This window comes from Carlito syrichta, unplaced genomic scaffold (assembly GCF_000164805.1).
Source record: "Carlito syrichta isolate Samal-C Ts95f unplaced genomic scaffold, Tarsius_syrichta-2.0.1 Scaffold301693, whole genome shotgun sequence".
NCBI lineage: Eukaryota > Metazoa > Chordata > Mammalia > Primates > Tarsiidae > Carlito > Carlito syrichta.
The window spans coordinates 364636-436724 of record NW_007245789.1 but is presented as its reverse complement, the minus strand read 5'-3'; positions in this window follow the sequence as shown (position 1 = coordinate 436724).

The following is a 72089-nucleotide window of genomic DNA, read 5'->3' as shown; positions in this document are numbered from 1 at the left end:
GGGGAGAAATTTATTAGAGGGAAAAATGGTCTTGGGGATTTCTGAATATGTGAAATCAGAAGCTACCCAGAGGTAATGTAGGAGGGCCAAGGTGAGTGGACTCGGGTGCACGGTCTGCACAGTGATGGCAGAGAGGAGGAAAAGAATGATCTCTAACCAATATTTTGACAAAAAATTAAACCAGGAGTTTGACCATAATCCATTTATTAATTTGTAGAAAATACAGGGAGAGAGGAGCATGCCATTAGCACCACAGGGATGTGATTTACAGAATCTAGAATGGTGTGGGAGTATCTACAGGCTTTTCTCCATTGAGGCCATCCTGTCTTGAGATCTTCCCACATCGTGAAGCCCAGAAAAATTCTTAAAAGGAATTTATTTTCTGATTCAAAGGTGAGTCTATGCAAATTATTCCCATGATCAGCTCTTGCTTTGAGCTCCTGAAGACACAGCTACATTTTCACAGAAGCACTTACTGAACTGTATAATTGTGTTTCTTTAGGACATGAAAGTACCAAATTCCACCTTTCCTTGCACCCAATTTTCAGTCCTGACACTGGATTCTCAAAAAGATTCATTACTTTTTTTACTCATTGGACAAAGAGAAAACATGCTTGCTGTTTTTGTTGTTCAAGCAGTAGAATTTTATATCCATTAATGAAAGGAAAAACATGGCAAAATGTGTTTTAAATAACTCTATTTGTGATCTAGAGAGGCTTCATTTGAATTTTGTTTTCTTTGAATACTTATGAGACTTTTTTAAAGACAACGTTTGTGGAGCACCTACCAGGATCTGGGTACTGTGGAGACAATCGATTTTTAGACATTTAGACATTTTAGACATTTTAGGCATTTAGACATTTTAGACATTTAGAAAAACAAAGCAAATAAGCAAGATCCCAACGCCTGCCTGCAACTCACCGCCCAGTTGGGAAGACAATCTCTATCAGTCTTTTTCTCTCTCCTCTCCTCTCCTCCCCTCTCCTCTTCCTCCTCCTCCTCCTCCTCCTCCTACTGCTCCTCCTCCTCTTCCTCCTCTTCTTCTCCTTCCCACACCCCACACACACTAATGAAATGGCAGATCTAGGCAATTTTCTTCTATGGATGCTAAAATGACCCAGTGAGAGGCTGAAGACAACTTTGCAGAGTACATAAAGCCAACAACTGGTTAATCTTTGATGCACTTTCTGATGGATGGGATACAGTCCAAGGGGCACAAAAGGTTCTTTGGCAAGAAGAACCTAACCTTTGAAGTCTTTTTGCCAAAAAAAAAAAAAAAAAAAATTAAACCAGGAGTTTGACCATGATCCAATTATTAATTTATAGAAAATACAGGGATAGAGGAGCATGCCATCAACACAACAGGGATGTGATTTGGTAGAATCTAGAATGGTTTGGGAATATCTACATGATAAATGAGCTTTCTTCAACATAAACTGAAAAACAAACAGAAAGAGGAAGATGTTCTCTGTCTCCGCAGATCAAAAGAACTTTAAAGACAAAGCAACCAAATGTGTGAATTTCATTCGAGTCTGATGAACAAACTCCTTGTAAATAACGTGTGAAAGAATGAAAGACAATTGGACATTGAGAAAATTTTAGATAATATTCAGCAATGGACAAATTTTTAGGAACAAGTAGTGTTGTTAGATAAAATGTGAGTATTTCTCTTTTAGAGTTACATACTAAAGTATTTCTAGGTAAAATTACCTTATGTCTAGTATTTATTTTTAAATAATTCATTTTGGAATATTAGTGAGTAGGCATATAGCTGAAACAATATTGGTCATTTGTTTAAAATTGTCAAATATGGGTAATGGATAATGAGGATTCATTTTACCATTTTCTCTTTTTGTATACACTTGGATATTTTCAAGAAGTTAGGTTCATGAACACATCAATGAAATGGGAATGTATCTCTGAGGATAAAATAAGGCAGGTGTAATTTGCAGCACTGTGTCTGGTACATTAGCAAATGAGAGCTGCCTTGTCTGAAAGCTTCTCTTTGTTTTACAAAAGAGGAGATGAGGCCTTAGCTCAGCATGTGGATGACCTGAGGTGTTAAACCCATGGATAAGGAGTGAATCAGAGATTCAGAAGTGGACAGGCTATGGTCCAGGGCAGCAGGCACACTGCCTGATGCAGTGAGGGCACAGTAGAGAGGTGTGAACAAGAGCTGATCATGTTCTGTTTCTCAACTTTCTCCAGTGGTCTTGTTGGCTCAGATATGATGACAGGAAAACTCCTGGAGGAAAGTCTTTTTCTAGAAGGGGACAACAAAAAGGCAGAGGAGCAAGGGAGTTGAGGGTTTCCTCAAGAATTGAACTAACATTCTGAGCATGAATCTAAGCTAAGAAGGTGATGAGAGAAAAGGTAAGAGGCTAATGAGCCGGGAGAAACTGCAGGGGTTTTCTTGTTAGCTATCTTTCCCAAGGGTCCATCAAATCAAAGGAGATGTTGACTGGAAACTGATCAACAAGGACATTAGAAATGTGACTCACTTTTCATAGGGGAGATAGCCGGGGTGGAGCTAAGGGGATAAATGACAAAGTCTAAGCTGTGACCTTGAGCATGGGGATCAAAGGTAGAGCAGAGGAGGTCACTGCAGATGAAAAAGGCAAGGGACTGTGTAGTCATGCTTCTGTGATGAAATTTCCCATAAGTGTCCAAGACCCATCATTGATGCTGGGTTTGGGGTGGAGAGAGAGAGACTGCGTTGGAGCCAAGACCTCCATGTGTGCAAGAAGTGGTGGGTATGGTAGAAGTCAGTCCAAGGAGGAAGTGAACTGGTGGAGTGGAAAGGCCCCTTAGGGACAGAATTTTAGGAGCCTGTGTGTGCATGTGAGAGTATATATTTGTGCACATATGTGTATGTGTGAGTGTGCTTGTGTGTGCATGCATGTGGGCATGTGCTTTCAGCTAGTGAATGGGGAAGAAGTTGTACAGCTGTTAGGGTGGTGGCAGACTTAAGAGAAGGAGAGTCAGCTGGATCAGGGGATACTGCTGTGAATGGCACCACACAATCTTGGGGATGTATTTTGATGCATGTGTCCAAGGTCTCATGCTTTTTCCCAAAGACTTTCATCCCAACAGGGATGTGCTGTGAGGAGTACAGATAAAAATCCTGGAAATGACTGGTGGGGCTCTCACCCTAGCGCTGCATGGTCTCAGTGTGGCTGCCAGAGTCCCAAGGAGGGCAACGTCTTCTCCAGAATTCTGGGGGCTGTAAGGGGTTTTCTCGTTCTAATTGAAGCCTCCCATGAGTCCTCAGTCTGTCTCCTGTCCTTCAAGATGGGATTCACCATTTATCTTGTGTTCACACCAGCTCTACTCACACATATGGATCATACTACATCCTTCCAGGGAAACTCAAGATGCAAATGCCCAAAGGTTTGTGAGCTTCCCTGTGTTTTCCTAGTTGTTAGGCTGGAATTTATCACCCCTTGCCCCAACAACCCAGAGACTGCAGAGAAAGATGTCTCACAGTAACCAAGCCAACCCCAGTTGCTGATGTTTGGTATGTGCTGATTCTATTTCAGGCATTGTGATTCCCCTGGTCTGGCATAGTGCTGGCCATGAAGGAATATTGTAAAGGTGGAGTTGGAGGAATTTCTCTCTCATTTTGCTCCGTGTTGACTCTGTGACAGACCCATGCTAGGCCTTGGAGAGGCCCAATGAGTCTCCTGACCCCCAATCCCATGATTCCCTTGTGGTCTAGGAGGAGAAATCATCTTCAAAGGGAAAAGCATGCTCCCAGTCCCAGCCCTACTGGGTCAGGAGTCCTCACAACACCGACTCACAGAGGCCAGGGCAGTCTGTAGCTCCTTTACCCCCAATGGCTGAGGTTGGCTGCACTGCAGAGGCTCCTTACCCTGGTTCTGCCTTGACCCAGAACAGAGGCAGAGAGAATGTTCTTAGGGGAGATCAGTATGTGCCCCTGGAGTCTGGAGACCTGGAGATGGGCACCAAACTGCTACCTGAAGTCTGTAGTTGAGGTGTTGAATTATGAAGGGGTTAGCAGAGGACACACCAGGACAAGGAGACAGACCTGGAGTGGGAGAGAAGGCCAGTCTAACAGAAAAGAGTAATGGGAAAAAAATTAAACAAAATCTTCTCCTCTGTTTATCTCTTCATTCTATCCATTCTACACAAGAAGAATTCAGATGTATTATAATAAGTATGCAAACTATGCCTAGACAGACTGTAGGAACCACCAAAGAGCAACACTGAGGCCTTAGAATAGTCTCTACCCAGGCATGTCTTCTGACTTTGACTTTAAAGAGTATTGAAGAATGCACGGGAGCTTACCAGGAGACAGGAGCTGAAATATACTACCCAATTTCTTTTTAGGGTCAATTACAGATGCTTCCGTCTTATACAGAGGAGGTTTTGTGAAATCTGAAGTTTATTTCAATTGGTGGCCTCCTTTAAGAAAAAGAACTGGCAGTACACAGAGGCTCAAGCCTGCAATCCCAGCACTTTGGGAGCTCAAGGCAGATGGATTGCTTGAGTCCAGGAGTTCAAGACCAGCCTAGGCAACATAGCAAAACCTCGCATTTATAAAAAAAGAAACTTAAATTAGCCAAGTGAGATGGTATGCGCCTGTAGTCCCAGCTACTCGGGATCCTGAGGTGGAAAAGGAAGGATTACCCGAGTCCAGGAGGGCGAGGCTGCTATGAGCTGTGATCATTGTGATCACGTCACTGCCCTTTAGTCTGGGCGATAGAGTGAGACCCCAACTTAAAAAAAGAGAAGTAAACATTATAAATTCAAGTTAGGCACAAAGTAAATCTTTCTTTGTACTGCAGAGGAAAATATCATGTTACTGGAGTCATCTGAAATCTCCATAGATGATTTCCCAGAAATGCCTGCAGAAAAACATGATCTGACTGCCTGCGACCTGGCTGCCCATTACCCCAGAAGGTCTATATCTCTCAGAGGCTCCAGTGTGGCAGGGGTCTGGCAGAGAGGTGCCTCTTGCTTCCTTTCTGTTACTCATAATGGGTCCAACTTGGCTCATGTGTCCCCCCTTGACATTTCCTGCCGCCAGGGCATCCACAGACATTTATGTCTCTGCTCTTGTTTCCCAAACTCTAAGAAAGGTGGCTTTCTTAATAATATAAATGATTAATAATAGAATTAATAACAGAGTTATTAATAATAGAATTATTTCTCAATAATGTTGAAAGCATTATTTTTATCCAGTAAGTCAGGCTTTCCAGAGCTTTATCCTCTCAGGGTTACTCCTGTGATACCCTGGGTGCTCCTGAATGTTGGGGCTCAGCAGAGACAGTCCTGGCTGAGATGTGGGTGCTCACAGGAATGCCTGCATGGGATATCTGTAACTGCCAGGGCAACCTTCATGAGCAAAGCATCTCTTATTGGTTGCCGACTGCCTGGGACACCGCGCTGTGCTCCACCTCACAGGTGAAGAGCTGATCAAGGCATTGGTAATAAAAGATGAATCTGAGTAACCTGCCTTGCTGCATCTGCATGTACCATAATGACGGGATACTCCCTTCACAGCTTGTAGGTAATTCAGGTGGCCCTGGGTACACTCCTCTGTGGGGTGTCCACACTGAGACCAACAACGTGTTGCTAACTCCCAGGACACACTGGGCCAGGTAGGTAGGAGGGCAGGTCAAGGAGGGTGACAGCTGGTCTCTGGACATATCACTCCCAGGTGGTGCTAGGACTTTTCAGGGTCTCACCCCTCTCTCTGAGAAAATAACTGAGTGTTCTGTGACATGCTTTGGGTACTCTGCACTTTCTCCCTTCTCTGAGACCCTAGACTCCATGGCAAGGCTGATCCATGAGCACAACTCCCAAAGCAGGGCCCAGCCCAGACCTGACCCAAAGACTACACTAAGCACAGAGTAACTGAAGATGCATTTCCTAGGCTGCAGCAAGAGTCAGCCCCAGAAGCAGTGTGATCTCTGGAACAGAAACCTGATTTGGGGCTGGCATGCCCTTTCTTGCTGTGTGACTTCAGGCCAGTTATTCCGGCTCTCTGAGCCACACCCTACCCCTGGAGATGGGTGTCTTATTGGTTATTCTGCAGGTTTGCTGAAAGGGGAGAAGGAAATTTGAACATGGTTTATGTCTACGTCAGTGTTTGAGGGTCTTATTGTTACTTGCTACCTGGAAATAGGAGGACTTCAGAAACAATGTAGCCTCTGCCTCGAATCCCAGCTAAGAATGAATTTGCACTGGAAAGGATGTGATGTTCTTGTACCTTTTCCACCAGAGCCCATCATTCTACCGTACAATCTTCTAAATGATGGCATTGGTGATGGTGCTACCCCCTCTCTGCAGGCTCTGCCCCTGAGCTGGGAGTCAGTAGCAATGGTTTTGTAGAACTTACTTCTCTCCCTGTGTGTATATTATTCCAACTTCTGAATATAATTATTGGTTTTATTAGCTGTGGTAGTCAGCATTTTCTTTGAGAAGTGGGAAGAGAAAACACACTTATGAAGTATTGGGTGTCTTGAAAACCTAGACGTTTGTTTTATTGGGTTGCTTTTACAAAGAGCTCTTGTTGGTTGCTGCCTTCCAGAAGAGTGAAAATGACCCCTACATGCAGCAAACCGAAGGTCAGGGGTCTGATTGTGGAAGGCTACTGGGCCTGGATCCCAGGGGCAGAATCAAGGGGCTGCAGCTTCAGGGGGCTCTGCATGTCCATTGACCTGAGTGGGGACTGTGGTGAGGAGGAGGCCTCTGCACACCTGGATGGTGGTAATGGTGCTACCCACTCTCTGCAGGCTCTGCCCCCTGAGCTGCCCCCTGAGCTGGATGCCACACTGTCAGTCACGCTCTGCTGAGCCTTGTGGATCTTTCTGGAATGTGTCCTGAATTATGTTTCTCTCCATCCTCCTAGGTGTGTAGAAACAGAATTGCATCCCAAAGAATTCAGCTAGTGGGAACTGGGGCAGCCTTGACTTCTGGGCTATGGATGAACTTAGATCCCCAGATGTTTACCTAGCCCTTCTTTCCCCAAATATCCCGTCAGTACAGGTGCAACTGAACATAGGCATCAGTCACAGGGGTGGGACAGGTTTAGATGACATCACCTTATAGTCACTCTGAGTCAGAGGTTACGAACTGTTTTAAATCCCCAAGTCTTTGGAAGGCAGGACAATGTGGGGTTGAGAGAGAGGACATGTATTTTGGGATCAGACTTGCTTGCAGGGCTTATCGATCATGTGATATCAAACGAGCCTTGAGGCCTTTCTGAGTCTGAATACTCAGCTGGTAATGGCAGGCTGTTGTTCACTACTTTATTCATTCACAAACATTTTCCATGCCTTCTATGAGCCATTGTGCTCTGGGGATTGGGGATACAGCAGTGAACCAAACAGCAACCCCTGCCCTCAAGAGCTGACATTCTAGAACCGATGCCCGGGAAGTCCCTGGAACTCAGTGGCTATTAGATTTAATGCTTATGAGCATCAAAGGGCATAAACACTGCTCTACCATCTGCCAAGTAATCCCAGCCTGCGGAATTGGCCCCAAGGAGCTCATCCGTGAAGGACAAGGCTGCAGGTAGAAAGCAGTATTTTCAACACACGGTTCTTTATGACCGTGAAAAACCGGACAAAATACCCACCTGTAGAGAGCTGATTTAGTAAATTATGCTCCATCATTTGAGGGAATATTATGTAGGCATTCAAAATTATCATTATGAAGTAAAGTAGATAGCCACATAAATGTTTATGGTGTAAAATTGCATGCATGTGGTGATTGCAAGTGGGGAAAACTTTGTGTGTGGCGGGGGGGATAAGGATCGTGTGTGTGTGCGCGTGTGTGTGCATGTGTGTGTGTGTACATCCGTGCCTGTGTGTGCACAAGGGCTAGATAAGGCAAGCAAATAATGAAGAGGAGCCAATGTATTCTGAGGAGTTAGGAGTCCCACAGTGGGACTGCAGGGCGTGTCTAGGCTCTGTCTTGACAACTGCGGGTTTATGGCCCCCTGCAGCGTTTAATCCCTCTTCTTTCATAACATCAGGATGTAAATTTTAAGGGTTCCTGCCTCCCTCCTGGGCGCAGTCTTCTTTGGGCTGTAATAATGTGCCTCGCCCCCTTCTAATACAGACACATTCCCAGGAGTTTGAGTCTTTGGCACAGTGGTGTGGAGATGTCAACTGACGACCGTCACTTACTACTCCTTCCACAAGAGACTGCTGACACTCTTTGTCAAGTGCTTTCTGCTCCCTGGATTCCCAGAGGTACCTGGCTCCTGCCTTTCCCCAAGCCTGGCTTTCTGGACTTTGCATCTTTTCTGAGCAGCCCAGGAAGCTTTCAACATAAGTGTCCTCTGCTTACTTTACAGAGTTAGATTTTGTTGCCTGTAATCAAGGAACCCCAGAGATACGGAGATCAGCACCAGGGGTCAAATGCTGGGAATGGACTTCATCAGGACTCTCTGGAAGGTGTTAAGAATGCCTTCCCAGGACTGGGTGACTGGAAATCCTTGCTATTCAATGGTATTCTGGGAAGCGGAGTGTGTGTTTTCTGATGCCATGGCGTGTATGAAAGCTTTGAATGTTACAGCACACAGCTCTGTAGGATACAGAGACAGAAGCAGGCTTCAGCTGAAACTGGCCTCTGTGGAAGCAGAGAAGTGAGAAAATACCAAATCGCCAAGCGAAAGCTTTTTTGCCTGAAGCCTAAAAATAAAAATACTCTGTGTATGGAAAATAGGTTCTTTATTGAGTTAGAAGGCCAAGTTTTTACCCCAAGCTAAAATTGTTTGAGCTAAGCAGGGAGGTAGATTGCGTAGAAGGAAATCGCCTCAGCTCCCTGCCAGCACCTTCTCTGTGTTCCTCTAGTGAATTATCTGATAAGGGACATTCGCTTTTTAGTGGGGGAGGGAAGCAACACAAAGTTAGGATGCTATTGGAGCACAAGACACAGTAATGAGATTTTCCAAATGTTCCATGATGGAACCCCGACGGAGACCCTTAATCTGAGAGCTAGACAATGGGCCAACCATTGACTCTGATTTTATATTCCAGCCATGCTTCGATTTTCTATTACAAAACTATGACTCAAAAACATCTCTGGCTTTGGACACTTGGCCATGAAATTGATCACAGTAAAATAGATCATAAACCAAGGGAAGGAGTATTCCCCATGCCAGAGGCAGCTCACTGCTGGGATTCTTGGCAAAAAAGGGGCCCAATCTCCACATCAAGCCTCGACCTCCTTCCACATCAGGAGGACATGTGTGCCCAGAGAGGAGCCGATGGAGGATGACAGTCCCAGAAAAGAGAACCCAAATTGGCTGGCTGATCTTTAAAACATATAAATATACTTACATTCACAGTTTTTAAGAGCTTCTTCTTTGGTATTGTTTAGATCTGGGTTAGAATCTCAGCTTCACTGTTTGCTTACCTTTTTGGAACTTGAGTAAATTGTACAATCTCTTTGACTTCTGTTTTCTCATCCTCCACAAGAGGGTTGAAGGGTAAATGAGCTAGTGATGTAAATTGCTTTTTCTGGAACCTAGTAGACCTTCCATAAATATCTTGTTTATTCCTAATTGGTAGGAGAGAGGTAGTGGATCTCTCCCAATTATAGACTTGCTATCTTGGCCCCAAATATCCTCTCTCTCTTGCTTCCTCCTCCACTGTAGACCAGGCACAGGGAGATCCTCCTCAATATTATAGCCTATCTTTCCAGGCTCCAGTGTCTGGCATAGCTTTCCACACACCTTCCTTCATGGTCCCTTGATCCTGCTCCTGAATATTATGGCTATCACTATCAGGCTCTGCCTAGATCCCGTCCCACACCTTTCTCTTCCAACGTGGGTGCTCTTTCTTCTCCTGGCTGTGTTGGCACCTGCAGCCCTTCTTTGGGGGACAGTCCCTGGCCACTGGTACTACAAACCTGCACATGCAAAGTGCCAGAGACCTCTGAGAGTTGGCATCCTGCCCCTCCCTCTGAGTGCCCTCATCCAAGGACAGCTGGGGTGGGGGCAGGAACTCCCAGCTTCATTATCTTGGGTCAAGACATCCTTGAGGTGTATTACAGTCTAGAAATTCCTTGAAGATTCAGGCTGAAGCTGCTGGCCACTGAATTTCCCCTGAAATCTCACCCTGGCTCGACTTTTTCCTCTTCCTCTTCTCCATCCTCTGAACCCTTAGTGCATCTTGGGAACATGTCCTTGACGCATCACTTGCACAAGAGCCCTGGATGTTGAGCCTGCTTCTGGGCTGAGATGAGTAGCTGTAGGGTCTTGTCTTCTGTAGTCTCACAGTGCCTGTTATAAGTTGACACTCCACACTCCTGGGACACACCAACAGCTTCCAGAGGGGTCTCCCTGTGCCTGGTCCACACTTCCCATACCCCTACGTGCACCTACTCTTCCAACCACAGCTCCAATAATCCACTTTATTAAATTTCTTAAGTCTTTATCAAATCCTTACTAATTGCTAGTACACGATGTGCTAGCACACTGTAATAGACAAAGCTGACAAGATCCAATTGCTTGGATTTTGCATTCTAGGTTATTTATTTTGCTTATCACTCCATTACTTAGAAACTTTAATTTGACTCATTATCAATTGAATTAAGATCAGATTCTTCATTCTAGTATGCAAAATCCCCCGTATTTGTCAAGTGAAAGAAACATGATGACCTCAGCATGTACCTGGAAGAGTTGGACTTTTAATAAATACTGCATGAATGAATGAATGAATGAATGAAAGGATAAATAACTTCTGCATCAGGAATCACCCTCAAAATGTGCCCACCTCCCCCATCTTCTCATCTACCCCCATAAACTGGGCCTCAACTGGTCTCTGAACCTGCTTTCTCTTCTAACACTTGCTTCTACTGCTCCCATTTATAAGTCTGAATTTTACTATTTTTTTTTTCATTTACTCTTCACTTATTATGCCCAGCCATCTCAAGTTTTTTTAACTTCTAGCTCTGGGTTTTACTAAGAATGCCCCCCTCCTTGTCTCCTTTATCCCTCCTTCTCTTCCCCACCTCATCTAATCCTCTCCTTAATTCTGTATTGATATTCTGTACAATTGCTCTCCATCGCTCTTGCAAAAAAAACAGCCCTACATTATCTGCATTCTCTGACTCCCCTGGAACTTGCTCCACTTTCCTATTTACCTTCACAGTACTAGCCACAAAGTTCTCCTCTCAGTTCCAATATTCCCTGCCTTGGGCCATCTGTACAGGTCTAATTGTAGTTACTGAGAGAGGGGGTAAAACAAGGCATGTCTGTCCTCCCTTTTAGTCAAGGCTGGAAACTTATTTTTAAGGTTTCTCTGAGCTTTCCTCAGCCAAGAGGAGGTTAGTTCAGTCAGTTGGGGGACTTAAGATTTCATTTGTAATTCTCAGATAGATGAACTCAAATATATATATGTGTGTGTGTGTGTGTGTGTGTGTGTGTGTGTGTATCTTCCCCCTCTATCTGTTAAAGGATTTCTGATGATCCCTTCCTGTTTACTAGTTCAAATTATAATTTCTACCCACCCCCATAAATGCGAGCTATGCTTTGTGACTTGCTTCAAAGAGTAGAGCACGAGAAGGCAAGAGGAGTAACTTTATGGTAAAGAAACTTGCCAAATACTATCTCAGCCAGTGGTCGAGATCAATATCAACAGTGAGAAGTCACATTAATAGTATTTGTCCTTAATAGGATATGTTAATAGTGGCACTTTACCTCTCTTCTTTCTACTGAAACCTCAAAACTGCAGTTTAACCATGGGAAAAATTTCAGACAAACCCAAATTAAGAGACATCTACAAAATACCAGACAAGTTTCCTCTTAACTGTCAAGGTCATCAAAAACAAGGGAACTGAGAAACTGTCACAGTCTAGAGCAGTCTAAACAAATTAATATAATGTTGTAGCCTGAATGGGATCCTGGGAAAGGACATTATGGAAAAACTAATGACATCCAAGTAAAGTATGAACTTTAGTTAATATTAATGCATGAATATTGGTTCATTAATTGTGGCAAATGTACCATAGAGATGTTAAAAACAGGGGGAACTGGGTGTGGGTATTAATGGGACCTCAATGTACTATTTTTGCAACTCTTCTGTAAATATAATATATTCTACAATTTTTAAAATTAGGATCTTTGGTTTCAGCCCCAACATGGGCAAAGCTTGGGAGTTAAGAAAAAAAGGCTTAATAAACTGAAAATCAGCAACTTTTCTCCATGCATCATAGAATTTAATTGGCAAGACAAACAGCCACCCCAACATCTGGAGAGATAGACAAACACAGAGAATCGCAGCAGAGGTCAGTTACCTGAAGCAGAAGACACTGGAGCCCTAAGCTGGTAGCAACTCTTAAGCAGCAATTTTTACAAATACTAAAGACTGAATGAGGATAACATGAGCTTGGGAATTTCTGGGGGCTGAGGTCCCAAGAGGGCTCCTCCAATTCTGTGAGTTTTACCTCCAGGGACCCTACTAGGTCCTCATGGTGAAAAGTCATAAAAATTCCCCATGTTTCTAGCAGGGCTCAGGGAAAAGTGACCAGCTTAAAATATGCCTGAAGCACTTTTCATAGCAGAGACTTTCTCTCCAGGACAAAAGACTATCAGAGCTTTATGTCATCTGTGCTGAAGGGGGAAGGGCAATTCCTCAAATCTAGACCCCTCTAGTGTTCTTGTCTCACCTGAGAAGAAGAAAAAAATTAAGATGCTCTTGTGAGGATCACAGCCTGTGAAGCAGGCTCACTGAGCACTGGTTACCAACTCATCTGCGTCCAGTGAGGCAGAACATACTCACACACAGAAGGTTCCATGAAGTAGATTTATTATTTGTAGACAGGCAGAAGAAGACACAGAAGCCTAGGGTTCATTGTGAAGCTGGTCCCTCCAGGCTCTGGAATACTGACCCCAGAGAGGATGTATACTAGTCTGCTTGTGCTTCACTTGCATCAGCTGAAAGATCCCAGAAAGCAACTTGCTCTGGGTGTCACGTAAAACACTAGGCTAAAGCCTTGAAGAACAGAGCCTAGGGTGCTCCTGTCAGTTCCTCCTTATCTCAGGATGTGGCATTTCAGCACATTTCAGTTATTCTTGAGAACTGTAAGTGAGAAAGCTGGAAGAACTGGATGACCTGGAGAACTGTCCCACACAGCTCGGTGACACAAGCCCACACAAGGACTGAGATTCATCATGAGATTAGTTAAACATTCTCTTTCCTCATACCTTGCACCATCTCAAAGAATTTCATTATGATGAGAGTGGATCACAGCTAAAAGAGGTAAAATGTACACTCATTTTTAGAAGGAGTTCTTAGGAAAACCCAAAGACAACAAGGGAGACAAAAACAAGAAACTAGAGGAATTTGATGCCTCTGGCACCTACAGCTGGAGTGACATTACATAGAACCCAACTCGCAACCAAATTAAGACTGCATTCTAAAGGCCTTTTACTTCAGTTTCTGTGATCTGATACGTCATGTCTAGATTTCAATGAAAAATTACAAGGCAAAGAAAATATGCAGTCTGAGTAGACAAAATAAGCATCATAACCAGATTCAGATACGACACAGATTTGAAACTATCAGACAGGGAATTTAAAATAACTATTATTAATATATTAAGAACTCTAATAAAACATAGACAACAGGCATGATCAGATGGGGACTATAGTAGAGCGATGTGAACTACAGCAAAGAATCAAAAGGAAATGGTAGAAAGCAAAAAATATTGCAACAGAAATGAATACTTTGATGGACTCATGAGTATAATGGATAAGGCTAAGAAAAAATAAAACAAAACAGTGATCCTGAAAATATGTCAATGGGAACTTCCTTAACTGAAATGCAAAGAGAAAATAAGAAAGACAAAAATGAGGGGACAGATATCCAAGAACTATGGGACAATCACAAAGGAGTCATATCACATAAAGGAAGACAGAAAGATAAGAGAGAGGAGCTAAGAGAGAAACAATATTTGAAGTATTGATTCCTGAGAATTTTTCAAAATTAATGATAGACACCAGTCTACAGTTTCAGGATGCTCAGAGAACATCAACCAGAAAATATGTATGTATACATATAATCCAGATCCTGGTATGCCTTATTCAAACTGCAGAAAATTAAAGACAAAGAAACAGTTTTGAAAGAAATCACAGGACAAAAAAATCTTTCCTTTAGAGTAACAAAGGCAGGAATTATGTTGGACTTATTGCCAAAACCATGAAAGCTAGAGAGAGAGTGAAGTGATTTAGTGCTGCAAGAAGAAAAAAAAATCAACCTAAAATTCTATATCCAGTGAAATTATCCTTCAAAAGTGAAATAGAAATAAATAATTTCTCCAACAAGCAAAAACCAAGAAAATTCATTGCTAACAGACTTACCCTGCAAGAAAGGAACTCAAACGTGCTGAAAAGAAAAAAACAGACAACCTCATTATAAAATGGGCAAAAGATATGAACAGACACTTCACAAAGGAAGACATCCGAGCAGCCAACAGACACATGAAAAATGTTCAACTTCACCAATCATCAGGGAGATGCAAATCAAAACCACACTGAGATACCACCTAACTCCAGTCAGAATGGCAATTATCAATAACTCAAAAGATGACAGTTGCTGGAGAGGGTGTGGCAAAAAGGGAACACTTCTACACTGTTGGTGGGAGTGTAAACTAGTGCATCCTCTGTGGAAAGCAGTGTAGCAATTCCTAAAAGCTCTAAATATCAACCTCCTATATGACCCTGCAATCCCCCTACTGGGAATATACCCTGAAGAACTCAAATCACTCTATCAAAAAGCTACCTGCACACGAATGTTTCTTGTGGAACCAACCTTGCTGTCCATCAAAAGAGGACTGCATTAAAGAAATGTGGTACATATACACGATGGAATACTATGCAGCCATAAAAAAGAACAAAATCATGAATTTTGCAGCAACCTGAATGGAACTAGAGTCTATAATACTGAGTGACCTCTCACATGTTCTCACTCATATAGTGAGTGAGTATCACATGTTCTCACTCATATAGTGAACCTTGATCATCCAACGTATTACCATAAGAAAATGACTGACAGTTGTGGGAAACTATGGGGTGGAGGAAGGGAGATGGGATTAATGGTAGTAAACATCTGTCTGGGGATGGGGAGACAACTCTTATCAACAAGGGTGCCTGAATGAAGCATATTTGTATACCTAACCCTTAACTGTACCCCACAATATCATAATAAAAAATGTTGATTCCAAAAAAAGGCGTTCTTCAGAAAGAAGGCAAATGATACAGACCAGAAATGCAAATGTACATAAAGAAAGGAAGAGCATCAGAGAAGAAATAAATGAAAGTAAAACAACTATTACATTTTTTCTTATTTTTAACTGTTCTGAAAGATAACTGTTGAAAATGATAATAGTAACAGTGTATGGGGTGAATATAGCATAGGGCTGTGAAATGAATGACATCAATGTTATAAGGGATAGGAAAAATGAATTGCTAATATTCTGATATAAGTTATCTGTGCTATATGTAAAGTGATATAGTGTTACAACTTAGCTTAGTTGTAAATCTGTATTGCAAATTCCATCGAATCCACTAAAAAATGTAAAAGGAATATAACTGATATGTTTAAAAGGAGAGAAAATAAAATTATTTAAAATGATCAATTAAAAACAGTGAAGCCAGAAAAAGAGGTAGAAGGGAACAATAAACAAGTGCAACAAATAGGCAATAGTTATCAACATGGTAGATATTAATGCAACTATATAAAATAATCACTTTAAATATAAATGATCTCTACACATCAGTTCAAAGTTAAATACTGTCATAGTAGATTTAAAAATATATAACTATAGTTGCCTACAAAAAACTACTTTAAATATAAACACAGAGATATGTTAAAATTGAAGGGATAGAGAAAAATATACCAAGGTAACATTAATTCAAAAGAAAGCTGAAGTTGTCATATTTATTTTAGAAAAAGCAGCCTTCAAAACAAGAAAAATTATCAGGGATAACGGGGGCATTACATAATAAGAGGAGGATCAATTTTCTAAGACACCAACAACCAGGTCCAGAACAAATAAATGACTATATCAGGCTGCAGATTACTAAGTTAATATACAAACATCAATTGAATTTTTTATATACCAGATAAGAAAAATTAGGATTTGAATTTAATAAAAAAATACAATTGATAATAGCATACACCAAAAATCCCCTGAAATAGCATGCACCAAAAATCCTCTGAAATAAGTTTAAAAAAATATGTACAGAACCTAGGTCCCTGAAATCACAGGACTGTGATGAAAGAAGGTCTAAATAAATGAAGGGGTAGTCTAGTCTGTGTTCAGAAGCTATTTTGTAGATACTGCCAAAGTGATTCTTAAGTTTATATAGAAAGACAAAAGACCTAGAATAGCCAAACTGATGCTAAAAAAGAACAAAATTGAAAGACTCACATTACTTTATTTGAAGATTTATTGTAAAGCAACAAGAATCAAGACAGTGTGATAGACACATATATCAATGAAACAGGATAGAGAACCCAGAAATAGATCCACATAGAGATAGTCAACTGATCTTTGAGGAAGGAGCAAAGGCAATTCAATGGGAAACGGAGAGTCTTTTCAACAAATGATTTTAAAAATTAAAAAGAAAAAAGAATCTTGACACATACCTTGCAACCTTTCACAAAAGCTAGCTAAATATATATCATAGGACTAAATGTCAAATTTCAAATCTATAAGCCTTCTAGAAGAAAATGGGATAATCTAGGTAAACTTGGGTTTGGCAATGTGGTTTTGGATATGAATGCTAACCAGAAATAAAATTCTATGCTTCCCAACTGACTGAACAAATTCCTTCTGAGCCAAGGGAAACCTGGAAAACTAAACTCCAGACTGTGACAGAAAGAGAGACATACCTCATTAGTCCCCTTCCCTTTTGGAGTTTGTGCATTAAGATACAGATCATAAGACTGACAAAACAGACTTCGTGGAAATAAGATCCCAAATTTCAACCTGACTCTGATAAGGCATCACATGACACATACAAGGCCTTAAGGAAACAAAAATATTTTACCCCAAAGTATACTTCTTTCACATATTTTGAAATTGCCCTGCAAAGACATCTTTTATGGGGAAATATTTGCATTTATAGAGAATCTCCATTAACATAGCCAGATTTTTCATTTTCTAGGGCTTTCTGGATCCAAGAGGGATTAACTGAGAGTAAAACATGTTTCACATATGAATAAGACACATTTGCTATCTATTCTCTCTAAAGGTTCCCAACTATGAGATTTCATCTACATAAGAAGAACCTTTTCTCCACAGCCCCCTTGTCTTAACTCAGGCATTCTTTTTTGTGGACTTCAGATCTTTAGACAATAGACTAACTCTCTCAGCAAGCTGTCAATTAAAGAATTCCTAAAATCCACCTATGACTTGCAAGTTTCTGCTTTGAGATGTCCTGCCTTTCTGGGCCAAACCAATGTATACTTCAAACATATGGATTTATGTCCTTGCTTGTGAACTTCTGTCTTAAAATGTATAAAACCAAGCTATAACCCAATCACACCGAGCACATGTTCTCAGGACATCTTGAGACAATACCTATGGCTGTAGTCACTCATATTTGGCTTAGAATAAACCTCTTTAAATATTTTAGAGTTTGACTTTTTTTCAACACAACAATAAAAGAATGATTCATGAAGAAGAAACTGATAAGTTGGCATTGAAAATTATAATTTATTATTCTGCAAAAGATAATGTTTAAAGAATGAAAAGATAAGCCAGCAATTGAGAGGAATGTTCACAAAACACTTAACTTCATAAAGACCTATTTCAAATACACGAAGAACTCTTAGAACTCAACAAGTTTTAAGAAAAAAAGCTTAATTTGTAAATTGGCAAAAGATCTGAACAGATACTTTGCCAAAAAATGAAACACAAATGTCAAATATGCATATAAAAAGATACAGATACTCCACTTCATTTGTTATTAAAAATATTGCAAATTAAAACAACAGTGAGATACCTATGCATACCTGTTAGAATGGCTAAAATACAAAACAAAACAAAACAAAACAAAACAAAAAACTGGCAATACCAAATACTGGTGAAAATGTGTAGCAACAGGAACTCTCATTCATTGCTAGTGGGAATACAAAATGACACAGCCATTTTAGAAGACAATTTGGCAGTTTTTTAAAAAAAAACTAAAAGCAGTTTTACCATACCATTCAGCAGTTTCACTTCTAGGTATTTGCTCAACTGATGGGAAAACTTCTGTCAACACAAAAACCTACACACAAATGTGTGTAGCAGCTTTAGTAATAGTCAGCAAAAACTGTAAGCAATCAGAAGCTCTTTAATAGGTGAATGGATACACAAGCTGTAGTACATCTATACAATGTAATATTATTAAGCAATAAAAACAAATGAGATATAAAGCTAGGAAAATACATGACTTAATGTTAAATGCATGTTGCTAAGCAAAATAATTCAGTCTTAGAAGCCTATATATAGTGCGATACCAATTAAAAGACATTCTGAAAAAAGCAAAATTATGGAGACAGTACAAAGATCAGTGATTTTCAGAGTTCGGGGTGAGGGAAAGCAAGTTTGAATGGGTGAATAGGTGAAGTACAGAGCATAGTTAGAGTGGTGAAACCATTTTGCATGATAACTGTATATATGACAAGTTATATATATATGTACTTATGATGGGTAATAAATTCTGTGGATAGTTAACACTATACATTTGTTAAAACTCTTAGAACTTGACAGCACAAAGAATGAGTCTTAATGTATACAGATTTAAAAGATCATTTAAGATGGAATGCAGACTACAACAAGATAATCTAACTGTATAACACTTGCATGAAACAACCTCACTGAACGGGGAGTGAGGGAAGGTTCTGACCCCAGTATCCAGAAAGGAATCCTGGAACAGCAAAAAGGACATTGGGTAAAAACTAAGGCAATCTGTACAAAGTGTGGATTTTAGTTAATAGTCACCCATATTGACTCCTTAGTTGTGACAAATAGACCATGCTAGTGTAAGATGTTAACAGTAGGGGGATACTGGGTGCAGAGTCCATGGGAACATTGTGTACTAACTTTTCAATGTTTCTATAAATCTAAAGCTGTTCTAAAATATAATTTATTATATTAAGCAATTCTACTGATTCATTTTTTAAAAAATCATACTTCCTTCAGGGAAGATAGAGGGTGGACCAGCTCTTCATTTCTGCCTTGGTACGATAGAAAATAAATATAAGTTTAATTTGAAATTATGCAATCCTGACTAGTAAGCAAGCATTTTAGGTATCCTGACAGTGGGCTCCTCCTTTACTCATAGGGGTTCACCTTCTGTACCTTGATACCCTGTTGCCAAACAGCAGTGAATACTGAGCACATAATTTCTGGCACACAGTATGTAGCCATTAGATGTTAGTTTTGTACCTCATCTCTCTCTTCTCCAGAGAATCTCTTTCTCTGCGACACAAGTCTAATTCCCATGCTATTGCATGAATTCAATGCCTATCTCTTGTCCCGGTCCCCATTTTTGTCTGTCACACTCCTATGTTTCTATCTTTCTTAGTGTAAGACTTACAAGTTGCTTTAGCAAACAACTCCCAAATCTTAGAGGCTTGATACAGAAACAGCTTATTTTTCCATGAGATAATAGCCTGATGCAAGTATAGAGACCCTCCTTGGTCCTTCTCCAGGTGGTGTCTTGGCCATCCTGCCTCCTTCTGTCTCTGTCCCATGATGACTCTCAAGGCATGTATTTGGAATGACAAGTGAGGAAGCCACAGCCTTCATCTTATCTTTAGCCTGAGTCATATTATTTTACTCATATTTGTATTTCTGGATGCCATTTACTTTGATATTTCCCTGACTTACTTTATTATATTGAAAAAAATACAACCTTTTCTTGATATCTGTAACTCAGATTACAAAAATTCATCCTCTTGAGGCAGCCTGGTTTTTTAAACTCTACAAACCCCTGAACTCCTGGAATCTCTCTATTATCATTTATTTATTTCCTGGGATCACCTTTTTCTTGTAATCTTTTGCTGTATGTTGCTAAATTGCCAATGTTCACTATTAACATTATTTTCTAACCTCTTTCTCTGGAAATAGAGACTCATTGGGCATGTAGACTAACTTAAAGTTGAGAGAAGTAACAGCTTCAAGATGTGTGTCCACTGCTCAGCTCACATTAACATATTTTCAGTTTCTGATAATCAGGTTTATCCCACATAGTTACCTGACCTTGATGCTGGTCTCAAATACTTTTCCTGTTTCATTGAAACACTCGAGTTAGGCACCAATTTTTCCATTAGTCAGGGAAATGCTTCTTGCTACCAGAACAACAAACAAACATCTTACTCGACAGAAAGAATTTGATTTCTCTCTCATGCCACAGGTCAGTGCAGTTCAGAATCTGATGTGCCCAATGAGTTTCTATACTTGCTAAGTCCTTTTCAAATTAGGTGCCTCCCCAGCCACTCCCCTATAAATGACGATTCAATAATCCATGCCTTCCGTAGTAGTCAGATTGGGCTGCCATAGCAAAACACCACAGGCTGGGAGCCTTAAACAGCACGAATTCATTTTCTCACTGTACTAGAGGCTGGGAAGTCCAAGATCAAGGTGCTGGTCAGTTCAGTTTCTGGTGAACTGGCTTGCAAATTGTGTCTTCTTTCTGTGATCTCACATGGTAGAGAGAGAGGAGGCTGGGGAGAGAAAGAGAGTCCAAGATCTCTGGTATCTCTTCCCATAAGAATCTTATCAGTTAAGGGTTAGGTGTGCAATTACGTTTCATTCAGGCACCCTGTTGATAAGAGGTGTTTCCCCATCCCCAGACTGATATTTGCTACTGTTAGTCCCATCCCCCTCCCATAGTTTCCCGGTACCATCAGTCATTTTCTTATAGTATTACACTGGATGTTCAAGGTCCATTATATGAGTGAGAACATGTGATACTCGGATCTTTGTTTCTGTGAGAGGTCACTCAGTATTATAGACTCTAGTTCCATCCAGGTTGCTGTGAAATCCATGATTTTGTTCTTTTTTATGGCTGCGTAGTATTCCATCATGTATATGTACCACATTTTTAAAATACACCTAACCCTTAACTGTACCCCACAAAACCATAATAAAAAATATTGATTAAAAAAAAATTAGCCTAGTGTGGTGGTGCATACCAGTTGTCCCAGCTACTTGGGAGCCTGAGACAGAAGGATCAGGAGGCCGAGGCTACAGTGAGCCACTGCACCCCAACCTGGGTGATAGAGTGAGATCCTGACTCAAAAAAAAAATAGTAATAGGGCCTATAACAACCTAAAACAAAACACAAAGGTGTATTTTAAGTAACTGTAGTGTGAAAGTACAATGGCATCTTTAGTACTTTATAATATTTAGGGTTTTTTTCTTATTCCTAGATGTGCCTAATATTTCCTAGTCCAGAAGTGTTCAACAAACATAGTGCAAATGTACCAAGAGCCAGACCCTGACCAACACGAAAGTATGAGAAACGTCCATGTAAACTATTTCTACCCTTTATGAAATAAAGAAGGTGATTATCTTCAAAAAAAAAAAAAAGAATCTTATCAGATCAAGATCCTAACCCAATGACTTTGTTAAGCTGTAGTTACCTCCTTAGAGGTCCCATGTTCAAATACAGACAGGTTGGTACTTAGAGCTTCAATCTGTGAATTTTGCAGGAGACAAACATTCAGCCTATAAATCCTCCTTTCATTCTGTAGCTTTTAAACTTATGGCAGAAAAGAGAGCTCTGTGAAATTGGCTAATATCACTTCTGCTTACATTCTTTAGGCCAGAACTCAGACCCAACTCTAATACAAGGGAAACTGGAAAGTGTAGTTTTTCTATGTGCATAAAGAAGAGAACCAGTGCAAGAAAAAAATCACACTGTCTCTACCCACAGCATCTGGATTTAGATCAAGGTATTCAGTTTAGCTTCCAGCATAGACTTGTGTGATTAGCACAATGTGTTACCTGGGGTGTTGTGTGTATCTATAGAGCTTCTAGTAATGTGTCTTCTCTTTCTTTCATTGCCTCTACATTTTTCCTGATCAGTCTCTATAGAAGTCTACCTGTGTTATTCATCTTTTTGAAGAATCATCTTTTAGTTCAGTAATTGTTAAGTTTTTCCTGTTTCCTAGTCAGTGATTTAGGCTGTAATATGCATTATCTTCTTTCTGCTTACGCTGAGTTTAATCTACTGTCCACCTCCCCTCCAGCTTCTTATGGTGGAGGCCAAGGTTACCGGTTTGGAACCTTTTCTTCTTTTCTAATATAAAAATTTAGTATTTGATATGTCCCTCCAAGCACTGCTTTAGAGGCATCCCACAGATTTTTATATGCTATGTTTTCATTTCATTCAGTTCAAAATACTTTCTTATTCCCTCTTTCGGATATCTCCTAATTTTTGCTTTTTAATTTAGTTTCATTGTGGCCAGAGGAAAAAGCCTTATAAGAATTGGATGTTGCTCAATTTGTTGAGACTTATTTTATGGCCCAGGATTTGATTTATCCTTGTCAATGCTTGTGAGAAGAATGTGTGTTCTGCTGTTGTTGAGGAGAATATTCTACAAGAGTCCGCTAGGTCAAGTTGGTTTCATGAGGTTGTTCACATTTTCTATAATCTTGCTGATTTTTGTCTACTTGTTCTATCAATTATGGAAACAGGAGTATTGAAATATTCAGCTATGGTTGTGTATTTTTCTGTTTTTCCTTCTAGTTCTTTCGTATTTGCTTTGTATATTTTCAATCTTTCTTATTATGTGCACAAATGCTTAGGAGTGTTGTTTTCTTGACTGGCTGCTTTATCATCATAAAATGGTCTTATTTATCCCTGGTAATATTCTTTACTGTAAAGTCTACTTTGTATAATATTAACATAGCCATTACATCTTTCTTATGTCCAATGTTAGGTGATGTTACAAACTGAATTATGTCCTCTTTCACCTCCAAATTTATATGTTGAAGCCCTAACTTTCAATGTGACTATATCTAGAAATGGGACCTATAAGAAGATAATAAAAGTTGAATGAGGTCATAAGGGTAGGGTATTAATCTGATAAGGGCTAATATCCTTGTAAAAAGGGGAAGAGAGCATTCTCTCTCCACACATCGCACTGTCTCTGCCACAGCATCCACTGAACTGCCATGCTCCTTCAAGTCAAGGTAGTCAGTTTAGCCTTCACAGCTTAGACTTGTGAGATTAGCATAGTGTGCCACCTGGGATGTTGTGTGTACCTATAGTCTCTAGAGGACAGAGGAGAGGCCATGTTAAGATGCAGAAAGAAAGGGGTCACCTGCAAGCCAGGAAGAGAACCCTTACCAGGAATCAAATTGTCTCTAGCACTATAATCTGGAAGTTCTAATCTCCAGAGCTGTGAGAAAATAAATTTCTGTTGTTTAAAACACTCAGTCTATGATATTTTGTTATGGTAGCCCAAGTAGGCTAAAACAAGTGATAAAGGTTTTCTTCCTTAAACTATTGCTTTTAAATGATTTTTACCTTTACATTTAAAGTAGCTTTCTTATAATGAGTGCATGTTTGGGTCATTTTTACATAAATCTGACAATATATGCTTTTTTTTTTTGAGTTGGAGTCTCACTCTGTCGCCCAGACTGGAGTGCAGTGGCCGCTCTCGGCCACCGCAGCCTCGACCTGCTGGGCTCTGGCGATCCTTCCGCTTCAGCCTTCCAAGTAGCCGGAATTACAGGCATGCGCTACCACACCCAGCTGATTTTTTGATTTATTGTAGAGATATGGTCTCACTGCCCAGGCGGGTCTTGAACCCGCGGGCTCAGGCAATCCACTCACCTCAGCCTCCCAAAGGCGCGGGATTACAGGCTGAGCCACCGAGCCCGGCTAATATATGCTTTTTAATGGAGGAGTTTAGACCATTTACACTTAATGTGCTTATTTATATCGTTAGGGTGAGTCTATCAACTTGCTGTCTGTTTTTATTTTATCATTTTTTCTTTGTTCCACTTTTTAAATTTCCTAACTTTTGGAGATATAATTTGTGGAGTTTTCTTTGTTGACTACTTATCTTTTTTTGTTGGTTTAGTATTTATGACTCTTATTGTTATTTTAGTGGTTGTTTCAGGGTTTATAGTATACATCATTAATTTATCACAGTCTATTTTCAAACAATATCAACAACAGTATATTTTAATTGCCCCCTTTGTACTTTAGGCTATTGTAGTAAAAATTTTGTTTGTTAATGTTATAATCTCCATATTACATGTTTTTGTTTAAACAATTATCTTTAAAAGTGGTTAACTAATAAGAATAAATTTTTACATATTTACCTATGTATTTACCATTTCTGTTTACTCTTCATTTCTTAGGGTTGATTTATTTTTTACATCTAGTATCATTATCCTTGTTCGTAGAAGACACCTTTTAACCTTTCTGGTAGTGCAGTTCTGTGGATAGTGAATGCTTTCAGTTCTTAAGTGTCAGAAAAAGTATTTTGCCTTCATTTTTGAATTCTAGGTTGACTTTTTGAAGACTATTTTTTAAGAGCAGTTTTCAGATCACAGCAAAATTGAGAGGAAAGTACAGAGATTTTCCATATACCCTCACCCCCAAACATGCACATCCCACCTGAGTATCATCATCCCTCACCAAAATGATAAATTGGTTATAACTGATGAACATACATTGACAGATCGTGATTACCCAATGTCCATGGCTTACATTAGAGTTCATCTTTGTGTAGTCCAGTTAAATGAGTTTTGCCAAATACATATGGACAGGTATCCACCACTGTAGTATCATATAGAGTATTTTCACTGCCTTCCAAATCTTCTACTCTTCACCTATTCATCAATCCTTCCTTATTAACCCTTGGCAATTAAAAATCTTTTCATTGTCTACGAAGTTTTACCTTTCCATAAGGTCATATAGTTGGAATCATAGAGTACGTAACCTTTTACTTAGTCATGTGTGTTTGCATTTCCTCCATGCTGTCTCATGACTTTATACTCCTTTTCAGTGCTAAATGAGATTCCATTGTCTGGATATGCCACAGTTTATTTATCCATTCACCTACTGTACGACACCTTAATTGCTTCCAAGGTTTGGCATTATGAATAAAGTTGCTATAAACATGTATGTGCAGGTTTTTTGTGGGCACAAGTTTTCAGCTCTTTGTATAAATACCAAGGAATGCAATTTCTGAATAATATAGTAAAGTGTATGTTTCGTTTTATAAGAAATTACCAAATTATCTTCCAAAGTGGATATACTATTTTGCATTCTTATGGCAGTCAGTGAGAATTCCTGTTACTCTACATCCTTGACAATATTTGATGTTGTCAGTGTTCTGGATTTTGGCCATTCTAGTAGATGTGTAATGATATCTCATTGTTGATTGAATTTGCATTTCCATGATGAGATATGATGCAAAGCATCTTCTCATATGCTTACTTTCCACCCGTATATCTTCTTTGGTGAGGTGTCTATTAAGGACTTCAGCCCATTTATTGCTTGGGTTGTTTGTCTTCTTATTGTTGAGTTTTAGGATTCTTTGAATATTGTAGGTAGCAAATATGGCTTCTGCAAATAACATCTACCAGTCTTTGGCTTGTATTCTTATTTTCTTGACATTTCCCTTTACAGAGAAGATTTTTTTATTTTTATTTTTTACTCCTATGCACTCCTGCTTATCAATTATTTCTTTTAAGGTTTTTTCCCTTGGTGTTGCATCTAAAAAGTCATTGCTTTACCCAAGGTCATCTAGCTTTTCCCTTATGTAATTTTCTGGAAGTTTTATAGGTTTGCATTTTATGTTTAAGTTGATCCATTTGAGTTAAATTTTATGAAGAGTATAAGGTCTCTGCCTAGATTTATTTGGGGGAATCTTGATGTCCAGTTGTTCCAGCACTGTTTGTTGAAAGACGATCTTTGCTCTTATGTTGAAAATCAATTGACTATATTAATGTGGCTTTATTTCTGCGTTCTTCATTCTGTTCCACTGATCTGTTTGCTTGTTCTTTCACAAGTCCTACACTAGATTGATTACTGCAACTTTATAGTTAGTATTGAAGCCTTGAAGAGTTCTTTGTTTTTTGATATTATATTGGATATTCTGGATTTGTTGCCTCTCCGTATAAACTTCAGAATCAGTGTCAATAATCCACAAAATTATGTGCTGGGATTTCTAGGTTAAATTTATCTTTCTTGCCGGGCTCGGTGGCTCAGCCTGTAATCCCGCGCCTTTGGGAGGCTGAGGTGAGTGGATTGCCGGAGCCCGCGGGTTCAAGATCTGCCTGGGCAGCGAGACCTCATCTCTACAATAAATTTTAAAAAGTCAGTTGGGCGTGGTAGCGCATGCCTGTAATTCCAGCTACTCGGAAGGCTGAGGCGGAAGGATCACTGGAGACCAGCAGGTCGGGGCTGCGGTGGCTGGGAGCGGCCACTGCACTCCAGTCTGGGCGACAGAGTGAGACTCCAACTCAGAAAAAAAAAATTTATCTTTCTTTTTAGTAACTCAAGATTGTTTTTCCTACATCTTTTTGCTTGTATAGACCCAGCAAGAAATCTGTTTTCATCTTTATATTTGTTCCTCTGTCTGTAACATGTCCTTTTTCTCTGGCTGCTTGACTTTCTTTTTATCACTGATTTTAAACTTTGTGATTATGATGTAATGTGTAATTTTTTTCATGTTTTATGAACTTAGGGCTTGCTGAGTTTCTTGGATCTGTAGGTTTTTAATGCAATTTCAAAATATTTAAGTTATCATTTCTTCAAATAATTTTCTGCCTCAATCTCTTCAGTGAACCTAATTATACATATATTAAGTCATATGACTTTTTTTATAGCTCACTGATACTCTTTAAATTTTAAAATTGTTTTTAATTTTGTGTGCTTTACTTTTGGTAGCTTCTATGACAATATATTCAAGTTTACTAATTTTCTTCTGCAATGTCTCTAATCAGTTAATCTCATCCAGATTCTTTTTCATTTCACAACATAGCCTTTCTCTAGAAGTTTGACTTGAATGTGTGTGTTGTGTGTGTGTGTGTGTGTGTGTGTGTGTGTGTGTGTGTGTGTATGTATTTTTCATGGCTCTATTTTTTGAGCATAGAAATTACAATCATAATTACTGTTTCTAGTGCTCTAATCTTAAAACTCCAATATCTGGATCAGTTCTGAATCCATTTCAGTTGACTTAGTTATCCTTTGATTATAGGTTTTTAAAATTCTTTGGGTTCCTGGTGATTTATTTGGTGGCAGAAAATGTGAATTTTCTCTTTTGGGTTGCTGGATATATTTGTACTCCTGTAAGTATTCTTGAATTTGTTTGCAGTTGTAATTAAGTAAGTTGGCAACTCTTCATTCCTTTTGGTTCTTGCTTTTAAGATTTGTTAGGCAGGTCCAGAACAGTGCTCAGTCTAGGGGTAAATATTCCTCAGATTCTACAGTGGGTTCTTGTAGGACACAGTTTCTCAATTAATAAGTAAATTAGTAAATAAATGAAATTAAAAAAGGATGAAGAATTGATCAAATGGCATACGGGGTAAGGGATATCCTGATGATAACCACTTTCACTGCTGTGCAGTTGAGTACTCCTGAATCTTAAATAGGGAAGAAAAGCCACAAGAAACTGTTAAATGGGACCTGGGTTGGGTTTTGTGAATCATACATTTGCAGGAAGGAGGAGTCTCTGCTCCTTGAAGATGCTGGCATTTTTGTCTGTTAATAAAAGCTTCACTGGCAGCTGTCTCTCCTCCTAGAAAGACACACAGCAAATGTCAACCGCCCATAATGTGCAGTTTATCAGTCACATAATTAGTTGACTCCAGTAAGAAATCGATTGTTTCAATTATGATGGGAGTGGATCCAATATGACAGTTATTTATACCTTTACTAGTTCAAAGACTTTCTATGGGCACTGAGAAGAGCATCCAATGACTTTCCAGCAGGGCATGTAAGCTCCTCCATTGTCCAGTTGCAAGGGCTGCCCGGCGCCGGTGGCTACACATCATTTATGTGGTCACTTACAGTGCAGGCTCTGAGGACTGTGAAGTGCAGTCACGTGGTTGAACGGGGAGTGTTGCTGGCTACTCCCCCTTCTCTTCACATCTTTCTCATCCAGTCTACCTCAGTACCATTCCAAGTCAGAGTCCTAAAATTCTGATGGGATTTGTCACCTTGTACTGTGCTAGGACTCAACTGTGTGTTTGTTTACACTGACTCATTTCAGTTGCTCATAAAATGGATATTACTATCCTCATTTTCCAAATGTTGAACATGAAGCACAGAAATCAACAATTAGTTTGCTCAAGCTGCAAAATTATTAACAATTTGAACCCAAGACTCTTGTCCCTTATGTTAAGTTGCTTTAATTCTTTGATCTATCTGGTTGCTATCTTTTTTTCTCTGAGGCTGGAGAATGGTTTGACATAACAGGGCAGTATTTTCAAGCTCTTGAATATCTAAGGGCACCTGGTTTACTGTATCCAGCATCTGCTGTTTCAGGAAGTAGATGCTGTTTGTAGCTGTTGTTTCTCTTTGGGATGTCCTGATCAGGATGCTTTTCTGAAGGCATCTTTGGGAAGCACAGAAATGAAAATAGTCTTTAGGGAACTCCAGTCCCACTCAGTGACATTTCCATCACCAAGGTCTATCAAAGAGACCCTGTTTCCTGTCTCTGCATTTTGGAAAAGAAAGTTGTGTCTCTCCGTTTGCATTTCATCTAGTTCAATACATCAGACATTTGCACTTAGAATATGGGGGACCTTCACTGCTGAGATTGGGCCTTGTTTCCAGAGATGCTTCTCACAGGAAATCATGTTCTTCCATTTATTCCTGCTCGGGTGACTCATGTTTATTAGACTTACTCATAGCAATTAGATTGCTGAGATACAAAGTAGGTGATTTTAATACTCATGAAATATTTTCTTAAAAGACTGTTTCTACAACAATGGAAATGCAATATTGCCCTGATTATTAATTTTGGGGTATTGGAAATGATAATTAATTATAAACTTCTAGTGAATTCCTTTTACTATAAACATTTCTACTGCATGTTCCTTCAAGCCTGACCCCATGCACATATATTTGTCACCAGGCTGTCTTCATGCCTGAGCCTGTATTTTGCAGAAAACCGGTGAGGCTACCATACCCTTGGCCTCTAGGGCCACTGCCAGCCCCTGCCAGTTTTTTAAGGTCTGTGAGTGAGGTCAGCAGGGCTACCTCCAGTTTTCTTCCCAGTTGGGCATTATCCTGAGGTAGAAATGCCCCTGAGAAGTCACTGGGGTGGTATCTGCTGTCACTATCTCACAGCATACTGAGGCATGTGTCTCTGAGGACATCCTTTGTAGAAACATGAGTTCCTGGGAGTCAGTCAATACCTGCTTCTACATGGCAGAGGTTGCACAGGGAAGAGGAGCTATAGCCCCTGTTCAGACCAGACTCAGAATAGGGCAGTCAGCTTTTCTTGACAGTGCCCACACAGACTCCAAGGCCTTTCCCCTGCACCTCTCACATCAATTTTCATCCTGCTCCTGGGCTCCTGGCCCCCTTTCTTAGTGGGCTGCTGTGAGCTGTCCTTATGTTCCCTAGCTCCTGTCTTATTTGCTGCCTCCTTGAATTCCCATTATGGGTCTGGGTCTTGTCATGGCCTTCCTGGGACTTGGAAGCTTCAGGGCCAGACAGGGGCTTAGAAACCAGACTTCCCCTTCCCTTCCTAGTCTGTCATATGGATAGGACAACAGGGCCAGAAACAAATCTTCAACTTTATGATCAAGTTAATGTAACCAAGAAATGCAGGGAAAGGAACCCAGATTTCTCAAATGCATCTTTAGGTCCCATTTCTCCAACCCTACCCAAGACTTGCCTCCCAATCTACTCTTTTTCTTGTACCTGCTTCTCCAAACCAACTGAAAAGCACTTTCCTCAAATGTAGCTTCTTGGGCCAGGATATCTCATTGGATACATAAATATTCTAAAATTGATAAAAAAAAAAAAAGCCAACATCTGAACCAAGCATTTCAGATAAGGGATACACAACCTGTGTCTCCATAACCAGATTCAATGACCGTCAACCATGGTCCTGTGGTGCCTATGAACGTGAGTCCCTCAGATTTCCAAGAACCTCATTCCTGTTCTGAAATTAATCCCTCCATTCGCACTGAGGACATGTTTCCCCCAGGCTTCTCTAACTGGTGACTGACACAACAGAGACACTGAAGCAGGATGGTTCTGGGAGACAGAGGACACCCCATGGCCTCCCCACCTCTCATCACTGAGGCTCAAGATACCCCACTCAATCCTGATACTGCCTTCCCTCTGGTCTTCAGTAAACCACTTTCTGCCCTACCACAGTTTGTCTCCCAGGAATTTCCCTAATAACATCTTTTGTACATTTAATTCCATCTTGGAATCTACTTCTCAGAGGATATAAATTGGCACAATCGCCTTTCTTTTTCTTCTTTGTGTCTGTTGTGGCAAACCAGGCTTCTTGTCATTTCCTGTCTACATACTTAGTGTTCATCTCTAAAAAATAATAACTTAGAAGTACAACTTCCATACCAATACTGTGCCCAACAAATATGATTCTGTATCCTCTCATGTGCAGCTTACGTTTACACTTCCCGAGTGAGCCATCGATGCCTATCAACAGTATTGATAGGATCTGGATCTAAACAAGGCCCTGTGTGGCACTGGGCATCTCATCTCATCTCTTGGACCCAGAGGTCACTTCCCTTTCAGATGTTGACTTTGTTGAAAAAACCTGGACATTTGTCCTGTGAGATTTTTCATATACTTCATTTGTCTGTTTTTTCGAGGTGTCATTTAACTTGTTATTCAATCCTGAATATTTTCTGTAAGCTGGAGGAAGGCTTCAAAACACGTCCTCAGACCCAAGTTGCTGTTTTCTTTTGACAAGAGCATATCTTCCTTGGTGCTGTGTGCTTTCTAATGCCTCACTCCATTGGAGCAGCTGCCAATAGCCTGACCTCTGCGCTGGAAAGCTCTGCATCAGTAGCGTGTCCAGGGAGGAACATCAACAAAACCTGGGTGTTGCTGCTTCATGCCCCAGACTGCTTCTCCATGACCGAATCATTCACTTGCCCTCTTCAGGTTATAGAAGCCACTTGGGCTGGCCAACCCTGAACAGATAAGGCATCATCCTTATCTGTCTGTCGAGCTGTGGGAATTTTCACATTATTGTTTTTCTTTCATTAAGCATTTTGTTTTAGGATTTTCTTACCATTTGATATACTGAATTCTATAACATCAATTAGCCAACATCATAATACAATGAATGCCTAGGAGCCCAAGCTAAGATCAGAAAAACATTAGCTTCGGTCCCACTGATGCCCTCACCCAGGAATCATGTCCAGACCTTCCTTGCTGTCAAGAGGCTCTTGTCATTATGATCTGCACTTCTTTGACAGTGAGTGAAAATAGACATTTTAATGTGCTTATCAAGTGGTTATATTTTTTTTTGATCTTTGCTTATTGGAATTTTTTAAACCATTTTTTCTCTGGACTGTGGTGCTCCATTATATTTTCTTTTGATTTTTAGGAACATGTTTTAATAAAACATAAATTTTGTGACCCATATGTTACAAATATTCATTACTATTTTTCTATTTGCAGTTGACTTACTATGTATAGCTTCCTCAGTATCCCTGATGTGCTCAGTTACCACCTAGAGCAGCCTGGGGGAAGCCTGTGAATGAAGGGATTAATATCAGAGCAGGAAGGGGGTTCTTGGAAATCTGAGGGACTCATGTTCATGGGCACCACAGGACCACGGCTGATGGTCATTGAATCTAGTAATGGAGACATGGGTTTTGTATCCCTTATCTGAAATGCTTGGTTCAGATGTTGACTTTTTATCAATTTAAAAATATTTATGTATCCAATTAGATATTCTGGTCCAAGAAGTGCATACATATGCATACTAAGTCAACTGCAAATAGAAAAATAGTAATGATGATTATATATATATATATCCTATAATTTTTGTCATAAATAAGTTTTAATTTGCTTTGTACTCAAATTAACCTTTCTGTCATTGTTTTGTGCTTATAAAACTGTTTTTCCATCCTCAACTTATATAAAATGATATCATTTTGAACTTCCAATGTTTAATGTTTTGCATAAGTTGCACATTTTGAATCTTTCTGGAATTTAATTTGCTGTAGAGATAGATAACTCACTTTATCTTTTTATAAATACTTATTCAATGGTCTCAATATAATTTAGAGAATAATCTGTTACTAGCCCCCTGATATGAAAAACTGCTTTTATCATATGCCAAATTCTTTCATATGATCTTGGACTTGTTTCTAGGCTATGCTTTTTATTACTCCATTGATCTGTCTCTCTCAGTTTCTCTCTTTCTCTCCCTCCGTCTCTCTCTTTTAAAGAATATAAATAGCATGCTATTTGATTAATGTAAGAATAATCTTTTGGTTACCATTATTTTATTTTTCAAGAAAAAATCTTTCAAATCAAAGATACATTATATAAAGTTCTATCAGTACTTGCATTGGAATTCAAATTTTTTTCTCACTTAATTTAGGGAGGCTTGACATCTTTAAAATCTTGAACTCTCTATTCTAGGAATATAATATTTTTTCTAAGTTCTCAAGTCTTTCTTCATATCTCTTCTTTGGCATCTATTCTGAAAATTTCTTGTTATTGTATGACTACACATTTTATTTGCTTCATTGCTGTTATAAATGATGATTTTTTTTTTAGCCAAAGCTTTTTATATATAAGAACATTACTGATTTGGTGTATTGACATTATTCTGAATTATATTATTACTCTCAATAATGATTTCCTGTTTTTTATAGTAGATAATTCTAGTTCTTGCAAAGGATACTCATTTTCTTTCCCTCGTTCTCATATATTGGAATCTCATGTTTTACAAATTATTTGGAAAGAGTCTCATGGAGTTTGTCTTATTTCAACCTCCATCCTTCTCCTACTCACCCTTCAGAGCTAAAACAACGTCTAGTGCTGGAGGATGAGATCAGTGGATGCTCTAAGCACGAGATCTGTTGCTTTCAGGTTTAGGGCAAATTACCAGAAAGTAGGTCTCACTGGGCCAGGACCCAGCTATGCTCCTGATTCTGACTGAGTGGAAGCCAAAAATAGCTTCATTTCAGAGTCAGGTTTTTTCCACTTTGAAATAACTAAATTTCCCTCTGTTGCAAAGAATTTAATAAATTAGCTGTTTCAATGTGGCTTTCACAGGTGCTTACAATACCAAGGTGAGTTATTTATGCATTCATTCATTCAGTCAATCAATCATTCATTCAATCAGTAACCATTTACTCTATGTGTGGCCCAGTCCTAGGCTCTGGGAATTCATCAATGGACAAAACAGGCAGAAATCCATAAGGCATGTGCTGTATAAATACAATGCTGGAACAGGGGAAAATATAATATGGAGAATACAAATCAAAGTACATGGAAAATGAAGTTCGGGCAGTAGAGCCTGGGGTCCTGCTCGGTTACTTAGGTTGAACTGTCTGTGGGGCTGTGCTGAGCTCCCTGGTTATAAAAGCAAAAGAGGAAATAAGATGAACACAGGGTATGCTTTCCCCATGGGCAAAATATCAGACCTGATTCTCATTTTCTGTTTCTATTTGTGGCCTTGCTGATTTCCATAAGGAATTTGGTGCTATTAAAGAAACTTAGAAACAGGTTTATTTGGGCCAGATCCTGTGGGTGACTTAGTTCTGTACAAAGTGTTTAGCATAAATGCAATGAGAACTCCTGGGGAAAAAATAGCCCTGAGCCAGGGGACATCTTTTGTTAGTTTATTTTTTTAATATTCAGTGAATTTGATCAAATCATGTTGCTTTTGGAGTCTTGATGTTTCTAAAAAAGATAGAACAAGAATCTCTATCTCAAAGTTTGCTTTATTTTATGAAGTATTATATTTGAAAGTGCTTTTTAAATTATTAAAAGTTAGAAAAAGTAGGATAAAAATTATATCATTTTTATTATTGAAGTGGGGTAAGTGGATCAAATGAGAGTTTGGGGAAGTCTGGGGGAAGGGAATCAGGTGGGGAATCATAAACTCCCACCCGATGGGCACAGGAGGGACAGCTAGATGCCTGGGAAAATTGAAACAGCCTCTCCAGTAGTGTGTGCCTGATACACTTCCAATTTCTACTGAACGTCCAGGAACAAGACAGATGAGGGAGGAGGCAGAAGAGGAGACCTGGCAGGGTTATTGCGTGGCACACCGATTATCTGCTGCTGGGTAAGCCAGCTTGAATGTTCTGGTGTAAAACATGGACCATGTGATTATGCTTATGAATTCTGGAGGTCAGCAGTTTGCACCAGGTATATTGGGAATGGGCGGTCTTTGTTTCAGTCTTATTTTTCTTGCTCTCAGGTATGTCTCCATTAGATAGTTCATGAAGCCAGAAACTGCTGGAGCTGGGAGGTTCCTGGAAATCTTCCCACAGGAGAAATTAAATACGTGAAAGACCAAAGAGATCCGGCCCCTGTAGAGTGCCCATCTCATAATCAGATCTGCTCAGTGTACTGTTGAATTACTACTAAATGTTGAGATGTTGAACCCCTTGCAAGAACACCCAGTCACACACAAACTTTTCTCGCAAGTGTGGGCTTTGGAGAGGTGTTGTTGACCAAAGCAGTTTTGCTTTGCAGCCCGGCTTGGCTTTGAGCCAGGAGTCTCCATCGTCCTGGGACCTGCTACACTGGGACATCAGGTTGGTTAAAGGTAGCCTGGAAAGGCACCAGAGAGTGGGGGACTTCTCATGTATCAACAGTCCTCCAAATACAATGAGGTCAAGAATTGTGTTTGTGAAACACAAGCCTAGCAACTTGGGTGACACCACCCTGTGGTCCTGACCACCAAATCTTAAGTTTGTTAGTAAACAGTCATATTTTGTAGAATTTCTAGATGAGCTAAAGAGTGTATTGTCTCTTAATCCATTTCCTCAGCTGGATAAGTGATGGACCTAAAAAACATATTTAACCAAATGGGTTTTTTTTCTTATCAGAGCAGTTCAAACTCTGCTGTAGGCACAGAACTTTCTATTTGTATGACAAATAGTCCTGATTCCAGCCTTGGAAAAAAAAAAGAATTCACTTATTGACTCTTTCGTCTTGCGGAAACAAATTATTAGAGTGATTTGTTCATGGATGTGATAGTGGTGGCTAGGAAGTATTTAGGATGGTGTCTAAAGTTCCTTCAATGACACATAGAGAAGATTTGATCCGGGCCCACTCTCAGACTCTCCAGAGAGAGGTGAAGGGTTCAGGCTTGTCCAGGGGCAACTGAGACCCAGAGTCCTGCTGGAGAAATAACAGTGGCTGATGGAGAGAGGTGGTGGCCAGTTGGAATCTTGCAAACTTTCTCCAAATGCATTGTGCACATCCAGGCAGGGGCACTTGGACCCCTGTGCTATTGTCTTCTTGGAGTTTGACATTCAGTGTGGTCTCAGTGCCCTTCATCCTGAGCTAACAGCCTGGTGCTCAGCAGTGGTCTACACATGCTGATTGAAAGAATGAATTTGCAGTTGAACAAATAAGTGAGAGGTTCAGAGACTTGAGGCAGGGCCTAGGCAGAAGGAAGAGCACCTGTGTAGATAAGGCTAAATTGTGAGAGAGAGATACAGGAAAGGCAAGTTGGAGCAGTAAAAAATATGGAGACTTTGTCAATTAACAACAACAGGCCAGGCACGATGACTCATGCCTATAATCTCAACATTTTGGGAAGCCGTGGTGGAAGGAGTTGCTTAAGCCTAGGAGTTCGAGGCCAGCCTGGGCAACATAGCAAGATCTTGTGTCTACAAAAAAAAAATCAGCCAGACGTGATGGCCCCCCTGTAGTCTCAGCTACTTGGGAGACTGAGGCGGATTGCCTGAGCCTGGGAAGTTGAGGCTGCAGTGAGCTATTATCATGCCAGTGCACTCCAACCTGGGCAACAGAGTAAAACCCTGACTCAAATAAAAACAGCAACAATAATAAAATATTTAATATCCAATATCTTTCAATATCCGATGTTGGTTGTTGCTGTTAAAAGGAAAGACTTTCCATGAGGAGCTTGAAGCTCTGACTCCTGTCTCGAAATTCACCTTCTTTAAAAGTTCTCTCACTGACACTCGACACTGTCACTGTGCAATTAATGTGAGCCTAATGTGGACACGGTGGCCCCTGGAGAGCCCAGATTAAGGCTAAGACCATTGGTAGGATAGACGCTGGCTTAGGAAGGTATTGGGTTTGTATCTTTGGGGAAGACACTTAATCCTGCTAAGTTTTCTCATTCCTAAAGCAGGAGTTTTCTTGCTCATCCTTGCCTGAGGATGAAGTGACAACACAAATATTCAGTACTCAGCATGGTCCCCCACGTGGAATTATCAGTTACCTGGCTCAACCCAAACAAGACCAACACGCACACAAAAGGTTAAGTCATAAATATTTACTGCACTTTTCCCTCTTTCAGAAAATTTAAGGCCATCTGGGGAAGCTTGGGAGGTCATGGGATGTACCAGAATCTATGGGGTTTGGAATTTGACCCCTGATTTCGTCTTGGCTGAATGTCATGACCTTGGGTACATTCTTCAGTCAGCTGCCCTGAAGACTGAAGGCTAACTTACTCATCTATTTGGAAATTGGGGATAATACAGCCTGCTTGCCAAGCACTATGAAACTTAGAGATTATACAGGCAGGGTCTCTAGATAGGAGGCCTGCAGTAAGGGTAGCTATGACTGTTATTGCTACTCTTATTATTCATTGGGGAGGGAGAATGACAACAGAAATTATGTGACCTTAGCTCAGCCAGTGCCCCATGGTCACCTGTTTGCCTTGTTCCTTGCAAGGAAGGAACACTGCCTGGCTATGGTGGCTCTTTCTGAGGTAGATCTAGGCACAAGGGGGCCTTGAGTAGTGCCTTGAAGGATTTTTTTGAATGCAGAGGCAGGGTTTGAGCATGGGACTCTCAGATATGGGTTCTGTGGCTAAGATGTTTATCAAACTGGCTATTCTTCTGGGCCAAAATGTTGCTTTTGATGTCATCTCTGCATCTGCATCTATGCATAAGCACTTTTTAAACCACTGTAGACAGAACTCCATTACTGCCCATGAGGGTCCTAAGAGCCCATGTGAAAAATCAGCAATGTTTGCAAGGGCTTCTGGGAAACAACTCTGGTGAGGGTGGGTGTGTCAAAGGGATTGTTTGTTAGTAGGAGAGAGTAGTTACATGGGACTCCTGAGTCCCCAGAAAAAGATAACCTTTTCAGACCATGAATGGCAATTAGCTAATTCCCCATGAACACCAAGCTCTCTGCATATTAAATGAGTCCCACAGTTACCAATTTGTGGGCACACACAATCTCAGCCATACAGCCTGAACAATGATGTGCCCCTCTTATCTGAGCCTTCTACTTGCCCTCTCCCTAGAGGCAGAGAGACAATGGCCGGGTGAGGGTCACCTGGGGCCTTGAATTTCAAGCCCCGTGGGTTCAGGAGGCCCCTGGTGCAGACAGAAGCCCTGGGCAGGGGGCTGTGAAGATCTTCATTTAAATGTAGATTTTGACTTTCTGCTCTTGCCCAGTTTGGCATACTAATTAGAGCAAGTGCTTGGATTATTTAGAATGCAGCACATTTGCAGATTTGACATTTTATTTCTTTTTCTTTCTTACTCTCTATTTATTTATTTTGGGGGTTAAGAGAATTTTTCCTTCGTTTGTAATGTTGAGAGTCTAAAGTAAAACTTAAAATGCATCTTTCTGAAATCTAACATCATATGACTTCAGTTTTATAGAGGAATAGATTTCCGTGTCCCAAGTTCATGTTCCAGATTTTGTAGATTCCACAGTATGTCCCACCTGGGACCTAGGGTAGCCCACAGGATGCTTCCTGGCAACTTAGAGAAATATTGTCTGAGGAGCTCAGAGCACGTTGCCACCTGAGGAAAGTCATGTCCAACTGGCCAAGCGTGCTCAAGAACTAACCACGCAAAATACATGAAAAATGGTGGAGACAATGTCATCTTATTTTATAAAACAGATTTTTAAAATAAAAAAGTCAAAGCCAATACCTCATGCCAGGATGAATGTATCTCAATGCCTCAATACAACCCCTCTCCTGACTTTGCATCTATTTAGGAAAACGAGATATTCCTTGTTTTCTTCCCCATCTTAGAACTGGCTAATACTCACCTATATGTTGTCTATCTTTGCTGATTCCTGTATCTCTTTAACTGATTTGGGAGGTATCTTAATGTATGATATGAGTCAGAATCTACCTAAATTTCACTCTGAAGAGAGAGTTTCCTAATTCCCATTGTGGAAAAATTCATCCCTAATTCATTGCTTTAAACTCTTCTTGAGCCCATGCTGAGCTAAGAAGATTTTAGGGCTTTGATTGTGTTCCATGAATGTTTTTCTATTCTTGTATCAATAGTTCACTCTTTTGTTTCCTGTAACCTTGTAATACAGATTCATATATGGTAGGGCAATTTTCTTCTCATTATTCTACATTTACACCCTTTAAAATAGTATTATATGCTTTCTTCCCTAAGTAATCTTAGGAATGATTTTATCACATTTTAAGAGCAATCTTGATGGGATTGTTGATTCCAAATACATTAACTATTCAAGTTAACTTAGAAAAAATAATGTTTAATATTTTATTCTTATTCAACAACACAGTATTTGCTGCATTTATTTAAATCATCTTTTATTCCTTTCTATAAAGATTTATTCTTTCTTTCACTTAAGAACTGTATGTTTCTTATTTGGATATGTTTCTTTTAAAAATATTTCAGTTTTTCTGTCCTTTATCTAAACTTCATTAGGGTACATGCCATAGTAAGGAATCAAAACAAACAAACAAACAACAAAAAGCTCTCACACGCCTCAAATAGACTTAACTAATAAAGGAGGCATTGCTCATGCAGATAAAAATGTCAGGCAGAGCAGGCTTCAGTCTCGACATGGTCAGCTCTCTAGTTTGGCCTTGCCCTCCTTTGAGGGTCAGCATTGACCTCAGTCTGACTCCCCGTGTGCATGAGACTGGCACAAAGGGTGTATGCATAGATATGCATAGCTTAATCCAGTAGAAGATGCTCACCTAGCTTATTGCCCATTGGCTGTGTGTTCATAATGATAGAATGACACCCTTGTCACCTGTGTGATGGGGTTAGGCCAATTGCCCTAAATTGATCAGAACCTACCCTGGAATCTGGGTCTGGGGATGGTCCCTTCCAGGACATATGGGGGCTTCACAGTGAGGAGGGGTAATCTCTTATAAGGAAATGTGTATTATTTTAGGACAGGGTAGGGTGATAATGGATTTGAGAAGTGTACCAGCAAACACCCAGGGGTATAATGAAACATGGGAATTCGAGGTGACACAGTAGTGGAAGCTGGGAAGAAACCAATTGCTAGGGTCTGAAAGTATGTGTCTCCCCAAAGTTAATATGGTGAAACCTTGACTCTTAGTAGAATGGAATTTGGAGGTTGGGCCTTTGGGACATGATTAGGCCCAACCTAATGAGAGCAGTCATCATGCATAGTATTAGTGTCCTTATGAAAGCCACCCCAGAGAGATCTCTCCCTCCTTCCATCATGTAAGGACACAGAGATGGTATCATTTATGAACCAAGAAGCCCTCACCAGACACCAAACTTGCCAATGCCTTGATCTTGGATCTAGCTTCCAGAATGATGAGACATGAGTATCTCTTGATTATTAGCCCCCAGGCTGTTATAGCAACCTGAGTGGACCAAGACACCAACAGAAGGCTGCTGTTTGTGCCTACAACTGCTGGAGTCAGTAGGGCAGCTGGCAGGATGAAGAGCAAGACCTAAAATGGGAGAGTAAAGACAAACAGGTGGCCAGGTCTCACTCCCACCAACTCAACCTGGACAGCACAGTGGCCTGCATTAGGGTCAGCCTTTGGATATGGAACTACATACATAGGGAAAAGCTGCAGACTGAAACAGGGGCAATTGCAACCTGGGCTCTGAGATGAGCCAGTGAGCCAGCAAGGATATCCTGAGGGGCCAACTGGCTAGTGCCTTACGGTGACCATTCAAGCATGATGGCTGCCACTGACTCTGGACGAAAGAATTCCCACAGCCCGGACAACACGCTGCAAAACATCACACCGACTCTGATTCTCAGGCCCTCAGGCTCAAAAGTCATACACGCTCTATGCTCTCTGCTTGCTCAGCCGCAGACTCAGGGTCTGAAACATAAATCAGAACTGTGCCTCCTGCATTCCAAATAAAGGTCATATTTTCCTAGGACCCAAAATGGCTTGGGATGGATGCCTAGACCCTGGTTTCCATACAAGTTGTAGGAATTGGATTACAGTGCAAGGATACTTCATTTTGCAATCATTTATTTAATAAATCCAGTAAAAATGAGTCCACGCTTTCCTCTGTGATGAACAATACAGCGTATTTTGGAGAGAGAAGGCCTATCCTCAGGTTCTATGCCTGGGGACGGAAATACAACATACTCATCAGAAGATAATGGGCCACTTTGGTCTCTGCAGACACAATGAAATAGGCAGAAAAGCCAGAATGTGGCTTCTGCCAGACTGAGGGATCCCCAAGGTCACACTGAGGGAGAACGGCTGAGCTGCATCTTGGGTGAGTGACAGATTCAAAGACTCAAAGATCTGAGGAAAGAACCCACCAAATCATGGAGACGCTGATGCTACATGAACATCCTTTCACTCTCCATTTACACGGGAGTCAGTCAGAATCAGAGGGTTCCTTAGGGGGTCTAGAATCATGGTTAGGTGCTCAAAGAACTCAGTGACGACCTAAGGTTAGGAGTATGACATGTCAATTTCCCAACATGCCAAATCACTTGCAGTGTGCCTAGCCTCGTTGTAGACATTTTACACATGTTAACTAATGGAGCCCTCACAACAATTCTAAGGTGTAGAGAGTGCCCTACTTCCATTTTACAGATGAGGAAAATGAGGCCTAGACTGGTCAATTAATGTATCCAAGGTCATCCAGCTGGGGAGGGGAAAGGAAATGGTCTCAATTCCATGCACTCTGGTCAATTTTTAAGCCCCAGTTAACAACCCCTTGGACACTGTCCCTGCAGACCTCTTCCTACAGTTGGTTGACCTTGCCCAGAGACCTTGGATGCCGGATTGCATGGCTTACACTCTCCTTCCCCTTGGGCCCCCTCCTCTGCCCTGTGGATGACCAACCCTCCCCCTGGTCACCATCCTAATGTGGTCCCTTTCTTTCATTACTTTTACTCTGAAATTAAACTGTCATTTAACTCTGTGCTGATTTTATAGTTTAATTTTCAAAGGCAGTCATTTTCAAGTTCAGGGTCCATATCAATGTCACCTTTGTGTGCTGTGATGGCATGGATTTTATAATGGGGGTTTCTATGTGCTCTTCCATTCTTACTCTTCCTATCAGGATTCAGGGCCAACTTTGTGCTGGGATCAAAAATTTAATGACTGGCTCATGTTTTTCTCCCCTACGTACTAGAGCAGTTTATAATTCAGGAATTCTTGGACTGCTCTATCCCTTTTAAGTTTTCAAGACTATAGTCAGCTGACAGAAGAACTTTTTGGAACCATTTTCTTCAGTGACTCAATGTCTTCAACGATTACCAGACTATGCCTGTTTCCTATGTTTAGATTCCATGTTGCTAACTCATATACCTACAGATCTTTCATGGGTATTTTCAAACAGATTGACATTGCATTGTCCATAATATCTCTCCTATTTCAAAATATTGTTATCAGTTGCCATCTCCTCCTTCTTATGTCTGGCTCATGTTAGTTGTGCTTATTTTTTCTCTATCTTAGGCAGAATAGAGGATAATCAGCTTTGTGTGTGGATATATTTAATATCCTAAGAAACAGGTCCTTAATGAATATATTGATGCTTTTATTTTTCATGCTTCTAATTAATTCATCTATATGCTTAAATATTGATATATTCAGAATACTCTTTGAATGTTCACATGTGTGGGGTGCTTTGTTCTCTAGTGGGCTGACAATTATTAATAAGTCTTGACTTCTGTCCCCAATGATCTTTCTGTCTTTAGGCAAGACAGGGGCATGAGCAAGGCATGACAGTTCAGCCTGGTAAGAAATATAAAAGGTGTCAGCCCCAGGCATTGTGAGAGCACTGGGTGGGGAAAGGGGGAAGGTAATCGACTCAGCACTGGGAGCCAGAGGAAGGGCCCTAAAGAGATGGCACCCATGAGGCTTCTGAATGACGCACTGGATTCCACAGAGACACAGGATCAAGGTGTCCTCAGTGGAAAGTGCTGACTGTGCACAGAGGTGGAGGGAGCGCACGGCGCATACAGGTGTCAAAAAGTGCTCTGGGATGGGTGGGGCAGGGGTGCAGAGGAGAAGGAGTGAAGATCAGTGGGATCTAGGGTGGGAATGAGTTGGGCAGTAACTACCCCTTGAATAATCCTCAGTTTATATTGGTGCCAATGCCAGGAGTGAAATCCTTTCTTCTCTTCCTTCCTTCCTCTCTCCCTCCCTCCTTCCTCCCTCTCTTCCTTTCTTTTTTCATTCCTTGTGAAGAAGCTAAAACTTTGTCTCTCGGGGAACAGTATAGACTCTCTCTCTCTCTCTCTCTCTATATATATATATATTACATATGTTTATGAATTATTGGAAAGGATACAGAGTTTCTTTCTCTCTGCTTCTGGTATTGTTTTGTTTATTAATTATGACATTTCAATTATTCTAATCTTTTTCAGTGTTTTTCCTAAATCCTAAAGATTGTGAGATATTCAGAAAATCCCAAATCCCAAAGGCATTTATTAAACACTCAGTGTGCTTCTTTCATTTTCTCCACAACTTTTTAGGAGTTTTCAACTTTTATTTTGTGTTGCTTTGGTCAGTCCATGTAGGATTATAAGTTATCTTCACTGTAAAATTAAGATATTAACAACATACATTGGCACTTTATTCCATCTAATTCCATCTATATTAAAATACAAAGTATTCAAAATTAAAATCGTTCTGTTTTTGATTGGCTTTTTTTCTAATACTCTTGGATGATACTTTAATTTTAACATTTAAACATTGTTCTGTGTTATTTGTGCAAGGATTTTGGACACCAACTACCTAGAGTTGGACCACACTGCCCAATTGAAAGGTACGGCCCTCCAAAAGACTGCCATCACTTCAGACACCAGTTGAAGAGTCAGGAATCCCCAGGTCTCCTGCACTTCTGATCAGCTGTTTACAAATCTAAGGGTCACTAGGGACTTCTTCAGTGTCAATAAATCACTACAAAAATTCATAAAACTCAGGAAAGTGTTATATTTAAGATCACAGTTTTAGTACAGTAAAAAGATAGAGTTGAGAACCAGCTACAGAGACAGCTAAATACAAGGTCTGGGAGGGTCCCACGTGCACAGCTTCCATTATCTCTAGGGAGTGGTTACCCTTCCAGCATATCGATGTAGGACTACATGCAGAGTATTGTCAACCAGGAACATTCACTGTAACTTCAGTTCCCAGAGTTTTTACTGGGATTTCATTGTGTAGGCATGGTTGCATGAATCAACGCCCAGGGAGTTGAACTCCATTTCCAGCTCCACTCCCTTCCTGGAGGTGGTAGACTGGCTGACATCTTGTGACTTGAAGCCCCACTCTCTATCCTCACGGTTGGTCTTTCTGGTGGGGATAGCCTCCATCCTGAGTCATCTACTAAACACAAACTATCTATGAATTCCCTCGAGTCACCTTGTCAGCATAAACTCTGATATTGTCGAAGGACTTACCATAAATACCAAAGACCGCTTCATCACTTAAAAAATTCCAAGGATTTTGAGTTTCTTCCCAGAAACAGTTGATGTGGGGGGTGTGATGAAAAAAGGCCAGTCATATTCTTGATTATACAATGCGTTAACAAATAGTTTCCTTCTGTTTTATGCTGATCAGAGATGTTTGGGTCTGTGTTTCATTAGAAAAGATTAAGGTTCTTATGTGCAGTGCTGCGATGGAAGAGTCCAGCTCTTATTCAGCATTCAGCACTGTCTCACACGTCCTTGGGAGGGAGAGGTCTGGCTTTGGTCACCTCACTGGTCCTTCATCCGCTTCTCGGACCCATAGTGCTTCAAGAGCTTTTTTTCTACCCTGCTCATACAGTTGGATTTGTAGACTACACTCTGCTGATCTTATTGATATTCTGGAATTTTCCATTCTGATTATTACTGACAGTTGCAGTCGATAATGGGGGTAGGTAGGTCTGTGGGGAGTGTGAGTTCCAGCTCTGTCACTAACCAGCTGAGTGTATGTGAGTAATTGCACATGTGAGTGCATGTATTCATGTGTGTGAGCATACGTGAACTAAGGTAAAGTTCATAGTCTCTCAGAACCCCAGGTTCCTTATTTTGCTCTAGAATAGCATCCTGCTGGCCCATCTGTGAACACACACTAGTCACTGGCCTTTCATTTGATGTCTCCAGTCCTCTCTGGCTCTCTGCAGAGTGCACAGAATGCCCATTTTTCAAGTGGGAACAGTGGCTCACAGAGACCATTGGGAGGTTGTTCAGAGTGACATGTAGATAGGACCTGGCTGAGAGAGACCAGAGGTGCACCGTACCCTCAAGAGTTCACACAGAATGGCTCCTGTAAGCCTCCAGGATGTGTGCTTCCTTGTTAACACAAACCCACATTCACAAACTGTCCTCCTGAACTCTGAAGTTTAATTTTTGGGAGTCCCAGGAAAAGGGGCTAATGAAGAACCCCTTCTTTCCTCCTAGAGGCTCTGATTTCACCTTGTTCAAGGGAAGCCCCTTTCCCCACCACCTCTCCCTGGAACTTAGTGATCTGATTACCAGGTGCCCTCTCAACAAGTGCCTCTGATTCTTCCCCTCTTCTCAGTATAGCTGAGCCATGCTGGAAATTTCCAAAAGAACATTGCTGAGATCTGACGGGGAATTAGAAAGGAAAAACCACAAATGGCTCATAAATAGGCCTGTTCCCAATGGGTAAATTTCTGGTCCTTAGTCTGGCAGTGTGTGTACAGTGTCCTGGGAGCCCCTAGCGCTGACCCTGCTGGGTCCCCCAACTGGGACAGGTGGACCCAGCAAGGCTTAGTTGTCTGGCCTCCTTGCTCTGGTTCCTGGCTTTGTGGTGGGCATGTCAACCCACCTTTAAGGAGAGGAGCTTATTCCCTCTGCACGACAGCTGCAAGGAACATTAAACTTCTTTGTGCTGGCCATGGAAGCATGTTCGTATTTGTCCTTCATCATTCCACTTATTGGCTTTTCCAAACATTGCAGCTTCCATGAGCAAAGACTCTCATGTCCAGTCCAAGATTCTTTGATGAGGAAAAATGTTAAGCTGGGATAGAGATGTCCCTTCCTTGGGGAGCACATGGTACCCAAAGAGACTGTCTTCAGCTCATGGATTCTCCTGTTCACACAGACAAGTGTTGCTTTTACCCAGAACACCCAGTGATGCTAGCCTTCAGATGTGAGCTGCTTATCCTTTAAGGATTCTTTTGAGCCCTCTCTCCTAATGCCTGCTAAGGAGGATGGCATGAGAGGACCAGCCGAAACCCTGTTACAGTGGAGAAACCTCAAAAGTGGAAAGTGCAGGTGGGAACAAACGGCCACCCCTGAGAACATTACTGTCCACCCACCTGCTTTAGTACAACAAAGGGAACAAGCACTTTGTCAGTTCTTTCTTTCCCCACCCTCAGCCCCAGAAGCTGTGCTTTGTTCACTGCACAGAGAAACCCAGAAGAGTTTAAAAGACAGCAAACACTTGGCACTTTGCTTGGGGTGTTTCCAACCAAAGTCAACTTGGTAGAAATTGAGACAAACAAAGAAAGCATTCGAAGTGGTTTGCCTTCATGCATGCATTTATCCATCCGTCCATCCATTCTTCCGTCCATTATCATCCATCATTTATCCCTTTACTTAATTAATTCATCATTCATATCTTTATATATTCATCATTATCCATACATCCATCCATCCATCTATCCATTCATCATCCATACTTCCAGTATCATCTATATATCCATCCATCCATTCATTATCCCTCCATCATCTATTCACCCATCCATCCATTCATTCACTCATCCACCCAGCCATTCATTCATTCACTCGTTACATTAACATTCATCTATCATCTATCTGTCCATTATCATTCCATCCATCTCTCCATTCATCATCCAACCATCAATCATCATTCATCTATCATCTATTAATCCATCCATTCACCCACCATCCTCTCCCCTTCACACACTCACCACCCACATACCATACCTCCTTTCTTCCCTCCACTCTTTCATTCATATGTCTCTCCATATTTATGGGACTCCCTTTTGGTGACCTCTCTCCACTTACCCTATTCGTATCACTATGGTCTACTGGTAGATGGTGTCTGAAATTCGACGATTTTTATATTAGTTACTCTTACAAAAAGTTCTAATTCTTCTTAAAATAAAATGCTTTCAACAAAGATTTTCAGACATTTGCACTTCAGTGTGATTAAATTTCGGAAGGGGAAACCAACACCTTCCACGGCCACCTTAATAGTCAGCATGTTGCACACATTGCACCCCACCCCTGTCTCCAACTGATGGAGTTCCTTGTCTTCAGATAGCAGTTAGGGAGGTGGGATCCAGGAGGGACACTGTTCACCCTGACCCAAGGGAGGAGGCATGATTGGTCTAAGGCAGTCATACTCATTTCATTTTTCTTGGACAGGGATTGGTCTTTGGAGGGTATATGGCATAGCTGAGATGTAGGAGGAGATGTACTGGAGAGTGCTTCCCTAGTGGAATCAGAAGGTGGAGCATCTTGTAGAGAAAGTCTTTGCCATCCCCCTTCTTCCTGAAGGATGTCATGACTGGAAGGAATCAGCCATCTTGCAAGGTCATGGGCCTACTTTCTGCAGACAGAAACAGAAACAAAGTGTGGTTGCTTGATGGCAGTTGTGAGTCACTGCTCAGCCCTGGGTCACTTACCTGAGAGTCTCAGATAATCCTGTCTGTTAAAGACACTACTAGTCAGTCATTCTGTTATTTGACCTGAATATATTATCCATAGATACAGAAAGAGAAAGAGAGGGCCCCATCGAGTAGTGGGAGGGGTGCCTCTGCAGCTAGGGTGGGCATTTAGGATACTCTTTGCAGAGAAGGACTGATGGCAGGGGAGGGATTAGAGTTTTTACTCTGAGGAGTGTGGGCTGGAGAGGTCCAGCTTATAAAGAGAAGGTCATCCCTCTGCAGGACCCAGAGAAAAGGCAGCCTTCAGGGCCAGGCAGGGCTGAGTTTATATCCCGCATCTCTTTTTCCCTGTGTGACCCAGAGCAAGCAGTTAACCTTGCTGAATCCTAGTTTCTTCATCTCTAAATGGGAATAACTGTGACTTGACCCAAATAAAACACTTGACAAACAGTAGATGCCCTGTAAGCGGAAGCTTCTCTCCTTGGGTTGCAGTGGGGGTGGTAGAGGAGACAGAGAGAACAGGGTAGCTATTTTCAAACATCCAAGGATCTGTCCCCTTTTCTGAGGACAAGGAAACAGATTTGTTCTGTGTGACTGACAGAAGGAAATAGACAGAGCAATGACAGACGGAGCGTCAGGACAACAGGTTCTGATGAATATGAGGAGGAGCATTGGGGAGCTGTTCAAATGGAATAGCTACTTCATTATGCCCCAGACTTTTGGTTCATGTGAGTCTTTGAGCAGAGGCTGCTATTCTCTTGCCTAGACTCATCTAGAAGGGAGTCCTGGACCAGGTGGGAAGTTGGTCTTGGTGACAACTTAAGGCCAGTCCAGCCCTGGCACGCCAAGTTGCTGCAGATGGTCAATGGATGGTCAGAGACTGTGTCTTGCCACTGTCCGGGGTAGAAATATTTGGTATGTGTCTAGAGACAAAGTTCTCGCTCCTTCTCATGGTGCTTCAAGCCATCTGCTGAAACCACAGAGATAACTTCTCTGGATTTTTTCCCACACCATTTCTATTCTTTATGTTCCAGACAAGGCAAACCGAGTTCCTCTAATGAACCACAGGATCAGGAATCTTCTAGTGGTCTGCACATAACTCAATTCAAGCATTTCCTCATGGGAATGAAGGAGGCATTTCCAAACCCACATGCCACCTCATATAAATTGTGGGTAGAACTAATGTTTCAACTCTCCTTGTATTGTAGGTGGACATGCAAGACAGGAGTCAGTGACTGTGGGGACCCAGGCGTTGGATGAATGTACTCTCCAGTAGCCCTGGAAGTGTGCTACTGATTTCTGTTTCATTCCCCAAAGTTTTATTTTAAGTAAACTGTATAATTGGATTAAACCCATAGCAAATGAGCATCAGAACCTTTTTATTTTTAACAAGTTCATCTGGGTTTCATAGATGTTGGATATTTAGAGCATTAAGCAATGTTTGGGAAATGCTTCCATTTCTTAATGTCTTTTAAGGTTTTATGTAAGGATGATTCTTGAATAGGAATCCCCACAGTGGGGGCTGATGGTCAGAACACTGTCTAGGCTGCTGTGAAGCTTTGTGGGGGAACTTGGGAACAAAGACTGGCTCTTTGGGGGGAAAAGGGGGAACCAAAGGACTGACCAGAAATGTGCAACTGCAGTTGACAGACATCTGGCCTTACACTCTAGACTGAAGAAGGAAGCAGGGCACACGGGTGGGGGAGGCATCTGTTCAGATTTGGGTCTGGACCACTCGACAAGTTGAGTCATCAGCAATAAAATCCTCCTATCTGACATGCTATGTTCACCTACATTCATAAGGACCAGAATTTTTCAAGTAGAAACTTGGGGCCAAAGTCTGGGGTTGATAAACATTATTGGGTCTTTGGGGTCCAGGGTCTCAGCCATTTTATCTCTACAATTTTGAGATATACCTGATCTTGGAAGTTGGAAGGCCTTGGTTCCATCCTTAGTTCTGCCCCTTGTAACATCATCAATAGCATGAGAAAGAGGATAACCCTCAACATAGCAGCTCCCAGAAGCAGTGGGCAGTAAGAAGAAAGTTGCTGCCAGAGCAAGGGTGACTACCTGCCTGCGGGTCCCCTGTCTACTCTTGAGTTCACTGCTGCTCCCATGCCCAGCCAGGCAGAGGGAAATGAGTGGCTCCTGGAGTCTGAAGTAGGACTGTGGGCTGGATCCTGGGGAGAGGAGTCCTGGGGACTGTGCTCACTGGTCTATTTCCCATGTTAAGGACACAAGTATTTTGAAAATTATTAGAGACAGTAAGGCAGACTTTATTCATAAGGACTGCAGTGAAGTTTTGCAGTAAGGTAAAGAGATTGAGCTCAACTACAAATACAAGAAAAATAGGGATTTATGGATAAGGAGCATGGTAGGGGTGTCAGTGGATGGAAAGTGACGGAGAAGGTGTGGTCATTCTGGCTAAACTGACCTAACAGTATCCTGGCTGGAGGCAGGACAGGGTGACCAGCCATCACCTGGGAGATGGGAGGAGATAAGGAATTCAGTCAGATATTGATGGTGATCAGACATCAAGAAGAAAGTTTTCTAAACTTTCTGACTTAGCACTTTTTTGTTAAAACGGTACTAAACAAGGACAGAGATGGGAGCCCAAGGCGAGCCTAGTTGAGCAGTGGGCTCAGAGCATCTTGACTAAGGTAGACTCAAGGAAGAATCTGTTACCCAGCCTGCTCTCCTGCAGGGGCCTCAATATTCAACTATTCCTTTTGTTTTGCTGACTCTGCCCACAGTGTGATGGTCCCAACCCCGAGAAGAATCTGTGGACTCACATGTCTTCCTCGTTCATCATTCTATTTTGATTCTGCCACCTACCAGGGACTTGGCAGAACATTCCTTCTTCCAACCCCTGTCCTGGTGAGGCTCCCTCAGGCCCTGCCTACAATGTGTGTGAGAGGGAAGATTTCCAATCCCTGTGGACTTTCAGCCCAAGGCTGCAGACATTTCTATTCCTCCCACCATCCTGTCACCTCTCTTGTTCGTCCCTATTCCTCCTTTATCAACCCAGATGAAACTTCACCTTCACCATTGCAGAGATGGTTTTTTTGCTTGCTGTCTTCCATTTAACATCAGATTCTGATATTTTCCAGTCTCTTTGTAGTCTTTGTAATTAACATTTAATGATTGCAAAAATATTCACAAGGACATCCACATGCAAAAAAATATATGAAGGTAGACATTGACCTTACACCTTTCACAAAAATTAACACATAATGGATCATAGACCTAAATGTACATGTAAAATTGTAAAACTTTTAGAAGATAACATAGGAGAAAACCTAGGTGACCTTGGATTTGGCAATGAGGTTTTAGATACAACACCAAAAGCATGGTCCATGAAAAAAAATAATAAATTGGACTTCATTAACATTAAAAACTACTGCTCTGTGAGAGACATTGTTGAGAGAACAAAAAGACAAACCTCTGACTAGGAGAAATATTGGCAAAACACCTTATCTGATAAAGAACTTGTACCCAAAATTTACCAAGAACTCTTAATACTCAACAACACAAAATCAATCCAGTTAAAAGGTGGGCAAAAGATTTGAATGGACACCTCACAAAAAAAGATAAGTAGGTGTAATAAGCAGATGGCAACAGGGAATTGTAAATTTTAAAAATGGGATACCAATGCACATTTATTAGAATAGCCAAAATCCAAAACACTGGCACTACCAAACGCTGGCAAGGATTCAGAACTACAGAAACTCTCATTCACTGTTAGTGGGAATACAAAATGGTACAGCCACTTTGGAAGACAGTTTGGTGATTTCTTATAAAACTAAACATACACTTACCATATGGTTCAGCATTTACACTCCTTGGTATTTACCCAAATGACTAGAAAACTTATGTCCACACAGAAACCTGCACACGGATGTTTATAGCAGCTTTATTCACAATTGCCAAAAGTTAGAAGCAACCAAGATGTCCTTCAATAGGTGAATGGATAACTAAACTATGATACATTCAGACAATGGAATATTATTCAATGTTTAAAAAAATGAACTGTGAATATGAATGTGTACCACTGTAATTTAAAAAGAAAAAAAAATGAGCTATCGAGACATGAAAAACCATGGAAGAAGCTTTAATGCATAGTACTAAGAGAAAACAAGCCAATATGAGAAAAGGCTGATTCCAATTCTATGACGTTCTGGAACAGGCAAAACTATGAAGACAGTAAAAAGATCAGTAGTTGTCAGAGGTTGGGGGAAAGAGGGGTGGATAAGCAGAGGACAGAGGATTTTATATCTGTGAAAATATTCTGTATGATACTACAAGGATAAAAGCATTCCATTATATATAGAATCTGCAACACTGAGAGGGAACCCTAAGGTAAACTGTGGACTTTAGTTAATAATGTCTCAATCCTGGTCATCAACTGTAACAAATGCACCATAACAATGCAAAATGTTAATAATAGGGGAAGCATTTGTGAAGGAGAGTGGTGAAGGAGTATATGAGAACTCTGTAACTTTCTGCTCAATTTTTCTGTAAACCTACAAACACTCTAAGAAAAAAAATCTATTTTAAACAGTATATTCACAAAGAAGACATTACTTAACTTAGTGCCTTTGAAGTTGACTGAATTTATGACACTAATGCATACTGTGGATTGTAAAAGAGACTGCTGGTTGGTCCCCAAAATCCATTCTTTCTCTCATAATGGCATCCCCAATTTTTAGCTGGATATAAGGCTGCCCGAATTAATCTTTTCTAATGCTTTTTTAGCTAATTATGACTGTCTGGCAAAGTTTCAACCAATAAAATGCCTAAAGTTGTGTGTGCAACTCCTTAAAGGAAAGTGTGCCTGGTCTTTTTTTCCCCCTCCTTCCAACTGGTGGGAATGCAAATGTGATAACAGGAATATATGCAGATATTTTGGACCATGATGTCAACTTGGAAATGGAGGTTATATATGGTGGCAGTGAGAAAACCCAGGTCTCACTCTGTGGACATTCTTTACCACATAGCTTCTCATATGAGAGAATAACGAGTCCCCGTCTGTGTAGGACACTTCCAACCCGCCTTTCCTGCCATACCAGTCCTGAGCAGATTATTGGTGAATCTCAAAACTTACAAGATACCAAATAAATATATATTTTCAAATGTATGTCTTCCTTCTATAGGCCACAGAGCTCTTGGGAATGATATAGGCCAACAAAAATGTAAAATACATTGATTGAACATATCCCAAAAATATACAGAAAGGAGAAAAGCAACACCAGTGAATGTGAAGGAGCTGACATGCATGAATGGGATGGGATGCATGGATGGAACTCCAATGGAGGCTGTTTTGGGGAAGAGTGAGCCCTCGAGCCCTACACCAGGGCCCTGTGTGATCTTTAGAGGCTCGTGAAGCCCATGGACAGACTGGTCATCTCAATGCAGTATCAACTCCAAAATAACTATGCATGCAAAGCTATATATACATACTTCCACCTGCATAACTATGCATTGGTTTTCAAAACATTTTAGTGTAAGCCTATGCAAATTTAAATAATCAAAAAGTATTATTTCTCATGGGGAGTATTTTTCACATTTTCTGAAATGTCAATGCTCATGGCCCCAAGGTTTCTGGAATGCTGGCCTACCCATCTCCTTCTTGTCAGACGGTAAAGCAGATTCCCTAATTCTGCTACTGTTAATAATGTCATAATTAACTGCCCTGGGAACAGAGTCCTGTTTTTCTGCTTGTTGGGGTGACTTGAGTTGAGATTCCAGGACAGAGACTGTTGGGCCACAGCAGAGGAACATCCTTGTGACAAAATTCAGTCTGGAAACCCCATTGTGTATGGATGCTGTGGGTCCAGGAAACAGTGAGGAGTGGGTGAAGTCCCATCCTGTGGTATGTGTTATTTAGAGCTGTGGTTCCTAATCTGTTTGACATCAAGGACCTGTTTATGGAAGACAATTTTTCCAGAGACCGGGGTGGAGGAGGGTGGTTTTGGGATGATTTAAGCTCATTACATTTTATTGTGCACTGTATTTCTATTATTATTACATTGTAATATATGAGAATCGAATGCTACCACTGATCTGAGTGGAGCTCAGGTGGTAATGTGAGTGATAAGGAGTGGCTGTAAAGACAGATGAAGATTCCTTTGCTAGCCCACTGCTCACCTTCTGCTGTGCAACCCAGATCCTAACAGACCATGGATTGGTACTAGTCCACAGTCCAGGGATGAGGTCCCCTGACTTAGAGAGCTGGTCTGGTGCTCCCTGCACCCTGCCTCCTCCTAAGTACCCTGTGCCCATGATAGGAAGAGGAAGGTGGTCCTGCCTTTCTCATGCTGGCTTGTGCTGTTCTTCTCAATGTCTCATCTCTAAAACCTGGACACTCAGACTTTCTCCTCCTGCCCTCTCCTCTCCTTTCTCTTGCCCCCTCCTTTTCTCCTCATTCTTCTCTTATTTCCTCTCCGCTTATTTCACTTCCTCTCTCCTTCTCCCCCTCCTTTCTCCACCTATCTTCTGATATCATCCCCCCTCTCCTTTCCTCTTCCCCTTTCCGCTCCTCCTCTTCCTGCTCTTTCTCCCCTATTCTGGGGAAGCCCCTTGCCTTTCTCAGGGTAGACACTGAAACTGCTCAGGGTGGAGTCCAGAGGTGGCAGGGTTGGCAAACGACAGCTTCTACAATCCCACTTCTTGGCGGGACCTGCCTCAGCCCTTCTCCAGCACCTGATATTCATGTTTCCTGACTGTCTCTCCAGTTCTGAGTTCCTCTATCTCACTTGTTCTTCCTTTCCCAGATGCACCCAGGACCTGGCCCAGACACCCCTGCCTTGCCCTGTGTTGTCTTCATGATAAGACGATTTTTCTATGGACAGGGGTGAAGGGAAGGTCTTGGAATGATTCAAGTGCATTACACTTATTGTACACTGTATTTCTATTATTACACTGTAATGTATGAAAATCTAATGCTGTTGCTGATCTGATAGGAGATGAAGATGCACAGGAGGTGTTAGCTTCCTGGGTCCTCTGTCTGACTGACCCCAATCCCTTTAGAAGTGGGGGGTTTGTTACCCTTGTCCTCAGTTCTGCTGAGTTAATTCTGGAAGGAGCCTTGAGTAGGTAAGACCACAGCTTAGAATTAGACCTGCTGAAGACCACAACCTTGGGGAGTTATTCAACTTCTCTGACCTGAACGTTCCTCCTCTGAGAAGTGAGATGCAAGTTCTCACCTCCTGGAGATGGAAAAGGGTGATGGCAAGAGTGATGGTCGACAAAGCCCGGCACACACAGGCACTTAGCAAGGCTGGATGTGAATATTGGATAGGTGTCTGTTCCCTTCCTTCCTCGATCTTGTCTCTTTTCCTAGACCTTGAACTTTGCATTCATCAGGGATATTATTGTTATTGATAATAATTTTTTCAGTATAGGCACAAATGGAATAAAGTAAGCAAAGTTGGTTTGGATTTCTTTGCAAACTTTCCCATGTGCCACATTCTTATTTTGTTCAAGGAAATTAGGAAATCTGTTGCTTTCTTTTTTCCTGTTTTACTTCTCTGTTGATCTTATCCTCTTTTTTTAAACCTACATCAGAGCACCCTCCTAGATACTAAAATAATTGGGATTGTTTCCCAAAACCAGAGCTCAGAAAACAGCACCAACCTGTGACCTGCAGGAGTCAGCCTGGACGAACCACCACACTGACATTCTACCCAAGGAGGGTTCCTCCTCCACAGCTCCCCAGGATAATAAGAAACGGAGGTCTGTTTTTCCTGACAGTTCCTTCGCTCAAGCCTAAGAGGCAATATGGACCCAAGGGATATTTTTGGCAAGTAGGGCTGAGTTTAATACATTCTCAGTGTTAGCACACTGTAATGCCAGACTGCTTAAAAATATTCTGGTTGAGACGTGTTCTTGACAAACAGAGGAATTAATGGGACCTGTGATTTAGTTATTCTCCCCTGGCTATTAATTTCTCAAGTGTTTCTTCAACGTGTGGTCAGACTCCCTCTGAGAGGATGCATAACAGAAAGAGGTGAAATGTCTGGGTTCAAGTCCTGGCCATTGAACTGTGTGATAAGCAAGTTATAAAACCTCTCTGTGTCTCAGTCTCTTCATATTTTTGCAATGTAAATTTAAGGTATACAACATAGTGCTATGAAAGACACATAGTAAAAATATTAGCTCTGGTCAGCACAACATATCCATCATTTCACACAGCTACCATTTTTGTGGTAAGAGTACCTAAAATCTATCTTGGAAACATTTTAGGACACAATGTAATACTGTATTATTAACTATAGTCCTCAAGCTGTACTTTATTTTTTATTTTTTAGAAAGCAGGATTTATTGAGAGGAGAGAAAAAGCTCCCATAGTGGGAAGGGACCCAAGGGAGTTTCCCTTCATGCTACACTTTAGATCTCCAGATTTATTTATTCTATATAAATGCAACATTGTGACCTTTGACCTACATTTCCCCAAATCCCTCTGCCTCTACCCCTGGCAAATTGTTCTGTTTCTATGTATCCAACTTTTAAAAAAATTCCACATATAAGTGAGACCATACAGTATTATTTTGTGTGTGTAGCTTATTTCACTTAACATAAGCCTTCCAGATTCATCCATGCTCTCATAAATGACTGTATTTCCGTTTTTAAGACTGAATAATATTTCATTCTCTCTCTGCACCACATTTTCTCAGTCATTCCTAGACAGACATTTAGGTTTTTTCCCATTTCTTGGTTATTATGAATAATTTTGCAATGAACGTGGGAGTGTAGACATCTATCTCTGTGTCTACACAGTGCTGATTGCATTCTCTTTGAGTATATATGTATAGGAGGAGTTGCTGGGTCATATAGTAGTTCTATTTTTAAATTTTTGAGGAACATCTATACTGCTCTGCATAAAAGCTGTACGAGGCTCACTCAATTCATTTGTAACATGAGGATAAATTAGTAGCTAATTCCCAGTCTCAAACGAGTTACTGCTTAGGCAATATCTAAAGCAAAGTCAATACATAGAGATGCTTCAACAATGCACGCATACAGTTAACCCTTAAACAGCATAGGGTTAAGGATGCCAACCCACATGAAGTCAAAAATCCATGTGTAACTTTTGACTCTCCCAAAACTTGACTACTAATAGCCTACAGTTGACTAGAAAGAAGCCTTACTAATAACATAAGCAGTCAGTTAACTTTTATTTTGTATGTTATACGTAATACATGCTGCATTCTTGCAATAAAGTAAGTTAGAGTAAAGAAAATATTATTATGAAAGTCATGAGAAAATATACTTACAATACATTCAGTGGAAGTGGATCATCATAAAGGTCTTTATCTTCATCCTCAACATGTTGAATAGGCTAAGTAGGAAGAGAAAGAGGAGGGGTTGGTCTTGCTGTCTCAGATGACAGAGGTAAACGAAAATTCACATATAAGTGAACCTATGCAGTTCAAACTCATGCTGTTTAAGGGCCAATTGTAATTATTAGTAGCAGGAAAAATGCTTTACAAATGGAGAATGGTGCATTCATACAGGTTTATACTAATTGTTTTGAGGAAACCTGGTTTCCTGTAGACCATGCCTAGGAAGAATTGGGGGAAGGTGAAGCTGTTATTTATTGTGACTATTATGTAGCTGACAGGCTTCACATATCATGTCATTCAATCCTGACAAACCCCAAGTAGGTTGGTAGAGCTATCTCCATCTTAAAGATGAAGGACATGGCTCTGAGGAGTTCAGTATCTCACCCAAGGTCAAGTAATTAATACATGAGGAAGCCTGAATGCATGTTCTTTCTGGGTTAACAAGCTCTGGCCTGACATGCAGAAAATCTGCTTGCCAAGATGCAGGCGTGGTCCTAGAGCATCCTGCTGCAATTGATCTGAAAGAGTATGTGCTTGCCTGCTGCATACTTTCTGCATTAAAAAAAAAAAATTGACACATCCATACACTGAAAAGAGCTTTGGGTCCTGCATCTCATTCTGATAATTCTCCAGGAGCAAGCCCTGAGCCAAAGAGTTAAGGGCAAGGAGTTGGGCGATACACAGAGCAGAGGGGGAGTGGATAAGTGGAAAGAGGAATGGACAGCAGTCAAGCAAGAGGGAAATGTTGACCCTTCTACAGTAAACTGCTGGAGGGAAGGAGTGTTGGAAGACGCATGCCTCAGAATTGTCCCTGACAAGGGCAGGAGCCAGGATCTTTACACCTCCATTCTCATCAGCCCCCAGCTCTGGGCGATAGGGTGTGTTAGTCTCTAGCACTTCTGGCTTGCCAAGACATGAGAAATGGGTTCTGTAGTCTTAGGGCATATCCTGCCCAAAAAGACCTAGGGGCTGGCTGTCTGGAGTCAGCCTGGTAGGCACAGCTATCTTAAGGAACCCCAAGGGTGGATGGTGGAGCCCTTGCATGATCTGCTGTGTGAAAGCACCAAGCATGCTCCTGAGCAGGGAGGAAATGCCCAGGCCAGTTCTGTAGAAGAGGTTCAGGAATGAAAGCTTGATAGAAGGGGACACTTGAGGCCCAGCCTCAGAAGGACAAAGAATGAGAAGTGCAAAGATGATTGTTGCTTCCTGGAATTTGGTTAATTAATGTTTTGTTTTTTGTTTTTCTTAATCAAAAGCAAGGATCTTCAAGAAGCAAGGTCTTGAAGACCCACATCTGATCAATGACATCTGTCACTGCAGAGAAATGTCTCAAAGCTGGGCTGATTCCAGAGAGCATGTTCTGCCTCTAAATCATTGTCTACCATGTGAGATCCTTGGGACCCAGTGCTAAGATGCTGGCAGCAGGATTGGGACAAGTCATCTTACCTCTGGGACTTGCTTTACTGATTCATAATGTAGAGATTCAAGTGTTGTTCAGATCTAAGTCCTATGATCACAGGAGTATCCCCTCTTCTGTGAAGTCTCACTGACAGAATCTTCCCATGAACATGGGACCTTCTGGGTTGCAGCCCTGATGCCAAACCATCAGCTTGCTGTGTACTTCTCCTCTCCCTCATCCTTCCAGGTTTGTCTCTGTAACTTCAGAACAAAGCACAAACCCTGGTATATAGTAGGGTGCATAGGGAACAAATACTGCAAGTATGCTCACCCACAGAACCCAGGCATTTGCACCTTTCAGTGGTTGTTTCATGCATTCAGTCTCCCCTTTTGGAGACTGTGCTACCTAAAGACACAGATAGGGTATCCTACCCTGGGGACCTAGGTGGATTCACCGTTGGGCTAGGGCAGAGTTGGGTGGACTCTTCATAAACACCCCACCTCTCATCTTGGGCAGCCCTTTGTGGTCAGCAATTAGAAGTCAGGCACCATGAGAACTTCCCTTGGGGAACAACTCATCTAAGGTTTGAAGATAGGAACACAAGGCTGCCACACACTTAAACTTCACTTGTTGCAGCCATGACTCAGCTGTGTCCTGGGCTTTCTGATTTTCCAAAAACTGCATGACTGGTTCATATTTCCTAGAGAGTTTTGGTGTTGCCTGCTGCTTTGCAGGACCAAGGAACCATTTAACTCATAAACTCAGATTTTAGTCTTAACTCATGGAGACCCCAGCCATGGGAAACTGCTGAATCAGAAGTCACGTGATGTGGAAAGTCCAGGACACAAGGAAGCTTCGACTCCCGCCTGCCCTTGGTTATTTCCGGTACTGGGGCTTTAGCTCCAAATTGATCTCTCTTGTTTCAGGGCCTCTTGGGCCTTTGTCCCTGTAGCTTCCTTCTTTTTGGCTAGGGTTCAGAAGGTAGACATAAGGACCGCAATCTTCCCAGAGTCTTCTCTGTCACTGAAACACCTTCAAATAAAACATGAGAGTTTCAAGGACATCTTGTACTTCCTCATACCACTTGTGCATCTAAGTTATGTGGTGAATACAGAGGATATATTCTGTCTTTCATGTTGCATAGATCTAACCCAAATACATCAGGTGTGTCTCCTTGTGCTCTGAGGGGAGAGGAGAAGGGTGGACTCGATGCTACACAAACATTCAGGTCAGTGATGGGCCACGTGGGGGCACATGCTGCTTTTCAATCTTGTCTGTGAGATATCCATGACTGTGTGTGGGAAGTTGAGCCTGAGCTTTGCTCCCAGTTCTTATTAAATGCCACACTCTGATTTTGGGGAGGAGAACTTGGTCTTGAGCACAGTCCTGTTTGCAGACTTGCTATTTTTTACAAGGTTCACTCTATTCTTAGTTACTTTTAAAAATAAAATTTGCCACAGCTTTTTCTTCCCCTGTAACATTTCCGCCACCACCAAAGATCTTAATGAACTGTGCATTCAATTACAGGAAGGAAGAAACCAGGCAGGGGGTGAGGACCAGCCATAAACACTGCCATGAAAAAACTGCTAAGGAAAGATTTACACTTTGACAGGAGGGGGTTGTCACCAGGGAGAAGAAATCTGTGACCTCGGAATGCATATGAACACATCCAGCTTGTTGTCAACCCTGATGGTTTTGGTAAAAATGGCTCCTAAAAAGAAAAGACCTATTTCTAAGGAGAAAACATGTATTCTTACCCTAGCTTTATAGAGGCAATTCTTAGGCTGTGCATGAGGGAATTTAAAAAAACCACAAAAACAATCTACGCCCAACTCCTTGGTAGGTCTGGCTAAATCCATGAAAAACCAGCAGGAAGGGCTTTCTGCTGCACTGCAGGGGTTCAGCGGGCAGCCCATCCCAAGACTGGCTTACCCAGAGTCATCTTTCAGCAATTCCCATCTTAGCCAATTTTTCATTGTGTCCTGCGGCATCATTTTGCAATTAGGAGGACAGCTTCTAATTACTTCTTTTAATCATTAAGGTGATTCCTTGACCAAATTAGTTATCTTTTCTGAATCTCATTTTCCTCATTAAAAAAAAAATAGTGGTAATCCTTGCCCTGTCAACACCACTCATTCATTCATGCGTGTATTCATTCATTTGTTCACTGTTGCTAGTTGAGTTCCGTTGAAAGCAGAATCAGATTGAGCAAAGGGGGAGCTGGGTTGGCTGTAGGCCCAGTGACTGCCTCGGTTGAACCCAAGGAGTGACTGATGAAGGCTGTGTGTCAGCAGTACTCTTGGAAGCTGGCAACACACCCTTTCTTGAAGGGTATCTGGGTGCACATCAGAGGGTCTGTCCCACCTATGCACATTTTTAGTCTTTTGTCAAGGGTTTCATAGAACTCCTACCAAGGAGCTAAGCAGGGTGAAGGCTGTGTGGAGAAGGCAGCAGTGACCCAGACTTGGTCCCAGCCCACTTGGGGCACGTCGTCTTGTGGTGGTCAGGTGAAAAGAACTCCCATGTGAATGCAATGGAGATGCCGAACCTGCAGCATGCAGGAAGGTAAGTGTTCTATTTCACTTCCATGGGTAGCCATATGTTACCTCCATCAGGGCATTGGGGGGGTGACATGGTTATCCTTAGAAGACAATACTATATTTTGGATGGCAAAATGGAGGTGTTTATTGAGGACAGATGGACAGCAGGTGGGTTAGGCAGGTAGGGGCTAGTTCTGAGAGAGATTCCCGGGTTCTAAAGACAAGCACAAAGGAGGCAACCCAGGAGCTGAGCACCATCTCTTAATTCACAAGGGGGCTTGGAGCTTCAGGAGGGTGAACAGCAACCGTGATCCTCACATGGCTCCAGGTGACCTCAGATGAATCAGAAAGTAGAACAGCCAGAAGAAGGAATAGGCAGAGATGACGGGCCTGTAAAGATGATGCCAACAGGAAGAGGGACTGCTGGCATCTCAGACTGCCCCACCCCGTGTGACACTGTGTCCCGAGTCAAACAGTCATCTCATCTCCTTCTGTCCTCACCGCAGCTCCAAGGGTACTGTGCTGGATGCACATTCCAGACAAAGAGCCTGAGAAGAGAGGAGTCAAGACTACAAAGCAAAGCACTCATGGCTTCATACCATGGTGGGCTCACTTCAGCCTGTGCCTTAGGGTTTCCACATAGGAAGAGGGGATAACAACATGTTCTGAGTTGTTCTCACAGTCTAGGATTATAAGTTACATGAACATGGGTCACCTGGCAGAGGAAGTCAGCCGGTGCCTTCTGTTGTCCATATCAGGAGACCTTTTGTGTATTTCAGAGCATGGTTATGTGTACGGTTCCCAGAAATTTGATCTGTCTTGTTGTACTTTGTCCCGATGTGGGGGCCACCTGTTGCTCCCAAAGCTGCAGTTTCCCCCAACTTGGCTGACACTTTGCCTGTTGCCTCAAAGTATTTTAACTTCTCATTTGAACTTCTTTCTGCCAGAATGTGTTCTCTGGGTAGGGTGGAGGAGGGAAGCAGAGAGTGAGGGAGTGCACGGTGCAGGGGAGGCTGCAGATGGAAGAGTCAGGAAGGCAGATGAGAAGGAGAGAGTGTTAAATAGCACTGCCCTGAGGGAAGGAAGCTGAGCAGCTGGCGGGGCCTGCGAAACAAAATGTACAATCACGATGTCTGGAACAGAGAAAAGTCGTCAAAGGGAACGGGGGCAAAGGCCAGCTGCATCTGCGTATCCCAGGCTTTAGTGCAACTGGCTCCATTGGCCTCGGCTGCCCCAAGGATCAGCCATGTAAAAGGAATGGAGAGGTCTCTAGAATAGTTCTTTCTGGGCTTGCAGCTCACATGCTTATCCCTTCTGCAACTCCACTTTAACAGCCCCCTTTCTGCACCCCCAGCAGCCTGGACCCCAGGTCTGCGGAATGGTGGGGCTGTGCTGATTCACTGAGGCCAGGCCCTGCTCAAGAGGCAATGTATCCCACTTCTGTGTCCTTTGTCCAGGAGAGCTCTGGGGAGATTATGGGGGCTGCATGCTGAGCACAGCCATCATGAGGGCTCCGGAGACATTTGCACATTCATGGGTCAATGTGACCACCTCTGCCCAGGCAGCTAAGCCCTCACCACTTCTCCCTTGGTGACATGGCTAAGCCACTGACTGACAAGTGAAGTCTGAGAGGAAGGAGGTTTCATGTTGCTCTGACTTGACAGATGCTGTTGGAGACCTGAGGTTGGTCTGGAGAGGACAGTGGACAGAGGACAGTCCTGACAATGGGCCAGGACATTTCTCCTCACAGCCTGGGATGAGCAAAGTCCCACACCAGGGCCCAGCCAGGCTCTCCTAGGGGCTGCTTAGGTGCCAGGCTGGCCAAAGCAGTGCCTGACAGGACAAAGACTGCCCAGCCCCCAGTGAGTGGGAGAAACAGTGGCCCCCACTTGGGACAAAGTGCCAGAATCCTGTGTGTTTTGAGCTGCCTGGGCCAGACTGGGTGGCTCTCTCTTCACTGCCACCCTCATGCCCCGAGGCTAGAGTGCCAGTGGCCAGAACAGAACCAAGCCTATTCATTAGCTCACCACCTTTGCTCAGTTTCTCTGGTAGTTTTGTCTAGGCCCACATGGGAAGTTGACCTAGTATATTCTTTGTTCTCTGCCTTCTTGAGGACTGCAAGCCTGTACATTTTATTATCTCGGCATCAAAAAATAAGTGAGACACAGTTCTGCTTGTTTCTTCTGTGGGAGAAAAAGTGATCAGAAAATAGAGTGATGCAGCAGCACTACTTTGCATTTGGGTAGCTCTGCCAACTTTCCGTTTGTGGTCATCAAAGGAGGTTGGTGGAGAGGAGGGTCTGCAGCCTGAATGTCTGGGTGGGGCAGAGGACTGGGGCCTGGGATGGGGGGTGAGGGAGGAAAGGCAAAGGAGCTGGTGATGGGGGTCTGAGAGGTCTCTCTGGTAAGCCCTGAGTGACCCGTGGAGAGTAAGAAGGCAGCATGAAGCAGCCCCATAAGCCACGTGTGTCTATGTGTGTTTCTGTGCATCTGTGTGTTTCTGAATATTTGTATGCCTGAGTGCATGGATCTATGTGTAATGTATCTGTGTGTGCTTATGTGTCTGGGTGTATGTGTGAAAATCTGGGTGTGTCTCTGTGTGTGTGTCTGTGTGTGTGTCTCTGTGTGTATCTCTGTGTATGTATCTGTATGTCTGCATATGTGTGTGTTGTGTGTGTCTGTATGTGTGGTTATGTGTCTCTCTGTGAGTGTGACTGTCTGTGTTGAGGGGTGCAGGGACATTTTTAATGCAATATGTAAGAACCTTTGGAATTCCAAGGCAGGGACTGTCACATGTAGTAGTTTTGCACTGAGTCTTCCAGTCTGGCTCTGGGCTGAGTCATGTAGTCCCCTGCAGGAGAATCAGAAGTGGCAATGCCAGGACCTAGGCTCAGAAGTCCCAGGTGGCACTTCTGCCTCATTCTGTTGGTCAAGCAAGGCATGAAGCCAGCCGGGGTTCATAGGGAAGGAAGGAATAGACCTCAACTCTTGGGGGAAACACCTGTGCATATGGGTATGGCAGGTGATTGATGGTGGTTATCTTAGAGTTGGTACCCCAGCAGAGCTGCTTCCACCCCCTGTGTGTTCTATGTACATTAGTGCTAAATGTCATGGCATCTGAGAATGGAGTTACTTTTATTTCCATTATTGCAGATGATGGGATAAATGGGGCTCACAGGGTCTTGATATCCAGTTCAAGACCACCCAGCTTATAAATAACCTCACCAGGACCAGAGCACTCACCACTCTCACAAATCCAACTTCTAAGCCCAAGTGTCTTATGTTATGTCCCTGAGAGGCTTGTACCACTATACAATAATGTCTCCCTTTAAGATAAAGCAGTTGAACTGTTTTGAGAAATTTGGTACATGACATGGATTTCTGAGACATGATCTGAGATTTAAGATTGGAAGCCCCTGGGTGAGCCTTCCATTTTGTAAAAATGGCTGTCAAGAAACTTTCAGTGGACATTCCTTTCATGATATGTAGAAGCTTTGAACAGAATTGGGTGGCAGGCTGTGGTTGTAAAGAAGTGCAGCCAGATTGGCTGAGGGTAGGAGGGCACCATATTGATTGACCATGGGAGGAGGTCTTGAAGATGATCTAATCCAACATCATCATCTTAAAGTGAGGAATCTGAAGTCTAATTATCAACATTGCATCCAAGTTCCCCAAACTCGTCTGAAATGAGAAGATAAGAGGCTTGGAAGAAATGAGAAGGAGAAGCAATTTTTATCACAAGCTTTTTATGTCAGGTCCTCCTTCCACCTCTGACACGGGTCCTACTTAATGGATAGCTTCTCAGAGGCTGAGACCTGTTGCCCTGTGTTCTGCTGTGAATTGTCTGTCTGCTCCACAGCCTCAGCCATGGGGCCACCTTTCTCTGGGGAAGGGCCTGATTTTTCTCCAAAACTACCCCTGGTCATGAACCCCTCCCCATCTCTGCACCCATCAGACTTAAAATGCTGGGAAAAATCAGTAACAACAAACCAAATCAAAATATGATCCCTCCTATTAACACCTAGTGAACAGGGCAGGGAAGTGTTTTCTAATGCTGTGAATCTAGGTTGGGAAACATAAATTTTAATTTACTTATGCAAATAAGTGACTTGCAAAAAGGAAATCCACTCGAGATTGAATGTTTGCCTCATTATGGATGTGCCTGGGCATCAGTAAAGGGATGCCTCAGAATTGGCCCTCCTGGGGTGTATGTGTATGTTTGTCTGTATACAGGGGATTTCCCTGTGGGCACCCTGTTGTCCCTCACCTGCAGTTCTCAGCTCAAGTGAAGAAAGAACAATTGTCCTTGTCCTGGGCATGACTGTTTCCTTTAGACCTCCTCAATTATTAGAAGTCTATCCTTTCCTTTGTTTCCTTTGGGCAGTGCTCTCAAAATTCATCTGTTGAAGCCCTAGCTCCCAGGATCCCAAAATGTGGCTATATTGGGGATAGGGTCTTTAAAGAGGTGATTAAGGTAAATGAAGTTATTAGTGTGCTCTGATCTTATATACTGGTGCCCTTATAGGGAGAGGAGATTGGGACACAGACACAGATACAGACATAGACAGAGGAGTGACCATTTGAGGACACAGGGAGAAGGTAGCCGTCTGCAAGCCAAGGAGGTCTCAAGACTAGCCAATCTAGCTGGCACCTGGATCCTGACCTCTGGAATGGTAAGATGATAAATTTCTGTTGTTTAAGCCACTGGGTTTATGTGTATGTGGCATTTACTATGGCAGCCCTGTGGAAGTGTGGATCAGAGCCTTACTCAAGCAAGACTCCAGGCCTCTCTCATGACCAGTCCTCACTAGCAATGTCTCTACTCCTGCCACTTTAGGAACACAGGGGCACCTATGGGACTATTTTTGTATCCCTCCTAACCTTTAGAAGGTACCTGAGCTTCAGTCCTGAGCCTGTTAATACCAAAAGGTTTGTGCTGAATAAGCCTCATTTCTTTGCCTCCAGGGGGTTCCTTGCAACGGGGCCAAGCTAAGGTGCCCTGCCAGGGAGACACATGTCAATGTGTCAGGAGCTGGGCAGTGGATGGGTTGATTCTTCCCTGGGACTACCACAAGGAGTGCCCAGAGCAGATATGGAGTTTCTGTCAGTCTCCCAGTTTGTGCCTGTGTGATGTTGTCTCAGCCTGAAGGCTTCTGGAAGGAAGGGCCTGCCTTAAACTTGTGTGCATATCCCCTGCCTTGGAATCATGCACAGACCGGCTTTTGCCTGGAATATGCTGCACAGTTAATGGTGGGAGCTTGACTGAGAAGAATGAGAAGAAGCCAGTATTCGTCCTGAAGCCTAAAGGTACCTCCAGTAGCAGAGGAAGGTTGCCTAAGGCCAACACTCCACTGGAGAACAGAGCCTGAGGCCTGTGGCTTCGAGCCACATGTTCAGTCTCGAACTTTATAAAGGACATCAGCCCAGCTGGGAGACCCTCACCGTCCACATATTTCTGCCCAGGGAGGCAGCCTAGGTTACTCCAATTTTAGTAGAAGAAAACCCTACTTTGTTCTCTCTTTTCTTCAGATTCAGTTCACAGAGGCGACTGTGGGTTGCTCCAGGTGCTCTCCAAATTCCCCACATTCTTCAGTGAGGGCTAACAGGGGACTTTCTTCCACCATAAGAAGCAAACCCATGGGAATTCTATCCCCAGAAGGAGGAACTTGCTAGAAATCTAGCAACCTTCAGCAAAGGTTTAAATAAATGAATGGGTGGCAGATGCATGACTGGTTACCAAGGGCAACCATGATATTTTGGGGACATCTTTACTTGGTAAGGGTGACTTCTAGGGAGAGAACAAAACCTGATGTCAGGGACCTGGGGGGAAGATAGTAGCACCTGTTTTGAGGATCTGAGCATAGGACACAGCCTCTGAATCCATCCCAGCCACACTCAGCCTTGGGTCCTGCTCAGAGCTGGGTTCTGCAAAACCTGGTACTGGCCCAGGGAAGTGGATGGCAGCACTCATCAGATGGATGGAGTTTGCAACCAGTCTTGACCACATTGTGGTTGACCTTGGTTGAGGCCTTTCTTGAGCCTCAGTTGCCTTTTCTGAGCAATGGTGACCTAATAAATACCTTCCATGCCAAAAGAGTGGCAGCCATTTCCCCTGGAGGCCACAACTGATGATACCACAGGCCAGGCTGGTGCTATCATACCATGGATGGGGGTGAGGAAGTCATTCAAGTGCCTCAGGAAGTCATGCCTCCTCTGGCTTCTCTTGTGTCTGTGCATCCCTGAGGAGCAAGAAACAGCATTCCAAAGTGAGGCATCAGGACACATCACTCACTCATTGATTCTTTTCATCCACTAGTATAGATTGAGCACTAACTGTGTGCTGTCCTGGCCCTTGGGGGCCATGTATCAGAGGTAGAGACAGACCAGCCTCTCTCAGGATGAAATCCAGCCATGGCCAGTCCCTTATTGCATCTGCCTTCATGGAGATCAAGTCTAAGTCCTTCAGACTTTTGACTGCAAGGAATGGCTCTTGCTGACCCTCTGATGAAGGGCTGTACTATGGAGTCTGGGGGTTTCCACAGCTGGGCACCAGGGATACCACAGACAGAGAGTGGCAGAGTCCCACGGGACACCCAGAGCATCTGGTGGACAAGCCTCCCCAGGAGAGGTGACTTGGCCCAGATATAGAAAGACATGGGGTCGATTAGGGCAAAGTGTCATTGTGAGAGAGGTCCTAGGTTTAGGAAGAGCCCACTTGTGGATGGCACCTCCTTTATGTACCACTTTGATGGTCCCTCTGTCTGTCCTAGGACCCTAGATGCTGCCATTGCCACTGTTCCCTTGTCTCTTGACATTACTGGTTGTCTCAGCCTCTCTCAGGATGAGATCCAGCTATGGCCCAGCCCCCATCACACCTGCCTCCATGGAGGTCAAGTCCAAGTCCTTCAGACTTTTAACAACTCCTGCTGCCTGTCTGATGAAGGGCTGCACTATGGAGTCTGGGGGCTTCCATGGTGATTCCCAGAGGGGTATGAAAACCGAGGAGGGCTGGGTTCAGTGGCTCAGCCTGTAATCCCGTGCCTTTGGGAGGCTGAGGTGAGTGGATTACCTGAGCCTGCGGGTTTGAGACCCGCCTGGGCAGCGAGACCTCATCTCTACAATAAATCAAAAAATCAGCCGGGCATGGTAGCGCGCACCTGTAATTCCGGCTACTCGGAAGGCTGAGGCAGAAGGATCGTCGGAGCCCAGCAGATCAAGGCTGCGGTGGCCGGGAGCGGCCACTGCACTCCAGTCTGGGAGACAGAGTGAGACTCCAACTCAAAAAAAAAAAGAAAAAGAAAACTGAGGAGGGTGTGGGAAAATCAGCCTATGGTCAAACCTTGACCAAGGAGTCACAGAATCAGGTAGGAAGCTCTGATGATTCACCCTCCTCTCAACCCCACCCATTGCCTTCCCTGCAGGCTCTGATCTGCCTGGCACATCTTCAGCTTTGCTCCCATGCTCCTGGCACCCTCGCATGGACTGGTTCAGCAGCCCTAGAGTGTGTCTACTCCACAGAGACAAACATGAAAGGCCCCGGGACATTCCAGAACCAGGATTCGAGCAGGAGGCAGTGGGGATGATGGTGTTCTCAGCTAGGGCGCTGGAAGCTGATGAAGCCAAGATTGTCTCTGCAAAGCTAACGTGTGGTATGTGTGATACCTCATCTATCATGCATGTCACCTGTCACCCACGGAGGCCTGGGCGTTGCTAGGACGGTGGAGGTGGGAGGAGGCTAAAAGGGGAAGCAGAACGGGGCTTGGAAGGGGAGGCAGGGGCTGGAGTGAGCAACATAGGGTAAGGTCATCTGGAGTCAGAGGGTTTAGGCCACCCCAGGAAGGGAGGCAGGACCCGTGGCATATCGGGTCCATTTGGAGACAACCTATAACCCATAACATCTTCTTCCAATGTTGTGGAGTTTACCAAGCTCCAGCCAGACCTGGAGGCCCTTCACCTGCTTCATCCCCTCTGGGTGGTCTTTTAGCAGCCAGTGGCCCTTGAGCTGTGGTGGGAGAAACAGAAGTAACAAGGAAGGACTAGACCATGGTCACTTGTTCCAGGGCCACAGAGACTCTCCCTATGTCTCCCCCAGTATGGTAAAGGGGACATTCCTCAGTGTCTGCTCAAATCTGGCTGCCCCAGTCAGACCTGCTGCCCTGTTTAGGGTGCTCTCTCCCGTCCCTCCAAATTCTCCTTCAACCCCTGCCTCCCAGGTCCAGGTTTCCCTCAGCATCACGCCAGATATCTGGGATTTCTTCAGCCTCAGTGTCTGCGTGAGTAAATGCCTACTGAGAAGGAATTTGCTTCTTCCCTATGAATTGCCAAACTCTTTCTTTAACTTCAAAAATAATGTGTTTGCCTGGAGAGTGTATATAAGTGTGTGTATGTGTGGTGAGTCTGCGAGTATATGTGGTGTGTGCTGTGTGTATCTGGTATGGTGTGTGTATCAGTATATGTGTGTGTAGTGTGTGTGGTGTGTCATGTGTGGTGTTTGTATGTGGGGTGTTCTGTGTGCTGTATGTGTAGTGTGTGTGATATGTTATGTGGTATGTGTGGTGTGTAATGCGTGTGTGTGAATGTATGTAGTTTGTGCATGTTGTGTGTGAGTGTGGTGTGTATGTGTCTGTGTGAATGTGGTATGTGGTGTGTGTGACTGTATATGTGTGGTATGTGTGTGAGTGTGGTTTGAGTATGGTGTATGGGTGAGAGAGAGAGAAGGGGGTTAAATTTTAGAGGTGCAAAGGACACATCACAAAAGGCAACATGTCCCTGGATGGATCTGGCTTTGTGGTGATGACCAGGGTTTTATCTTTCTGCCCCACTTGTGTCTGGGATCTGGGAGTACTACTGGGCCCTTTTGGTTTGGGGCAGCCCTGGTCTCCTGTTGGGAGCCGGCCACGGAGGCCCACTGAGCGTTAGGGATCAGGGAGGGCCGTGGACCTCGAGACCGCTAGGACGTGTTCGAGAGCCGTAGACCCCATTTTCCTCCCCCTTTTGCCATGCAGCACAAGAACAACCTAAAGGAACTCTGCTGGCCTAAGCTGAAGACTCTGTGACTGTGACAGGCATAGCTGACTCTAGAAACCCATTGTTCCTGTTTCCCATAAACTGCGGTTTCGGCCTAGGTATTAGATGTAATTCAAATTCAGGTCACATTTGGGAGCCTTTTATACGGTACAAGCTTCTTTATAAGATTTAAAAGAATATTTGTAGAATTAGTATATACTTAGGGAGAGCTGTTTGCAGCTTTTCAATGGTGAAGATGATTTCCGAGAGTGGCCCAGCACAGAGTTTGGGCTGGGCCACATTCCTGAGAGCCCAGCACGTACTTTGGACTGGGCTGCATTCTTTTAGGCTGGCTTTAGCTACAGTTAGTGTAAGGTCTTTTTTCTACCTGTTATAGAAATTGAATTTATTTTATTCATAGAAGGTATTGTAGAATAGGTCATGCTACGAATCATGTTAGTCCATACATAATCAATCATAATATTTTTAGGTTTAATAAGAGTATAGTTAACTTTCAGAATTTTCATCGTCTCCGCTTTCTACTATCGAAGTTTTTGCCTTAGTACATTTACAATTTACATTTAGGTTTTAGAAGCTTTGCTGCTGCTAATCAACTTTATATATTAGAATTAAGAATTGGAAAACTTTCATAGAAATTAGGATAGACATATAAGACTTTGGAATAGCCATTTTGTTAAGAGATTGTAGTCTATTGTTCCAAAAGGTGGCCCACCGTGGACCTTGGACTGGGCCACATCCTGTAGGGCCCAGTGAGATCTTTGGACTGGGCCACATTCTTTAGGAAATTGGCTTAAGCTATAATTAAGAGCTTCTGTAGCATTGTATAAGTGGTAGAGTTTAATTTAGTCGTCATGCGTATTGAGTGAGCTTTAGAAGTTATTGATTATCAGAACATCATTAGACTAGTAAGGATTGTTACACTGCTTTTGAAGAACATTAACTAGCAAAGGGAACAATGAGACAATCTTGGGGTTTGTTTCTCCTCACACCTAAGCATCTGGTGGGTGGGGGATGCCCCCCCCCGCACCTGGCTTTGTGTTCACGTGAAAGACTTGTGAGACTGCCTGTGTAAAATTTGGGGATAAATACCTGCTGTAACTTTCAATAAACGGCTTCTGCTCATTTCACTGAACAGTTGCCCACTTTCTTTCTTTCTCTTTCTTCCTCTTTATATCTATCCTTCCATCTTTCTTTCTTTTAATATCTATCCCTACAGATTCGCCGACGCCACCACATCTTCCAAGGGACTCCCCAAAACTTGCAGGGGCTGGCCCCCCGCAGTCTCCCACCCTCCTCTTACATTTCTCTGGGAGGAAGAGGAAGATACTCAGAGGTTGATGAATCAGGGAAGAGAGAACTTGGAGTGTTTCTTCCTCCTCTTTCTGTGAGTGAGCTGAGAGCAGCGCCCAGTCTGGCATGGCTCCTCCCTGGAGCAGGCTTTGCCCATGTGTCTTGCTACAGAAGTGTCCACCTCTGGTGAGGTTCATATGCTACATCCGGACTCCAAGTTAGGAAGGTCCTCTGTGCTTGCTTATCAGCTGTCTCCTCCATTTCCCCTTCCTCAGATGTGAGCACCCTGCAGAGTATAAACTTGACCTACCTGTCATGTGCTAAGTTTAGAAGGAGCAAGAGACTAGCAAATTTGTGGGTGTGAGCCAAGATGCCCCCAAATCTGGTGCTCTGGGTCTTGGTTCCTAAGAAATTACATCCAGAAAACAACACAGCACTAACTGCTATGGCTTCTGGCATGGACAAGGCAGGGGACAGAGGGTTTGTGATGCTTGGCTGGCTAAGCCCCAGACATGTAGTCTATTTATTCTATCAGGCCACATTGGCTAAGCTGACCTTGTTCGTAGGCAGGAAGCTGCCTTTATAAAGCTTGATTTCATCTTTAGGGAGCCAGGGTGCTGGCAGAGATCCCTGGACTTAGCACTGGGGAGGAAAAGCCCATTCAAGTAGCCATTGCTTAGATGCATATTGGGGCAGACCAGCATCCCAGCCATGTACTACTGGGCTTTGGCAGCCTTGGTGGGGAGATGGGGTAAGAATCCAAGTGTAGAGAAAAGTATTTCAGGATTGTTCGACCCAGGTCATCAAAACAACAGCATTTGCTCCTTTTAAAGGTGAGGCAGCTGGGTTCGGGGTATGTGTAGGGAACTGCTGAGAAGTCAGGTGTTGGTGGAGCAGGCCTGGTAGGTACAGAGTCAGCTCCTTCAGGCTCCATTTTGCATGCGGGTCCATGTGGAGGGTCTTACCCTGAATTCAGGAAGTTTGCACAGGTTTCACCCTCAAGTCCATAGCTTGGTGTCCAGTTGGCTTAAAATAGACACAGGAGAAAACGTCCCTAGAAATCAGGTCCTTAAGCATTAGAAATTCCACAGCAAGGAAAATAAAAGCAACCAGAGAGACAGGAGGTAAAAGGGCTGCCCAAGAGAGTATGGGTACTATGATGTTATACAGAGACCCTGCTTAATTCCAGAAATGCTAAGAGGATGCGACACCTGAGACCTTTGGAGGTTGGTGTGCTTCCTCTGATTCGTAGAAGGCACACTCTCAGAATGGACAATGTTGCTCAGAGAGTTCTTCCCCCGAGGGTGTGATCTCAGGTCATGGAGGTGGGCGACTGGCATTCACAGGCTGGCATTATCTGAAAGCAAAGCCGAGAAGAGTGTCTCCATCAACCTTCCTTCTCTCCGATCCAAGTCTGCAGAGATTTTGGCAACGCTAAGTACTGGGTTCTGAAAACATAATTTTGCCTGGGATAATTGCTCTAGGGACCAAAGCTTGGCTTGCTTTCTAAGTCTGGTGGGTTTTAGGCCAGGGCTGTATT